At 44.4% G+C, this 72,089-nt stretch overlaps 1 protein-coding gene and 1 pseudogene across 1 annotated transcript; both read left to right on the forward strand.

The window, feature by feature from the left end:
• Positions 1-35,861: 35,861 nt before the first annotated feature.
• On the forward strand, positions 35,862-40,868 carry LOC109777282 (extra-large guanine nucleotide-binding protein 3). Its single transcript, XM_020335933.4, has 9 exons — positions 35,862-37,313; positions 37,396-37,533; positions 37,636-37,740; positions 37,857-38,039; positions 38,504-38,681; positions 38,764-39,008; positions 39,328-39,500; positions 39,799-39,996; positions 40,182-40,868. The coding sequence occupies exons 1-9, from the start codon at positions 36,240-36,242 to the stop codon at positions 40,612-40,614; spliced, it is 2,727 nt and encodes a 908-aa protein (XP_020191522.2). The 5' UTR covers positions 35,862-36,239; the 3' UTR covers positions 40,615-40,868.
• A 26,809-nt stretch (positions 40,869-67,677) lies between these two features.
• Positions 67,678-68,137, forward strand: LOC109777897 (6-phosphogluconate dehydrogenase, decarboxylating 1-like; annotated as a pseudogene).
• Positions 68,138-72,089: the final 3,952 nt, after the last annotated feature.

Here is a 72,089-nt window from a genome sequence, read left to right on the forward strand (position 1 = left end):
CCAAGCAATGTGACTAATGAGTTAGTTGCGGGATGATGCATTACATAACGAGTAAAGAGACTTGCCGGTAACGAGATTGAGCTAGGTATTGAGATACCGACGATCGAATCTCGGGCAAGTAACATACCGATGACAAAGGGAACAACGTATGTTGTTATGCGGTTTGACCGATAAAGATCTTCGTAGAATATGTGGGAGCCAATATGAGCATCCAAGTTCCGCTATTGGTTATTGACCAGAAACGTGTCTCGGTCATGTCTACATAGTTCTCGAACCCGTAGGGTCCGCACGCTTAAAGTTAGGTGACGATCGGTATTTCGAGTTTTTGTGTTTTGATGTACCGAAGGTAGTTCGGAGTCCCGGATATGATCACGGACATTACGAGGAGTCTCGAAATGGTCGAGACGTAAATGTCAATATATTGGACGACTATATTCGGACACCGGAAGTGTTCCGGGTGGTTTCGGAGAAAACCAGAGTGCGGAGGGTTACCGGAACCCCCCGGGAGAAATAGTGGGCCTTATGGGCCTTAGTAGAGAGAGAGAGGGCTGGCCTAGGGCAGGCCGCGCGCCCCTCCCCCTCTGGTCCGAATTGGACTAGGAGAGGGGGGCGGCGCCCCCCTTTCCTTCTCCCTCTCCCCCTTCCTTTCCCCCTCCTAGTAGGAGTAGGAAAGAGGGGAGTCCTACTCCTACTAGGAGGAGGACTCCTCCTCCTGGCGCGCCTACAGGGGCCGGCCGGCCTCCCCCCTTGCTCCTTTATATACGAGGGCAGGGGCACCTCTAGACACACAAGTTGATCTGTTGATATTTCCCAGCCGTGTGCGGTGCCCCCCTCCACCATAATCCACCTCGGTCATGTCGTAGCAGTGCTTAGGCGAAGCCCTGCGTCGGTAGCAACATCATCACCGTCATCACGCCGTCATGTTGACGGAACTCTCCCGTGAAGCTCTGCTGGATCGGAGTTCGTGGGACGTCATCAAGCTGAACGTGTGCTGAACTCGGAGGTGCCGTGCGTTCGGTACTTGGATCGGTCGGATTGTGAAGAAGTACGACTACATCAACCGCGTTGTGCTAACGCTTCCGCTTTCGTTCTACGAGGGTACGAGGACACACTATCCCCTCTCGTTGTTATGCATCACCATGATCCTATGTGTGCGTAGGAAAATTTTGAAATTACTATGTTCCCCAACAGTGGCATCCGAGCCAGGTTTATGCGTAGATGTTATATGCACGAGTAGAACACAAGTGAGTTGTGGGCGATACAAGTCATATTGCTTACCAGCATGTCATACTTTGGTTCGGCGGTATTGTTGGATGAAGCGGCCCGGACCGACATTACGCGTATGGTTACGCGAGACTGGTTCTACCGACGTGCTTTGCACACAGGTGGCTGGCGGGTGTCAGTTTCTCCAACTTTAGTTGAACCGAGTGTGGCTACGCCCGGTCCTTGTGAAGGTTAAAACAGCACTAACTTGACGAAATATCGTTGTGGTTTTGACGCGTAGGTAAGAATGGTTCTTGCTCAGCCTGTAGCAGCCATGTAAAACTTGCAACAACAAAGTAGAGGACGTCTAACTTGTTTTTGCAGGGCATGTTTGTTGGGAATCGTAGCATAATTTTAAAAAAAAATTAATACGCTCACCAAGATGCATCTATGGAGTATACTAGCAACGAGGGGAAAGGAGTGCATCTACATACCCTTGTAGATCGCGAGCGGAAGCGTTCCAATGAACGTGGATGACGGAGTCGTACTCGCCGTGATCCAAATCACCGATGACCGAGTGCCGAACGGACGGCACCTCCGCGTTCAACACACGTACGGTGCAGCGATGTCTCCTCCTTCTTGATCCAGCAAGGGGGAAGGAGAGGTTGATGGAGATCCAGCAGCACGACGGCGTGGTGGTGGATGTAGCGGGATGCCGGCAGGGCTTCGCCGAGCTTCTACGAGAGAGAGAGGTGTAGCAGGGGAGGAGGGAGGCGCCCAAGGCTGAGATTTTGCTGCCCTCCCTCCCCCTTTATATAGGCCCCCTTGGGAGGGGGGGCGCCGGCCAAACCCATCTAGGGTGGGGGGCGGCGGCCAAGGGGGGTGCCTTGCCCCCCAAGGCAAGTGGGAAGCCCCCCCACCCTAGGGTTTGCAACCCTAGGCGCAGGGGGGAGGCCCATGGGGGGGCGCCCAGCCCACTAGGGGCTGGTTCCCTTCCCACTTCAGCCCACGGGGCCCTCCGGGATAGGTGGCCCCACCCGGTGGACCCCCGGGACCCTTCCGGTGGTCCCGGTACAATACCGGTAACCCCCGAAACTTTCCCGGTGGCCGAAACTTGACTTCCTATATATAATTCTTCACCTCCGGACCATTCCGGAACCTCTCGTGACGTCCGGGATCTCATTCGGGACTCCGAACAACTTTCGGGTTTCCGCATACACATATCTCTACAACCCTAGCGTCACCGAACCTTAAGTGTGTAGACCCTACGGGTTCGGGAGACATGCAAACCTGACCGAGACGCCTCTCCGGTCAATAACCAACAGCGGGATCTGGATACCCATGTTGGCTCCCACATGTTCCACGATGATCTCATCGGATGAACCACAATGTCGAGGATTCAGTCAATCCCGTATACAATTCCCTTTGTTAATCGGTATGTTACTTGCCCGAGATTCGATCGTCGGTATCCCAATACCTTGTTCAATCTCGTTACCGGCAAGTCTCTTTACTCGTACCAAATGCATGATCCCGTGACTAACGCCTTAGTCACATTGAGCTCATTATGATGATGCATTACCGAGTGGGCCCAGAGATACCTCTCCGTCACACGGAGTGACTGAAGGAAATATGCCCTAGAGGCAATAATAAAGTTATTATTTATTTCCTTATATCATGATAAATGTTTATTATTCATGCTAGAATTGTATTAACCGGAAACATAATACATGTGTGAATATATAGACAAACAGAGTGTCACTAGTATGCCTCTACTTGACTAGCTCGTTAATCAAAGATGGTTATGTTTCCTAGCCATAGACATAAGTTGTCATTTGATTAACGAGATCACCTCATTAGGAGAATGACGTGATTGACTTGACCCATTCCGTTAGCTTAGCACCCGATCGTTTAGTATGTTGCTATTGCTTTCTTCATGACTTATACATGTTCCTCTGACTATGAGATTATGCAACTCCCGTTTACCGGAGGAACACTTTGTGTGCTACCAAACGTCACAACGTAAATGGGTGATTATAAAGGTGCTCTACAGGTGTCTCCGATGGTACTTGTTGGGTTGGCGTATTTCGAGATTAGGATTTGTCACTCCGATTGTCGGAGAGGTATCTCTGGGCCCACTCGGTAATGCACATCACTATAAGCCTTGCAAGCATTGTGACTAATAAGTTAGTTACGGGATGATGTGTTACGGAACGAGTAAAGAGACTTGCCGGTAACGAGATTGAACTAGGTATCGAGATATCGACGATCGAATCTCGGGCAAGTAACATACTGATGACAAAGGGAACAACGTATGTTGTTATGCGGTCTGACCGATAAAGATCTTCGTAGAATATGTGGGAGCCAATATGGGCATCCAGGTCCCGCTATTGGTTATTGACCGGAGACGTGTCTCGGTCATGTCTACATAGTTCTCGAACCCGTAGGGTCCGCACGCTTAAAGTTACGATGACAGTTTTATTATGAGTTTATGTATGTTGATGTACCGAAGGAGTTCGGAGTCCCGGATGAGATCGGGGACATGACGAGGAGTCTCGAAATGTTCAAGACGTAAAGATCGATATAGTGGACGACTATATTCGGACTTCGGAAAGGTTCCGAGTGATTCGGGTATTTTTCGGAGTACCGGAGAGTTACGGGAATACGTGTTGGGCCTTATTGGGCCATACGGGAAAGAAGAAAAAGGGCCTCAAGGGTGGCCGCACCCCTCCCCTTGGTCTGGTCCGAATTGGACTAGGGAAGGGGGGCGCCCCCTTCCTTCCTTCTCTTTTTCCCTTCCTCTTTTCCTATTCCATATGGGAGGTGGAATCCTACTAGGACTAGGGAGTCCTAGTAGGACTCCACACTTGGTGCGCCCCCTCCTAGGGCCGGCCTCCTCCTCCCTTGCTCCTTTATATACGGGGGCAGGGGGGCACCCCAGAGACACAACAATTGATCCTTGAGATCTCTTAGCCGTGTGCGGTGCCCCCTCCACCATATTACACCTCGATAATACCGTTGCGGAGCTTAGGCGAAGCCCTGCGCCGGTGGAACATCATCATCGTCACCACGCCGTCGTGCTGACGAAACTCTCCCTCAACACTCGGCTGGATCGGAGTTCGAGGGACGTCATCGAGCTGAACGTGTGTAGAACTCGGAGGTGCCGTACGTTCGGTACTTGATCGGTCGGATCGTGAAGACGTACGACTACATCAACCGCGTTGTGATAACGCTTCCGCTGTCGGTCTACGAGGGTACGTGGACAACACTCTCCCCTCTCATTGCTATGCATCACCATGATCTTGCGTGTGCGTAGGAAAATTTTGAAATTACTACGTTCCCCAACAGTGGCATCCGAGCCTGGTTTTATGCGTTGATGCTATGCACGAGTAGAACACAAGTGAGTTGTGGGCGATATAAGTCATACTGCTTACCAGCATGTCATACTTTGGTTCAGCGGTATTGTGAGATGAAGCGGCCCGGACCGACATTACGCGTACGCTTACGCGAGACTGGTTTCACCGTTCGGAGCACTCGTTGCTTAAAGGTGACTGGCGGGTGTCTGTCTCTCTCACTTTAGTTGAACCGAGTGTGGCTACGCCCGGTCCTTGCGAAGGTTAAAACAGCACCAACCTGACAAACTATCGTTGTGGTTTTGATGCGTAGGTAAGAACGGTTCTTGCTAAGCCCGTAGCAGCCACGTAAAACTTGCAACAACAAAGTAGAGGACGTCTAACTTGTTTTTGCAGGGCATGTTGTGATGTGATATGGTCAAGACATGATGTGATATAATGTGTTGTATGAGATGATCATGTTTTGTAACCGAGTTATCGGCAACTGGCAGGAGCCATATGGTTGTCGCTTTATTGTATGAGATGCAATCGCCATGTAATAGTTTTACTTTATCACTAAGCGGTAGTGATAGTCGTAAAAGCAATAAGTTGGCGAGACGACAACGATGCTACGATGGAGATCAAGGTGTCGCGCCGGTGACGATGGTGATCATGACGGTGCTTCGGAGATGGAGATCACAAGCATGGTGCTTCGGAGATGGAGATCACAAGCACAAGATGATGATGGCCATATCATATCACTTATATTGATTGCATGTGATGTTAATCCTTTATGCATCTTATCTTGCTTTGATTGACGGTAGCATTATAAGATGATCTCTCACTAAAATTTCAAGATAAAAGTGTTCTCCCTGAGTATGCACCGTTGCAAAAGTTCTTCGTGCTGAGACACCACGTGTTAATCGGGTGTGATAGGCTCTACGTTCAAATACAACGGGTGCAAAACAGTTGCACACGCGGAATACTCAGGTTAAACTTGACGAGCCTAGCATATACAGATATGGCCTCGGAACACAGAGATCGAAAGGTCGAGCGTGAATCATATAGTAGATATGATCAACATAGTGATGTTCACCATTGAAACTACTCCATCTCACGTGTTAATCGGACATGGTTTAGTTGCTTTGGATCACGTAATCACTTAGATGATTAGAGAGATGTCTATCTAAGTGGGAGTTCTTAAGTAATATGATTAATTGAACTTAAATTTATCATGAACTTAGTCCTGATAGTATTTTGCAAATTATGTTGTAGATCAATAGCTCGCGTTGTTGCTTCCCTGTGCTTATTTTTTGTTCCTAGAGAAAAATAATGTTGAAAGATGTTAGTAGCAAAGATGCGGATTGGATCCGTGATCTGAGGATTATCCTCATTGCTGCACAGAAAAATTATGTCCTTGATGCACCGCTAGGTGACAGACCTATTGCAGGAGCAGATGCAGATGTTATGAACGTTTGGCTAGCTCAATATGATGACTACTTGATAGTTTAGTGCACCATGCTTAACGGCTTAGAATCGGGACTTCAAAGACGTTTTGAACGTCATGGACCATATGAGATGTTCCAGGAGTTGAAGTTAATATTTCAAGCAAATACCCGAGTTGAGAGATATGAAATCTCCAACAAGTTCTATAGCAAAAAGATGGAGGAGAATCGCTCAACTAGTGAGCATGTGCTCAGATTGTCTGGGTACTACAATCGCTTGAATCAAGTGGGAGTTTATCTTCCAGATAAAATAGTGATTGACAGAATTCTCTAGTCACCATCACCAAGTTAGTAGAACTTCGTGATGAACTATGGTATGCAAGGGATGACGAAAGTAATTCCCGAGCTCCTCGTGATGCTGAAATCGACGAAGGTAGAAATCAAGAAAAACATCAAGTGTTGATGGTTGACGAGACCACTTCAAGTGTTGATGGTTGACGAGACCGCTAGTTTCAAGAAAAGGGCAAAGGGAAAAAGGGGAACTTCAAAAGAACGGCAAGCAAGTTGCTGCTCAAGTGAAGAAGCCTAAGTCTGGTCCTAAGCCTGAGACTAAGTGCTTCTACTGCAAAGGGACTGGTCACTGGAAGCGGAACTACCCCAACTATTTGGTGGATAAGAAGGATGGAAAAGTGAACAAAGGTATATTTGATATACAGATTATTGATGTGTACTTTACTAGTGTTTATAGCAATCCCTCGGTAATTGATACTGGTTCAGTTGCTAAGAGTAGTAACTCGAAACGGGAGTTGCAGAATAAACAGAGACTAGTAAAAGTGAACAAAGGTATATTTGATATACAGATTATTGATGTGTACTTTACTAGTGTTTATAGCAACCCCTCGGTAATTGATACTGGTTCAGTTGCTAAAGAGTAGTAACTCGAAAACGGGAGTTGCAGAATAAACAGAGACTAGTAAAAGGCAAGGTGACGATGTGTGTTGGAAGTAGTTCCAAGATTGATATGATCATCATCGCACACTCCCTGTACTTTCGGGATTAGTGTTGAAACTAAATAAGTGTTATTTGGTGTTTGCGTTGAGCATGAATATGATTTGATCATGTTTATTGCAATACGGTTATTCATTTAAGTTAGAGAACAAGTGTTGTTCTGTTTACATGAATAAAACCTTTATGGTCATACACACCAACGAAAATGGTTTGTTGGATCTCGATCGTAGTGATACACATATTCATAATATTGAAGCCAAAAGACGCAAAGTTAATAATGATAGTGCAACTTATTTGTGGTACTGCCGTTTAGGTCATATTGGTGTAAAGCGCATGAAGAAACTCCATACTGATGGGATTTTGGAATCACTTGATTATGAATCACTTGATGCTTGCGAACCGTGCCTCATGGGCAAGATGACTAAAACGCCGTTCTCCGAAACTATGGAGAGAGCAACAGATTTGTTGGAAATCATACATACAGATGTATGTGGTCCGATGAATATTGAGGCTCGTAGCAGGTATCATTATTTTCTGACCTTCACAGATGATTTGAGCAGATATGGGTATATCTACTTGATGAAACACAAAGTCTGAAACATTTGAAAAGTTCAAAGAATTTCAGAGTAAAGTGGAGAATCATCGTAACAAGAAAATAAAAGTTTCTACGATATGATCGCAGAGGTAAAATATTTGAGTTACGAGTTTGGCCTTCAGTTAAAACAATGTGAAATAGTTTCACTACTCACGCCACCTGGAACACCACAGTGTAATGGTGTGTCCGAACGTCATAACCGTACTTTATTGGATATAGTGCAATCTATGATGTCTCTTACCAATTTAACACTATCGTTTTGGGTTATGCATTAGAGACAGCTACATTCACGTTAAATAGGGCACCATCAAAATCCGTTGAGACGACTTCTTATGAACTGTGGTTTGGCAAGAAACCAAAGTTGTCGTTTCTTAAAATTTTGGGGTTGCGATGCTTATGTGAAAAAATTTCATCCTGATAAGCTCAAACCCAAATCGGAGAAATGTGTCTTCATAGGATACCCAAAGGAGACAGTTGGGTACACCTTCTATCACAGATCCGAAGGCAAGACATTCGTTGCTAAGTATGGATCCTTTCTAGAGAAGGAGTTTCTCTCGAAAGATGTGAGTGGGAGGAAAGTAGAACTTGATGAGGTAACTGTACCTTCTCCCTTATTGGATCACAGAAATCTGTTCCTGTGACTTCTACACCAATTAGTGAGGAAGTTAATGATGATGATCATGTAACTTCAGATCAAGTTACTACCAAACCTCATAGGTAAACCAGAGTAAGATCCGCACCAGAGTGGTACGGTAATCCTGTTCTAGAGGTTATGTTACTAGACCATGACGAACCTACGAACTATGAAGAAGCGATGGTGAGCCCAGATTCCGCAAAATGGTTGAGGCCATGAAATCTGAGATGAGATCCATGTATGAGAACAAAGTGTGGACTTTGGTTGACTTGCCCGATGATTGGCAAGCAATTGAGAATAAATGGATTGTCAAGAGGAAGACGGACGCTGATAGTAGTATCACTATCTACAAAGCTAGAATTGTCGCAAAAAGGTTTTCGACAAGTTCAAGATGTTGACTACGATGAGAGTTTCTCACTCGTATCTATGCTTAAGTCTGTCCGAATCATGTTAGCAATTGCCGCATTTTATGAAATCTGGCAAAGGGATAAACAAAACTGCATTCCTTGATGGATTTATTAAAGAAGAGTTGTATATGATACAACCAGAAGGTTTTGTCAATCCTAAAGGTGCTAACAAAATATGCAAGCTTCAGCGATCCATCAATGGACTGGTGCAAGCATCTCGGAGTTGGAATATACGCTTTGATAAGTTGATCAAAGCATATAGTTGTATACAGACTTGCAGTGAAGCCTGTATTTACAAGAAAGTGAGTGGGAGCACTACAGCATTTCTGATAAGTATATGTGAGTGACATATATTGTTGATCGGAAATAATGTAGAATTATTCTGCAAAGCATAAAGGAGTGTTTGAAAGGAGTTTTTCAAAGATAGACCTCGGTGAAGCTGCTTACATATTGAGCATCAAGATCTATAGAGATAGATGAAGACGCTTGATAAGTTTTTCAATGAGTACATACCTTAACAAGATTTTGAAGTAGTTCAAAGTAGAGCAGTCAAAGAAAAGAGTTCTTGCCTGTGTTACAAGGTGTGAAATTGAGTAAAGACTCAAAGCCCGACCACGGCAAAAGATAGAAAGAGAATGAAAGTCATTCCCTATGCCTTGGCCATAGGTTCTATAAAGTATGCCATGCTGTGTACCAGATCTATTGTATACCCTACACTGATTTTGGCAAGGGAGTACAATAGTGATCTAGGAGTAGATCACTAGACAACGGTCAAAATTATCCTTACTGGAATAAGGATATGTTTCTCGATTATGGAAGTGACAAAAGGCTCGTCGTAAAAGGTTACGTCGATGCAAGTTTTGACACTAATCTAGATGACTCTAAGTCTCGGTCTAGATACATATTGAAAGTGGGAGCAATTAGCTAGAGTAGCTCCATGCAGAGCATTGTAGACATAGAAATTTGCAAAATACTTACGGATCTGAATGTGACAGACCCGTTGACTAAAATTATCTCACAAGCAAAACATGATCACACCTTAGTACTCTTTGGGTGTTAATCACATAGCGATGTGAACTAGATTACTGACTCTAGTAAACCCTTTGGGTGATGGTCACATGACGATGTGAACCATGGGTGTTAATCACATGGTGATGTGAACTATTCATGTTAAATCACATGGTGATGTGAACTAGATTATTGACTCTAGTGCAAGTGGGAGACTGAAGGAAATATGCCCTAGAGGCAATAATAAAGTTATTATTTATTTCCTTATATCATGATAAATGTTTATTATTCATGCTAGAATTGTATTAACCGGAAACATAATACATGTGTGAATACATAGACAAACAGAGTGTCACTAGTATGCCTCTACTTGACTAGCTCGTTAATCAAAGATGGTTATGTTTCCTAGCCATAGACATAAGTTGTCATTTGATTAACGAGATCACCTCATTAGGAGAATGACGTGATTGACTTGACCCATTCCGTTAGCTTAGCACCCGATCGTTTAGTATGTTGCTATTGCTTTCTTCATGACTTATACATGTTCCTCTGACTATGAGATTATGCAACTCCCGTTTACCGGAGGAACACTTTGTGTGCTACCAAATGTCACAACGTAAATGGGTGATTATAAAGGTGTTGGGAATCGTAGCATAATTTAAAATTTTCCTACGCTCACCAAGATGCATCTATGGAGTCTACTAGCAACGAGGGGAAAGGAGTGGATCTACATACCCTTGTAGATCGCGAGCGGAAGCGTTCCAATGAACGTGGATGACGGAGTCGTACTCGCCGTGATCCAAATCACCGATGACCGAGTGCCGAACGGACGGCACCTCCGCGTTCAACACACGTACGGTGCAGCGACATCTCCTCCTTCTTGATCCAGCAAGGGGGAAGGAGAGGTTGATGGAGATCCAACAGCACGACGGCGTGGTGGTGGATGTAGCGGGTCTCCGGCAGGGCTTCGCCGAGCTTCTGCGAGAGAGAGAGAGAGAGGTGTTGCAGGGGAGGAGGGAGGCGCCCAAGGCTTAGATATTGCTGCCCTCCCTTCCCCCCACTATATATAGGGCCAAGGGAGAGGGGGGGCGCAGCCTTGCCCCTTCCTTCAAGGAAGGGTGCGGCCAGGGGGGGAGTCCTTCCCCCCAAAGGCACCTCGGAGGTGCCTTCCCCCTTTAGGACTCTCCCTTCTTTCTTATCTCTTGCGCATGGGCCTCTTGGGGCTGGTGCCCTTGGCCCATATAGGCCAAGGCGCACCCCTTACAGCCCATGTGGCCCCCCGGGGCTGGTGGACCCCCTTGGTGGACCCCCGGACCCCTTTCGGCACTCCCGGTACAATACCGATAAAGCGCGAAACTTTTCCGGCGAGCAAAATAAGACTTCCCATATATAAATCTTTACCTCCGGACCATTCCGGAACCTCTCGTGACGTCCAGGATCTCATCCGGGACTCCGAACAACTTTCGGGTTTCCGCATACATATATCTCTACAACCCTAGCGTCACCGGACCTTAAGTGTGTAGACCCTACGGGTTCGGGAGACATGCAGACATGACCGAGACGCCTCTCCGGTCAATAATCAACAGCGGGATCTGGATACCCATGTTGGCTCCCACATGTTCCACGATGATCTCATCGGATGAACCACGGTGTCGAGGATTCAATCAATCCATATGCAATTCCCTTTGTTAATCGGTATGTTACTTGCCCGAGATTCGATCGTCGGTATCCCAATACCTTGTTCAATCTCGTTACCGGCAAGTCTCTTTACTCGTACCGCAATGCATGATCCCGTGACTAACGCCTTAGTCATATTGAGCTCATTATGATGATGCATTACCGAGTGGGCCCAGAGATACCTCTCCGTCACACGGAGTGACAAATCCCAGTCTCGATCCGTGCCAACCCAACAGACGCTTTCGGAGATACCCGTAGTGCACCTTTATAGTCACCCAGTTACGTTGTGACGTTTGGCACACCCAAAGCACTCCTACGGCATCCGGGAGTTGCACGATCTCATGGTCTAAGGAAAAGATACTTGACATTGGAAAAGCTCTAGCAAACGAAACTACACGATCTTTTATGCTATGCTTAGGATTGGGTCTTGTCCATCACATCATTCTCCTAATGATGTGATCCCGTTATCAATGACATCCAATGTCCATAGTCAGCAAACCATGACTATCTGTTGATCAACGAGCTAGTCAACTAGAGGCTTACTAGGGACAGGTTGTGGTCTATGTATTCACACATGTATTACGATTTCCGGACAATACAATTATAGCATGAACAATAGACGATTATCATGAACAAAGAAATATAATAATAACCATTTATTATTGCCTCTAGGGCATATTTCCAATAGTCTCCCACTTGCACTAGAGTCAATAATCTAGTTACATTGTGATGAATCGAACACCCATTGCGTCCTGGTGTTGATCATGTTTTGCTCTAGGGAGAGGTTTAGTCAACGGATCTGCTACATTCAGGTCCGTATGTACTTTACAAATATCTATGTCTCCATTTTGAACACTTTCACGAATGGAGTTGAAGCGATGCTTGATATGCCTGGTCTTCCTGTGAAACCTGGGCTCCTTCGCAAGGGCAATAGCTCCAGTGTTGTCAAAGAAGAGAGTCATCGGGCCCGACGCATTGGGAATCACCCCTAGGTCGGTAATGAACTCCTTCAACCAGACTGCTTCCTGTGCTGCCTCCGAGGCTGCCATGTACTCCGCTTCACATGTAGATCCCGCCACGACGCTTTGCTTGCAACTGCACCAGCTTACTGCTCCTCCATTCAAAATATACACGTATCCGGTCTGTGACTTCGAGTCATCCAGATCTGTGTCGAAGCTAGCGTCGACGTAACCCTTTACGACGAGCTCTTCGTCACCTCCATAAACGAGAAACATATCCTTAGTCCTCTTCAGGTACTTCAGGATATTCTTGACCGCTGTCCAGTGTTCCATGCCGGGATTACTTTGGTACCTTCCTACCAAACTTACGGCAAGGTTTACATCAGGTCTGGTACACAACATGGCATACATAATAGACCCTATAGCCGAGGCATAGGGGATGACACTCATCTTTTCTCTATCTTCTGCCGTGGTCGGGCATTGAGCCGTGCTCAATTGCACACCTTGCAATACAGGCAAGAACCCCTTCTTGGACTGATCCATATTGAACTTCTTCAATATCTTGTCAAGGTATGTACTCTGTGAAAGACCAATGAGGCGTCTTGATCTATCTCTATAGATCTTGATGCCTAATATATAAGCAGCTTCTCCAAGGTCCTTCATTGAAAAACACTTATTCAAATAGGCCTTTATACTTTCCAAGAATTCTATATCATTTCCCATCAATAGTATGTCATCCACATATAATATGAGAAATGCTACAGAGCTCCCACTCACTTTCTTGTAAACACAGGCTTCTCCATAAGTCTGTGTAAACCCAAACGCTTTGATCATCTCATCAAAGCGAATGTTCCAACTCCGAGATGCTTGCACCAGCCCATAGATTGAGCGCTGGAGCTTGCATACTTTGTTAGCATTCTTAGGATCGACAAAACCTTCTGGCTGCATCATATACAACTCTTCCTTAAGGAAGCCGTTAAGGAATGCCGTTTTGACGTCCATCTGCCATATCTCATAATCATAGTATGCGGCAATTGCTAACATGATTCGGACGGACTTCAGCTTCGCTACGGGTGAGAAAGTCTCATCGTACTCAACCCCTTGAACTTGTCGATAACCCTTAGCGACAAGTCGAGCTTTGTAGATGGTCACATTACCATCCGCGTCCGTCTTCTTCTTAAAGATCCATTTGTTCTCTATGGCTCGCCGCTCATCGGGTAAGTCAGTCAAAGTCCATACTTCGTTTTCATACATGGATCCTATCTCGGATTTCATGGCTTCTAGCCATTTGTCAGAATCCGGGCCCGCCATCGCTTCTTCATAGTTCGAAGGTTCACCGTTTTCTAACAACATGATTTCCTGGACAGGGTTGCCGTACCACTCTGGTGCGGAACGTGTCCTTGTGGACCTACGAAGTTCAGTGGCAACTTGATCCGAAGCTTCATGATCATCATCATTAACATCTTCCCCAGTCGGTGTAGGCACCACAGAAACATCTTCCCGCGCTGCGCTACTTTCCGGCACGGAAGGGGTGACTATCACCTCATCAAGTTCCACTTTCCTCCCACTCAATTCTTTCAAGAGAAACTCCTTCTCCAGAAAGGACCCGTTCTTGGCAACGAAGATCTTGCCTTCGGATCTGAGGTAGAAGGTATACCCAATGGTTTCCTTAGGGTATCCTATGAAGACGCATTTCTCCGACTTGGGTTCGAGCTTTTCAGGTTGAAGTTTCTTGACATAAGCATCGCATCCCCAAACTTTTAGAAACGACAACTTAGGTTTCTTCCCAAACCATAATTCATACGGTGTCGCCTCAACGGATTTAGACGGAGCCCTATTTAAAGTGAATGCGGCAGTCTCTAAAGCATAGCCCCAAAATGAGAGCGGTAAATCGGTAAGAGACATCATAGATCGCACCATATCCAATAGAGTGCGATTACGACGTTTGGACACACCATTTCTCTGAGGTGTTCCAGGCGGCGTGAGTTGTGAAACTATTCCACATTTCCTTAAGTGTGTACCAAATTCGTGACTTAAATATTCTCCACCACGATCTGATCGTAAGAATTTTATTTTCCTGTCACGTTGATTCTCAACCTCACTCTGAAATTCCTTGAACTTTTCAAAGGTTTCAGACTTGTGTTTCATTAGGTAGACATACCCATATCTACTTAAATCATCAGTGAGAGTGAGAACATAACGATATCCTCCGCGAGCCTCAACACTCATTGGACCGCACACATCGGTATGTATGATTTCCAATAAGTTGGTTGCTCGCTCCATTGTTCCGGAGAACGGAGTCTTGGTCATCTTACCCATGAGGCATGGTTCGCACGTGTCAAATGATTCGTAATCAAGAGACTCCAAAAGTCCATCTGCATGGAGCTTCTTCATGCGCTTGACACCAATGTGACCAAGGCGGAAGTGCCACAGATATGTGGGACTATCGTTATCAACTTTACATCTTTTGGTATTCACACTATGAATATGTGTAACATCACGTTCGAGATTCATCAAGAATAAACCATTGACCAGTGGGGCATGACCATAAAACATATCTCTCATATAAATAGAACAACCATTATTCTCGGATTTAAATGAGTAGCCATCTCGAATTAAACGAGATCCAGATACAATGTTCATGCTCAAAGCTGGCACTAAATAACAATTATTGAGGTTTAAAACTAATCCCGTGGGTAGATGCAGAGGTAGCGTGCCGACGGCGATCACATCGACCTTGGAACCATTCCCGACGCGCATCGTCACCTCGTCCTTCGCCAGTCTCCGTTTATTCCGTAGTTCCTGTTTTGAGTTTCAAATATGAGCAACCGCACCGGTATCAAATACCCAGGAGCTACTACGAGTACTGGTAAGGTACACATCAATTACATGTATATCACATATACCTTTGGTGTTGCCGGCCTTCTTGTCCGCTAAGTATTTGGGGCAGTTCCGCTTCCAGTGACCACTTCCCTTGCAATAAAAGCACTCAGTCTCGGGCTTGGGTCTATTCTTCGACTTCTTCCCAGTAACTGGTTTACCGGGTGCGGCAACTCCCTTGCCGTCCTTCTTGAAGTTCTTCTTACCCTTGCCCTTCTTGAACTTAGTGGTTTTATTCACCATCAACACTTGATGTTCTTTTCTGATTTCCACCTCCGCTGATTTCAGCATCGAATATACCTCAGGATTGGTCTTTTCCATCCCCTGCATATTGTAGTTCATCACAAAGCTCTTGAAGCTTGGTGGAAGCGACTGAAGGATTCTGTCAATGACCGCGTCATCCGGGAGATTAACTCCCAGCTGAGTCAAGCGGTTGTGCAACCCAGACATTCTGAGTATGTGCTCACTTACAGAACTATTTTCCTCCATTTTACAGCTGAAGAACTTGTCGGAGACTTCATATCTCTCGACCCGGTTATGAGCTTGGAAAACCAATTTCAGCTCCTCGAACATCTCATATGCTCCATGTTTCTCAAAACGCTTTTGGAGACCCGGTTCTAGGCTGTAAAGCATGCCGCACTGAACGAGGGAGTAATCATCAGCACGCTGCTGCCAAGCGTTCATAACGTCTTGGTTTTGTGGGATTGGTGCTTCACATAGCGGTGCTTCTAGGACATAATCTTTCTTGGCTACTATGAGGATGATCCTCAGGTTCCGGACCCAGTCCGTATAGTTGCTGCCATCATCTTTCAGCTTGGTTTTCTCTAGGAACGTGTTGAAATTGAGGACAATGTTGGCCATTTGATCTACAAGACATAGTGTAAAGATTTTAGACTAAGTTCATGATAATTAAGTTCATCTAATCAAATTATTTAATGAACTCCCACTCAGATAGACATCCCTCTAGTCATCTAAGTGAAACATGATCCGAGTTAACTAGGCCATGTCCGATCATCACGTGAGACAGACTAGTCAAGATCGGTGAACATCTCCATGTTGATCGTATCTTCTATATGACTCATGCTCGACCTTTCGGTCCTCCGTGTTCCGAGGCCATGTCTGTACATGCTAGGCTCGTCAAGTCAACCTAAGTGTATTGCGTGTGTTCCGAGGCCATGTCTGTACATGCTAGGCTCGTCAACACCCGTTGTATTCGAACGTTAGAATCTATCACACCCGATCATCACGTGGTGCTTCGAAACAACGAACCTTCGCAACGGTGCACAGTTAGGGGGAACACTTTCTTGAAATTATTATAAGGGATCATCTTACTTACTACCGTCGTTCTAAGCAAATAAGATGCAAAAACATGATAAACATCACATGCAATCAAATAGTGACATGATATGGCCAATATCATTATGCTCCTTTGATCTCCATCTTCGGGGCACCATGATCATCTTCGTCACCGGCATGACACCATGATCTCCATCATTGTGTCTTCATGAAGTCGTCACGCCAACGATTACTTCTACTTCTATGGCTAACGCATTTAGCAACAAAGTAAAGTAATTTACATGGCGTTATTCAATGACACGCAGGTCATACAAAATAATAAAGACAACTCCTATGGCTCCTGCCGGTTGTCATACTCATCGACATGCAAGTCGTGATTCCTATTACAAGAATATGATCAATCTCATACATCACATATATCATTCATCACATCTTCTGGCCATATCACATCGCATAGCACTTGCTGCAAAAACAAGTTAGACGTCCTCTAATTGTTGTTGCAAGTTTTTACGTGGTTTGTAGGTTTCTAGCAAGAACGTTGCTTAACTACGTATGACCACAACGTGATTTGCCAATTTCTATTTACCCTTCATAAGGACCCTTTTCATCGAATCCGTTTCGACTAAAGTAGGAGAGACAGACACCCGCTAGCCACCTTATGCAACTAGTGCATGTCAATCGGTGGAACCTGTCTCACGTAAGCGTACGTATAAGGTCGGTCCGGGCCGCTTCATCCTACAATACCGCCGAAACAAGAAAAGACTAGTAGCGGCAAGAAGAATTGGCAACATCAACGCCCACAACTACTTTGTGTTCTACTCGTGCATAGTAACTACGCATAGGCCTGGCTCTGATACCACTGTTGGGAATCGTAGCATAATTTAAAAAAATTTCCTACGCTCACCAAGATGCATCTATGGAGTATACTAGCAACGAGGGGAAAGGAGTGCATCTACATACCCTTGTAGATCGCGAGCGGAAGCGTTCCAATGAACGTGGATGACGGAGTCGTACTCGCCGTGATCCAAATCACCGATGACCGAGTGCCGAACGGATGGCACCTCCGCGTTCAACACACGTACGGTGCAGCGACGTCTCCTCCTTCTTGATCCAGCAAGGGGGAAGGAGAGGTTGATGGAGATCCAGCAGCACGACGGCGTGGTGGTGGATGTAGCGGGATGCCGGCAGGGCTTCGCCGAGCTTCTACGAGAGAGAGAGGTGTAGCAGGGGAGGAGGGAGGCGCCCAAGGCTGAGATTTTGCTGCCCTCCCTGCCCCCCTTTATATAGGCCCCCTTGGGAGGGGGGCGCCGGCCAAACCCATCTAGGGTGGGGGGCGGCGGCCAAGGGGGGTGCCTTGCCCCCCAAGGCAAGTGGGAAGCCCCCCCACCCTAGGGTTTGCAACCCTAGGCGCAGGGGGGAGGCCCATGGGGGGGCGCCCAGCCCACTAGGGGCTGGTTCCCTTCCCACTTCAGCCCACGGGGCCCTCCGGGATAGGTGGCCCCACCCGATGGACCCCCGGGACCCTTCCGGTGGTCCCGGTACAATACCGGTAACCCCCGAAACTTTCCCGGTGGCCGAAACTTGACTTCCTATATATAATTCTTCACCTCCGGACCATTCCAGAACCTCTCGTGACGTCCGGGATCTCATCCGGGACACCGAACAACTTTCGGGTTTCCGCATACACATATCTCTACAACCCTAGCGTCACCGAACCTTAAGTGTGTAGACCCTACGGGTTCGGGAGACATGCAGACATGACCGAGACGCCTCTCCGGTCAATAACCAACAGCGGGATCTGGATACCCATGTTGGCTCCCACATGTTCCACGATGATCTCATCAGATGAACCACGATGTCGAGGATTCAGTCAATCCCGTATACAATTCCCTTTGTTAATCGGTATGTTACTTGCCCGAGATTCGATCGTTGGTATCCCAATACCTTGTTCAATCTCGTTACCGGCAAGTCTCTTTACTCGTACCGCAATGCATGATCCCGTGACTAACGCCTTAGTCACATTGAGCTCATTATGATGATGCATTACCGAGTGGGCCCAGAGATACCTCTCCGTCACACGGAGTGACAAATCCCAGTCTCGATCCGTGCCAACCCTACAGACGCTTTCGGAGATACCCGTAGTGCACCTTTATAGTCACCCAGTTACGTTGTGACGTTTGGCACACCCAAAGCACTCCTACGGCATCCGGGAGTTGCACGATCTCATGGTCTAAGGAAAAGATACTTGACATTGGAAAAGCTCTAGCAAACGAAACTACACGATCTTTTATGCTATGCTTAGGATTGGGTCTTGTCCATCACATCATTCTCCTAATGATGTGATCCCGTTATCAATGACATCCAATGTCCATAGTCAGGAAACCATGACTATCTGTTGATCAACGAGCTAGTCAACTAGAGGCTTACTAGGGACACGTTGTGGTCTATGCATTCACACATGTATTACGATTTCCGGACAATACAATTATAGCATGAACAATAGACGATTATCATGAACAAAGAAATATAATAATAACCATTTATTATTGCCTCTAGGGCATATTTCCAACAATGTTGTGATGTGATATGGTCAAAGCATGATGCTATATTTATTATATGAGATGATCATGTTTTGTAACGGAGTTATCGGCAACTGGCAGGAGCCATATGGTTGTCGCTTTATTGTATGCAATGCAATCGCCTTGTAATTGCTTTACTTTATCACTAAGCGGTAGCGATAGTCATAGAAGCAATAGTTGGCGAGACGACAACGATGCTACGATGGAGATCAAGGTGTCGCGCCGGTGACGATGGTGACCATGATGGTGCTTTGGAGATGGAGATCAAAGGCACAAGATGATGATGGCCATATCATATCACTTATATTGATTGCATGTGATGTTTATCCTTTATGCATCTTATTCTGCTTTGTTTCATGGTAGCATTATAAGATGATCTCTCACTAAATTTCAAGGTAAATGTGTTCTCCCTGAGTTTGCACCGTTGCCAAAGTTTGTCGTGCCGAGACACCACGTGATGATCGGGTATGATAAGCTCAACGTTCATCTACAACGGGTGTAAGACAGTTTTGCACATGCAGAATACTCGGGTTAAACTTGACGAGCCTAGCATATGCAGATATGGCCTCGGAACACTGAGACCGAAAGGTCAAGCGTGAATCATATAGTAGATATGATCAACATAGTGATGTTCACCATTGAAAACTACTCCATTTCATGTGATGATCGGTTATGGTTTAGTTGATATGGATCACGTGATCACTTAGATGATTAGAGGCATGTCTATCTAAGTGGGAGTTCTTAAGTAATATGATTAATTGAAATATAATTTATCATGATCTTAGTCCTGGTAGTATTAGCATATCTATGTTGTAGATCAATAGCTCGCGTTTAGCTCCCCTGTTTTATTTTTGATATGTTCCTAGAGAAAACTAAGTTGAAAGATGTTATTAGCAATGATGTGGATTGGATCCGTGATCTGAGGATTATCCTCATTCCTGCACAGAAGAATTATGTCTTTGATGCACCGCTAGGTGACAGACCGATTGCAGGAGCAAAAGCAGACGTTATGAACGTTTGGCAAGCTCGATATGATGACTACTTGATAGTTTAGTGCATCATGCTTTACGACTTAGAATCGGGGCTTCAAAGATGTTTTTGAAACGCCACGGAGCATATGAGATGGTCCAAGAGTTGAAATTAGTATTTCAGACTCATGCCCATGTCGAAAGGTATGGCACCTTTGACAAGTACTTTGCCTACAAGATGTAGGAGAATAGCTCACCTAGTGAGCATGTGCTCAGAATGTCTGAGTACTACAATCACTTGAATCAAGTGGGAGTTAATCTTCCAGATAAGATAGTGATTGACAGAGTTCTCTAGTCACTATCACCAAGTTGCTAGAACTTCATGATGAACTATAATATGCAAGGGATAACAGAAACGATTCCCAAACTCTTCGTGATGCTGAAATCGACGAAGGTAGAAATCAAAAAAAGCATCAAGTGTTGATGGTTGACAAGACCACTAGTTTCAAGAAAAGGGCAAAGGGAAGAAGGGGAACTTCAAGAAGAATGGCAAGCAAGTTGCTGCTCAAGTGAAGAAGCCCAAGTCTGAATCTAAGCCTGAGACTAAGTGCTTCTACTGCAAAGGGACTGGTCACTGGAAGCGGAACTGCCCCAAGTATTTGGCGGATAAGAAGGATGGCAAAGTGAACAAAGGTATATTGGATATACATGTTATTGATGTGTACTTTATTAGTGTTTATAGCAACCCCTCAGTATTTGATATCAGTTGCTAAAGATTAGTAACTTGAAACCGGAGTTGTAGAATGAACAGAAACTAGTTAAGGGCGAGGTGACGATGTGTGTTGGAAGTAGTTCCAAGATTGATATGATCATCATCGCACACCCCCTATACTTTCGGGATTAGTGTTGAACCTAAATAAGTGTTATTTGGTGTTTGCGTTGAGCATGAATATGATTTGATCATGTTTATTGCAATACGGTTATTTATTTAAGTTATAGAATAATTGTTGTTCTGTTTACATGAATAAAACCTTGTATGGTCATACACCCAATGAAAATGGTTTGTTGGATCTCGATGGTAGTGATACACATATTCATAATATTGAAGCCAAAAGATGCAAAGTTAATAATGATAGTGCAACTTATTTGTGGCACTGCCATTTAGGTCATATTGGTGTAAAGCGCATGAAGAAACTCCATGTTGATGGGCTTTTGGAATCACTTGATTATGAATCACTTGATGCTTGCGAACCATGCCTCATGGGCAAGATGACTAAGACTCCATTCTCCGAAACAATGGAGCGAGCAACTGACTTATTGGAAATAATACATACTGATGTATACGATCCGATGAGTGTTGAGGCTCGCGGCGGGTATCGTTATTTTCTGACCTTCACAGATGATTTGAGCAGATATGGGCATATCTACTTGATGAAACATAAGTCTGAAACATTTGAAAAGTTCATATAATTTCAGAGTGAAGTGGAAAATCATCGTAATAAGAAAATAAAGTTTCTACGATCTGATCGTGGAGGAGAATATTTGAGTTATGAGTTTGGTCTTCATTTGAAACAATGCGGAATAGTTTCGCAACTCACGCCACCTAGAACACCACAGCATAATGGTGTGTCCGAACATCGTAACCGTACTTTATTAGATATGGTGCAATCTATGATGTCTCTTACCGATTTACCACTATCGTTTTGGGGTTATGCATTAGAGACAGCTGCATTCACGTTAAATAGGGCACCATCTAAATCCGTTGAGACGACACCATATGAACTGTGGTTTGGCAAGAAACCAAAGTTGTCATTTCTTAAAGTTTGGGGTTGCGATGCTTATGTGAAAAAGTTTCATCCTGATAAGCTCAAACCCAAATCGGAGAATTGTGTCTTCATAGGATACCCAAAGGAGACAGTTGGGTACACCTTCTAATCACAGACCCGAAGGCAAAATATTCGTTGCTAAGAATGGATCCTTTCTAGAGAAGGAGTTTCTCTCGAAAGAAGTGAGTGGGAGGAAAGTAGAACTTGATGAGGTAATTGTACCTTCTCCCGAATTGGAAAATAGTACATCACAGAAATCAGTTCCAGTGATGCCTAAACCAATTAGTGAGGAATATTAATGATGATGATCATGAAACTTCAGGTCAAGTTACTACCGAACCTCGTAGGTCAACCAGAGTACGGTCCGCACTAGAGTGGTACGGTAATCATGTTCTGGAAGTCATGTTACTTGACCATGACGAACCTACGAACTATGAGGAAGCGATGATGAGCCCAGATTCCGCAAAATGGTTTAAGGCCATGAAATCTGAGATGGGATCCATGTATGAGAACAAAGTATGGACTTTGGTTGACTTGCCCGATGATCGGCAAGCCATTGAGAATAAATGGATCTTCAAGAGGAAGACAGACGCTGATAGTAGTGTTACTATCTACAAAGCTCGAATTGTCGCAAAATGTTTTCGACAATTTCAAAGGTGTTGACTACGATGAGATTTTCTCACTCGTATTGATGCTTAAAAGTCTGTCTGAATCATGTTAGCAGTTGCCGCATTTTATGAAATCTAGCAAATGGATGTCAAAACTGCATTCCTTAATGGATTTCTTAAAGAAGAGTTGTGTATGATACAACCAGAAGGTTTTGTCGATCCTAAAGGTGCTAACAAAATGTGCAAGCTCCAGTGATCCATCTATGGACTGGTGCAAGCATCTCGGAGTTGGAATATACGCTTCGATGAGTTGATCAAAGCATATAGTTTTATACAGACTTGCGGTGAAGCCTATATTTACAAAGAAAGTGAGTGGGAGCACTACAGCATTTCTGATAAGTATATGTGAATGACATATTGTTGATCGGAAATAATGTAGAATTTTCTGGAAAGCATAAAGGAGTATTTGAAAGGAGTTTTTCAAAGAAAGACTTCGGTGAAGCTGCTTACATATTGAGCATCAAGATCTATAGAGATAGATCAAGACGCTTGATAAGTTTTTTCAATGAGTACATACCTTGACAAGATTTTGAAGTAGTTCAAAATGGAACAGTCGAAGAAAGAGTTCTTGCCTGTGTTGCAAGGTATGAAATTGAGTAAGACTCAAAGCCCGACCACGGCAGAAGATAGAAAGAGAATGAAAGTCATTCCCTATGCCTCAGCCATAGGTTCTATAAAGTATGCCATGTTGTGTACCAGATCTATTGTATACCCTACACTGAGTTTAGCAAGGGAGTACAATAGTGATCTAGGAGTAGATCACTTGACAGCGGTCAAAATTATTTTCTCGATTATGGAGGTGACAAAAGGTTCGTCGTAAAGGGTTACGTCGATGCAAGTTTTGACACTGATCCAGATGACTCTAAGTCTCAATCTGGATACATATTGAAAGTGGGAGAAATTAGCTAGAGTAGCTCCGTGCAGAGCATTGTTGACATAGAAATCTGCAAAATACATACGGATCTGAATGTGGTAGACCCGTTGACTAAACTTCTCTCACAAGCAAAACATGATCACACCTTAGTACTCTTTGGGTGTTAATCACATAACGATGTGAACTAGATTATTGACTCTAGTAAACCCTTTTGCTGTTGGTCACATGACGATGTGAACTATGGGTGTTAATCACATGATGATGTGAACTATTGGTGTTAAATCACATGGCGATGTGAACTAGATTATTGACTCTAGTGCAAGTGGGAGACTAAAGGAAATATGCCCTAGAGGCAATAATAAAGATATTATTTATTTCCTTATTTCATGATAAATGTTTATTATTCATGCTAGAATTGTATTAACCGGAAACTTGATACATGTGTGAATACATAGACAAACAGAGTGTCACTAGTATGCCTCTACTTGACTAGCTCGTTGAATCAAAGATGGTTAAGTTTCCTAGCCATAGACATGAGTTGTCATTTGATTAACGGGATCACATCATTAGAGAATGATGTGATTGACTTGACCCATTCCGTTAGCTTAGCATTTGATCGTTTAGTATGTTGCTATTGCTTTCTTCATGACTTATACATGTTCCTATGACTATGAGATTATGCAACTCCCGAATACCGGCAGAACACTTTGTGTGCTACCAAACGTCACAACGTAACTGGGTGATTATAAAGGTGCTCTACAGGTGTCTCCGATGGTACTTGTTGAGTTGGCATAGATCGAGACTAGGATTTGTCACTCCAATTATCGGAGAGGTATCTCTGGGCCCTCTCGGTAATGCACATCACAATAAGCCTTGCAAGCAATGTGACTAATGAGTTAGTTGCGGGATGATGCATTACGTAACGAGTAAAGAGACTTGCCGGTAACGAGATTGAGCTAGGTATTGAGATACCGACGACCGAATCTCGGGCAAGTAACATACCGATGACAAAGGGAACAACGTATGTTGTTATGCGGTTTGACCGATAAAGATCTTCGTAGAATATGTGGGAGCCAATATGAGCATCCAGGTTCCGCTATAGGTTATTGACCAGAAACGTGTCTCGGTCATGTCACATAGTTCTCGAACCCGTAGGGTCTGCACGCTTAAAGTTAGGTGACGATCGGTATTATGAGTTTTTGTGTTTTGATGTACCGAAGGTAGTTCGGAGTCCCTGATATGATCACGGACATGACGAGGAGTCTCGAAATGGTCGAGACGTAAAGATCAATATATTGGACGACTATATTCGGACACCGGAAGTGTTCCGGGTGGTTTCGGAGAAAACCGGAGAGCCGGAGGGTTACCGGACCCCCCCCCGGGAGAAATAGTGGGCCTTATGGGCCTTAGTGGAGAGAGAGAGGGCTGGCCTAGGGCAGGCCGCGCGCCCCTCCTCCTCTGGTCCGAATTGGACTAGGAGAGGGGGGGCGGCGCCCCCCTTTCCTTCTCCCTCTCCCCCTTCCTTTCCCCCTCCTAGTAGGGGTAGGAAAGAGGGGAGTCCTACTCCTACTAGGAGGAGGACTCCTCCTCCTGGCGCGCCTACAGGGGCCGGCTGGCCTCCCCCTTGCTCCTTTATATACGGGGGCAGGGGGGCACCTCTAGACACACAAGTTGATCTGTTGATCTTTTCTAGCCGTGTGCGGTGCCCCCCTCCACCATAATCCACCTCGGTCATATCGTAGCAGTGCTTAGGCGAAGCCCTGCATCGGTAGCAACATGATCACCGTCATCACGCCGTCGTGTTGACGGAACTCTCCCGTGAAGCTCTGCTGGATCGGAGTTTGTGGGACGTCATCGATCTGAACGTGTGCTGAACTCGGAGGTGTAGTGCGTTCGGTACTTGGATCGTGAAGACGTACGACTACATCAACCGCGTTGTGCTAACGATTCCGCTTTCGGTCTACGAGAGTACGTGGACACACTCTCCCCTCTCGTTGCTATGCATCACCATGATCCTATGTGTGCGTAGGAAAATTTTGAAATTACTATGTTCCCCAACACTAAGTTCATTCCATCTTCAACGTTCTTCATCTACTACTTCCTCCATTTGGATATTGCTAGGCCAGGGGTCGTTTTAGCGAGACCAAAACACAAAATGATGATTTTTGTTGTTGTTTGGAAGCTACTTATATGAGAGTGCTATAATTGCTCGACATTACCCCCAACCCCAAATGGATTCCACCAACTCCGCGCGTAATCCTCCACCATTTGGGGTTAATCCTCGATAGAAGGAGTGAAGGGAGGGCTATAGAGGGAAACCTGAACACATTCATACAAGGGTTTCCACCCTAAACAACTGCAGATAATACTTGGACATGAATACATACATTTCCAAATTTGATCATAATTTTATATATTTACAAAATATTTTTTGCCGTGTAGGATGAAATACTCCCTAGAGCCGAATTGGATAACAGGTTTTCGATTTATAATGCTTGCAGATTTTAAGTTTGGACAAGTTTATATTAAAAAAAGACTAGTCAATAACATTTTGATATAGACTTGTTCAAACTTCAAAAATGTTTTACTTAAAAATAATTCTACATGGCTTATATATTCGCAGCAGATTGCCTTTGAAGATTCACCTTTTCTTAATCCATAGACATCATATGCTGTCCTAAGTGAATTCCAGCTTCAACGTTCTGTTGGAAATATGCCCTAGAGGCAATAATAAATGGTTATTATTATATTTCCTTGTTCATGATAATTGTCTATTGTTCATGCTATAATTGTGTTATCCGGAAATCGTAATACATGTGTGAATACATAGACCACAACGTGTCCCTAGTAAGCCTCTAGTTGACTAGCTCGTTGATCAACAGATAGTCATGGTTTCCTGGCTATGGACATTGGATGTCGTTGATAACGGGATCACATCATTAGGAGAATGATGTGATGGACAAGACCCAATCCTAAGCATAGCACAAAAGATCGTGTAGTTCGTTTGCTAGAGCTTTTCCAATGTCAAGTATCTTTTCCTTAGACCATGAGATCGTGCAACTCCCGGATACCGTAGGAGTGCTTTGGGTGTACCAAACGTCACAACGTAACTGGGTGACTATAAAGGTGCACTACGGGTATCTCCAAAAGTGTCTGTTGGGTTGGCACGGATCGAGACTGGGATTTGTCACTCCGTATGACGGAGAGGTATCTCTGGGCCCACTCGGTAATGCATCATCATAATGAGCTCAATGTGACTAAGGAGTTAGCCACGGGATCATGCATTACGGTACGAGTAAAGTGACTTGCCGGTAACGAGATTGAACAAGGTATTGGGATACCGACGATCGAATCTCGGGCAAGTAACGTACCGATTCACAAAGGGAATTGTATACGGGATTGATTGAATCCTCGACATCGTGGTTCATCCGATGAGATCATCATGGAACATGTGGGAGCCAACATGGGTATCCAGATCCCGTTGTTGGTTATTGACCGGAGAGGCGTCTCGGTCATGTCTGCATGTCTGCCGAACCCGTAGGGTCTACACACTTAAGGTTCGGTGACGCTAGGGTTGTAGAGATATTAGTATGCGGAAACCCGAAAGTTGTTCGGAGTCCCGGATGAGATCCCGGACGTCATCAGGAGTTCCGGAATGGTCCGGAGGTGAAGAATTATATATAGGAAGTCCAGTTTCGGCCACCGGGAAAGTTTTGGGGGTTATCGGTATTGTACCGGGACCACCGGAAGGGTCCCGGGGGTCCACCGGGTGGGGCCACCTATCCCGGAGGGCCCCATGGGCTGAAGTGGGAAGGGAACCAGCCCTTAGTGGGCTGGGGCACCCCCCCTTGGGCCTCCCCCTGCGCCTAGGGTTGGAAACCCTAGGGGTGGGGGCGCCACACTTGCCTTGGGGGGCAAGCCACCCCCCTTGGCCGCCGCGCCCCCTCAGATGGGATCTCAAGGGTGGCCGGCGCCCCCCAGGGCTCCTATAAATAGTGGGGGGAGGGAGGGCAGCAGCACCACAGCCCCTGGCGCCTCCCTCTCCCCCTGCAACACCTCTCCCTCCCGCTTGCGCTTGGCGAAGCCCTGCCGGGATCCCGCTACTTCCACCACCACGCCGTCGTGCTGCTGGATCTCCATCAACCTCTCCTTCCCCCTTGCTGGATCAAGAAGGAGGAGACGTCGCTGCTCCGTACGTGTGTTGAACGCGGAGGTGCCGTCCGTTCGGCACTCGGTCATCGGTGATTTGGATCACGGCGAGTACGACTCCATCAACCCCGTTCACTTGAACGCTTCCGCTCGCGATCTACAAGGGTATGTAGATGCACTCCTTTCCCCTCGTTGCTAGTATACTCCATAGATGGATCTTGGTGATGCGTAGAAAATTTTAAAATTCTGCAACGATCCCCAACAGTGGCATCATGAGCCAGGCCTATGCGTAGTTACTATGCACGAGTAGAACACAAAGCAGTTGTGGGCGTAGATGTTGTCAATTTTTCTTGCCACTACTAGTCTTATCTTGTTTCGGCGGTATTGTGGGATGAAGCGGCCCGGACCGACCTTACACGTATGCTTACGTGAGACAGGTTCCACCGACTGACATGCACTAGTTGCATAAGGTGGCTAGCGGGTGTCTGTCTCTCCCACTTTAGTGAGAACGGATTCAATGAAAAGGGTCCTTATGAAGGGTAAATAGAAATTGGCATATCACGTTGTGGTTTTACGTAGGTAAGAAACGTTCTTGCTAGAAACCTATACAAGCCACGTAAAAACTTGCAACAACAATTAGAGGACGTGTAACTTGTTTTTGTAGCATGTGCCTTGTGATGTGATATGGCCAGAAGATGTGATGAATGATATATGTGATGTATGAGATTGATCATATTCTTGTAATAGGAATCACGACTTGCATGTCGATGAGTATGACAACCGGCAGGAGCCATAGGTGTTGTCTTTATTATTTTGTATGACCTGCGTGTCATTGAATAACGCCATGTAAATTACTTTACTTTATTGCTAAACGCGTTAGCCATAGAAGTAGAAGTAATCGTTGGCGTGACAACTTCATGAAGACACAATGATGGAGATCATGATGATGGAGATCATGGTGTCATGCCGGTGACGAAGATGATCATGGCGCCCCGAAGATGGAGATCAAAGGAGCAAAATGATATTGGCCATATCATGTCACTATTTGATTACATGTGATGTTTATCATGTTTTGCATCTTATTTGCTTAGAACGACGGTAGTAAGTAAGATGATCCCTTATAATAATTTCAAGAAAGTGTTCCCCCTAACTATGCACCGTTGCGAAGGTTCGTTGTTTCGAAGCACCACGTGATGATCGGGTGTGATAGATTCTAACGTTCGCATACAACGGGTGTTGACGAGCCTAGCATGTACAGACATGGCCTCGGAACACACGCAATACACTTAGGTTGACTTGACGAGCCTAGCATGTACAGACATGGCCTCGGAACACGGAAGACCGAAAGGTCGAGCATGAGTCGTATAGAAGATACGATCAACATGGAGATGTTCACCGATCTTAACTAGTCCGTCTCACGTGATGATCGGACACGGCCTAGTTGACTCGGATCATGTTTCACTTAGATGACTGGAGGGATGTCTATCTGAGTGGGAGTTCATTGAATAATTTGATTAGATGAACTTAATTATCATGAAATGTTAGAAGAGCTGAAAATGGTTTCCAAGCTCATGCCCGGGTCGAGAGATATGAAGTCTCCGACAAGTTCTTCAGCTGTAAAATGGAGGAAAATAGTTCTGTTAGTGAGCACATACTCAGAATGTCTGGGTTACACAACCGCTTGTCTCAGCTGGGAGTTAATCTCCCGGATGACGCGGTCATTGACAGAATCCTTTAGTCGCTTCCACCGAGCTACAAGAGCTTTGTGATGAACTTCAATATGCAGGGGATGGAAAAGACCATTCCTGAGGATTCAATGCTGAAATCAGCGGAGGTGGAGATCAGAAAGGAACATCAAGTGTTGATGGTGAATAAAACCACTAAGTTCAAGAAAGGCAAGGGTAAGAAGAACTTCAAGAAGGACGGCAAGGGAGTTGCCGCGCCCGGTAAGCCAGTTGCCGGGAAGAAGTCAAAGAATGGACCCAAGCCTGAGACTGAGTGCTTTTATTGCAAGGGAAGTGGTCACTGGAAGCGGAACTGCCCCAAATACTTAGCGGACAAGAAGGCCGGCAACACCAAAGGTATATGTGATATACATGTAATTGATGTGTACCTTACCAGTACTCGTAGTAGCTCCTGGGTATTTGATACTGGTGCGGTTGCTCATATTTGTAACTCAAAACAGGAGCTGCGGAATAAGCGGAGACTGGCGAAGGACGAGGTGACGATGCGCGTCGGGAATGGTTCCAAGGTCGATGTGATCGCCGTCGGCACGCTGCCTCTGCATTTACCTACGGGATTAGTTTTAAACCTCAATAATTGTTATTTAGTGCTAGCTTTGAGCATGAACATTGTATCTGGATCTCGTTTAATTCGAGATGGCTACTCATTTAAATCCGAGAATAATGGTTGTTCTATTTATATGAGAGATATGTTTTATGGTCATGCCCCGCTGGTCAATGGTTTATTCTTGATGAATCTCGAACGTGATGCTACACATATTCATAGTGTGAATACCAAAAGATGTAAAGTTGATAACGATAGTCCCACATACTTGTGGCACTGCTGCCTTGGTCACATTGATGTCAAGCGCATGAAGAAGCTCCATGCTGATGGACTTTTGGAGTCTCTTGATTACGAATCATTTGACACGTGCGAACCATGCCTCATGGGTAAGATGACCAAGACTCCGTTCTCCGGAACAATGGAGCGAGCAACCAACTTATTGGAAATCATACATACCGATGTGTGCGGTCCAATGAGTGTTGAGGCTCGCGGAGGCTATCGTTATGTTCTCACTCTCACTGATGACTTGAGTAGATATGGGTATGTCTACCTAATGAAACACAAGTCTGAGACCTTTGAAAAATTCAAGGAATTTCAGAGTGAGGTTGAGAATCAACGTGATAGAAAAATAAAGTTCCTACGATCAGATCGTGGAGGAGAATATTTAAGTCACGAATTTGGTACACACTTAAGGAAATGTGGAATCATTTCACAACTCACGCCGCCTGGAACACCTCAGCGAAATGGTGTGTCCGAACGTCGTAATCGCACTCTATTGGATATGGTGCGATCTATGATGTCTCTTACCGATCTACCGCTCTCATTTTGGGGCTATGCTTTAGAGACTGCCGCATTCACTTTAAATAGGGCTCCGTCGAAATCCGTTGAGACGACACCGTATGAATTATGGTTTGGGAAGAAACCTAAGCTGTCGTTTCTAAAAGTTTGGGGATGCGATGCTTATGTCAAGAAACTTCAACCTGAAAAGCTCGAACCCAAGTCGGAAAAATGCGTCTTCATAGGATACCCTAAGGAAACCATTGGGTATACCTTCTACCTTAGATCCGAAGGCAAGATCTTTGTTGCCAAGAACGGGTCCTTTCTGGAGAAAGAGTTTCTCTTGAAAGAATTAAGTGGGAGGAAAGTGGAACTTGATGAGGTGCTAGTCGCCCCTTCCGAACCGGAAAGTAGCGCAGTGCGGGAAGATGTTCCTGTGGTGCCTACACCAACTGGGGAGGAAGTTAATGATGATGATCATGAAGCTTCAGATATGGTTACTGCTGAACTTCGAAGGTCCACAAGGACACATTCCGCACCAGAGTGGTACGGCAACCCTGTCCTGGAAATCATGTTGTTAGACAACGGTGAACCTTCGAACTATGAAGAAGCGATGGCGGGCCCGGATTCCAACAAATGGCTAGAAGCCATGCAATTCGAGATAGGATCCATGTATGAAAACAAAGTATGGACTTTGACTGACTTGCCCGATGATCGGCGAGCCATAGAAAATAAATGGATCTTTAAGAAGAAGACAGACGCGGATGGTAATGTGACCATCTATAAGGCTCGACTTGTCGCTAAGGGTTATCGACAAGTTCAAGGGGTTGACTACGATGAGACTTTCTCACCCGTAGCGAAGCTGAAGTCCGTCCGAATCATGTTAGCAATTGCCACATTCTATGATTATGAGATATGGCAAATGGACGTCAAAACGGCATTCCTTAATGGCTTTCTTATGGAAGAATTGTATATGATGCAGCCGGAAGGTTTTGTCGATCCTAAGAATGCTAACAAGGTATGCAAGCTCCAGCGCTCCATCTATGGACTGGTGCAAGCATCTCGGAGTTGGAACATTCATTTTGATGAGATGATCAAAGCGTTTGGGTTTACACAGACTTATGGAGAAGCCTGTGTTTACAAGAAAGTGAGTGGGAGCTCTGTAGCATTTCTCTTATTATATGTGGATGACATACTATTGATGGGAAATGATATAGAATTCTTGGAAAGTACAAAGGCCTACTTGAATAAGTGTTTTTCAATGAAGGACCTTGGAGAAGCTGCTTATATATTAGGCATCAAGATCTATAGAGATAGATCAAGACGCCTCATTGGTCTTTCACAGAGTACGTACCTTGACAAGATATTGAAGAAGTTCAATATGGATCAGTCCAAGAAGGGGTTCTTGCCTGTATTGCAAGGTGTGCAATTGAGCACGGCTCAATGCCCGACCACGACAGAAGATAGAGAAAAGATGAGTGTCATCCCCTATGCCTCGGCCATAGGGTCTATTATGTATGCCATGCTGTGTACCAGACCTGATGTAAACCTTGCCGTAAGTTTGGTAGGTAGGTACCAAAGTAATCCCGGCATGGAACACTGGACAGCGGTCAAGAATATCCTGAAGTACCTGAAGAGGACTAAGGATATGTTTCTCGTTTATGGAAGTGACGAAGAGCTCGTCGTAAAGGGTTACGTCGGCGCTAGCTTCGACACAGATCTGGATGACTCGAAGTCACAAACCAGATACGTGTATATTTTGAATGGAGGGGCAGTAAGCTGGTGCAGTTGCAAGCAAAGCGTCGTGGCGGGATCTACATGTGAAGCGGAGTACATGGCAGCCTCAGAGGCAGCGCAAGAAGCAATCTGGATGAAGGAGTTCATTACCGACCTAGGGGTGATTCCCAATGCGTCGGGCCCGATGACTCTCTTCTGTGACAACACTGGAGCTATTGCCCTTGCCAAGGAGCCCAGGTTTCATAGGAAGACCAGGCATATCAAGCGTCGCTTCAACTCCATTCGTGAAAGTGTTCAGAATGGAGACATAGATATTTGTAAAGTACATACGGACCTGAATGTAGCAGATCCGTTGACTAAACCTCTCCCTAGAGCAAAACATGATCAACACCAGGACTCTATGGGTGTTCGATTCATCACAATGTAACTAGATTATTGACTCTAGTGCAAGTGGGAGACTGTTGGAAATATGCCCTAGAGGCAATAATAAATGGTTATTATTATATTTCCTTGTTCATGATAATTGTCTATTGTTCATGCTATAATTGTGTTATCCGGAAATCGTAATACATGTGTGAATACATAGACCACAACGTGTCCCTAGTAAGCCTCTAGTTGACTAGCTCGTTGATCAACAGATAGTCATGGTTTCCTGGCTATGGACATTGGATGTCGTTGATAACGGGATCACATCATTAGGAGAATGATGTGATGGACAAGACCCAATCCTAAGCATAGCACAAAAGATCGTGTAGTTCGTTTGCTAGAGCTTTTCCAATGTCAAGTATCTTTTCCTTAGACCATGAGATCGTGCAACTCCCGGATACCGTAGGAGTGCTTTGGGTGTACCAAACGTCACAACGTAACTGGGTGACTATAAAGGTGCATTACGGGTATCTCCGAAAGTGTCTGTTGGGTTGGCACGGATCGAGACTGGGATTTGTCACTCCGTATGACGGAGAGGTATCTCTGGGCCCACTCGGTAATGCATCATCATAATGAGCTCAATGTGACTAAGGAGTTAGCCACGGGATCATGCATTACGGTACGTGTAAAGTGACTTGCTGGTAACGAGATTGAACAAGGTATTGGGATACCGACGATCGAATCTCGGGCAAGTAACGTACCGATTGACAAAGGGAATTGTATACGGGATTGATTGAATCCTTGGCATCGTGGTTCATCCGATGAGATCATCGTGGAACATGTGGGAGCCAACATGGGTATCCAGATCCCGCTGTTGGTTATTGACCGGAGAGGCGTCTCGGTCATGTCTGCATGTCTCCCGAACCCGTAGGGTCTACACACTTAAGGTTCGATGACGCTAGGGTTGTAGAGATATTAGTATGCGGAAACCCGAAAGTTGTTCGGAGTCCCGGATGAGATCCCGGACGTCATGAGGAGTTCCGAAATGGTCCGGAGGTGAAGAATTATATATAGGAAGTCCAGTTTCGGCCACGGGGAAAGTTTCGGGGGTTATCGGTATTGTACCGGGACCACCGGAAGGGTCCCGGGGGTCCACCGGGTGGGGCCACCTATCCCGGAGGGCCCCATGGGCTGAAGTGGGAAGGGAACCAGCCCTTAGTGGGTTGGTGCGCCCCCCTTGGGCCTCCCCCTGCGCCTAGGGTTGGAAACCCTAGGGGTGGCGGGCGCCACACTTGCCTTGGGGGGCAAGCCACCCCCCTTGGCCGCCGCCCCCCTCAGATGGGATCTCCAGGGTGGCCGGCGCCCCCCCAGGGCTCCTATAAATAGTGGGGGGGAGGGAGGGCAGCAGCACCACAGCCCCTGGCGCCTCCCTCTCCCCCTGCAACACCTCTCCCTCCCGCTTGCGCTTGGCGAAGCCCTGCCGGGATCCCGCTACTTCCACCACCACGCCGTCGTGCTGCTGGATCTCCATCAACCTCTCCTTCCCCCTTGTTGGATCAAGAAGGAGGAGACATCGCTGCTCCGTACGTGTGTTGAACGCGGAGGTGCCGTCCGTTCGGCACTCGGTCATCGGTGATTTGGATCACGGCGAGTACGACTCTATCAACCCCGTTCACTTGAACGCTTCCGCTCGCGATCTACAAGGGTATGTAGATGCACTCCTTTCCCCTCGTTGCTAGTATACTCCATAGATGGATCTTGGTGATGCGTAGAAAATTTTAAAATTCTGCAACGATCCCCAACACGTTCTTCATCTACTACTTCCTCCATTTGGATATTGCTAGGCCAGGGGTCGTTTTAGCGAGACCAAAACACAAAATGATGATTTTTGTTGTTTTTTGGAAGCTACTTCTATGAGAGTGCTATAATTGCTCGACATTACCCCCAACCCCAAATGGATTCCACCAACCCCGCGCGCAATCCTCCACCATTTGGGGTTAATCCTCGATAGAAGGAGTGAAGGGAGGGCGATAGAGGGAGGACCGAACGCGTTTCTCCCCGTGGCCTAGTAGAAACGGACGACTCCCTTAGCCCACAGGCATGATGACCACGGTTGGAGGAAGTACCCCCCTTTTCCCAAGTTCGTATGGCCTATGAATTTTGTGTTTGAGTCAAAAGTTTGTAGGGCACACAATGAATTTTGCGTTTGAGTCAAAAGTTTGCAAGGCATGTATGGACTTTGTCTTTGAGTCAACATTTTGTAAGTGTGTCCAAGAAAAGAAACATACCGATTTCTGTCTACAATAACCAAACATGTCTGTCTACATTTGGTGAAGTTTACCGAGAAACAAATCAACTTTCAAAGTAATGTATGAGAGTTTAGATCACTACTTACAGAGGGAGAATCAAATAAATTACGTTCAAAATTTTGATTGATACACAACCAGCGGTCATATGAACCGGGAACCTAGATCCTGCCAACCTCGCGAGTAGTCCCTCCCTCATTTCGGGGTTAACCCATAACGTCTCGCAATAAATTCCCTTGAAAGACGGAGCAAACGGAGGGTGATCGAGGGAAAACTGAACGCATTCATACAAGGGTTCCCCCACTAAACATTTGCAGATTATATTCGGACCAAATTTGTTCATACTTTTTCTATATTTACAAAAATATTTTTGGTGCGTAGGATGGAATACTCCCTAGAGAGGTATAATTGCTCGACATACCCCCAACCCCAAACGGATTCCGCCAACCCCGCTCGCAATCCTCCACCATTTGGGGTCAACCCTCAACAGAAGGAGTGATGGGAGGGCGATAGAGGGTAAACCGAACGCGTTTCTCCCCACGGTCTAGTAGAAACAGACGAGCTCCGTCAGCCCACGGGCATGTTTACTGCGGATGGAGGAAGTGCCCCCTTTTTCCAAATTTGTAAGGCCTATGAGTTTTGTGTTTGAGTCAAAAGTTTGTAAGGCACACATGAATTTTGTGTTTGAGTCAAAAGTTTATTTTTTTGGAACTTTGCAAGGCATGAACCGGGAAGCAGAGAGTGTCTCTCCAGATTTTTCATTTAGCCGTTGATTAACTTGTTACCACTCTAGTCCAAGCACGGTGAAAAATCCACTCTCACCGTCACACACCACAGCACGGCCACGCCAGCGGCGAAATATCCCCAACGGCCGTCGTCTCCCCAAGTCTGAACCCGCTCTCGCTCGCCCACCATTTCCTTTCCACCCCGGAGTTCGGCGGTAAATCTCGATTCCGCGGTTGGTGGCGCCCGTCCGTCCAACCGCGCCGTCCCTTTCCCCGCCCGGCGGCTTGACCCGTTCCACAAAGATTTGGATTTTCCTCTTTCCTCCGGTTGACCGGCCTCGCCGATGCGTGGTGGTAGTTGGCGGGGTGGGGAGCGCGGGGCCTTGACCGTCGCCCAGGCAAGCCAGGCCGGATAGGGCGGCGGCGACGACGAAGCAGAGAAATTCCCCACCAAAGGACAGAGCTTTTTTCGACTCCACCGAGCTCTCCTTGCGCGGCGGGTGTTCGGCGGATTGCGCCGGAGGAGGGGAGGGGGAGATGTCGGGGGCGACGGAGACGGCGACCTGGGAGGAGATGCTGCGGCGGATGCTGCCGCCGGGGACCGCCATCCCGGAGGGCGCGGCGGGGAACCTCGACTACTCCATCGCGCTCGAGTACGACGGCCCGCCCGTCGCCTACGAGGTGCCCAGGATCGCCCCCGTCGACATGGCGGACGTGCCCACGGCCGAGCCTGTCTCCGCCTCCTACGGGCTCCTCGGGAACGGCGGCGCCACCGTGCCCGTCGCGCCCGTCTTCAGGCCGCCGGCGAGCCGGGCGCGCGCCGAGCCGCCGCAGGCCAGGAGAGGCGCGGGGCCGGCCGACTCGGCGCCGCGTGACGAGGCCTCCAGGCCGGCAACCCGGGCGCGCCAGGAGCCGCCATCGCCCGTGCAAGTTAGGAGGAGCTCAGAGTTTGCCCATTCAGGCCCCCAGAATGAGGGGTACTCCGACTCTGACGATGACTCCCGGCGCTCCGTGTCGCGCGAGTCTGCGCCGAGTTACCGGGGCCAGAACGACGGCGGCAGGCATGCCATGGCTGCGCCGCAGGGGAGGAGGTCTCACGTGGTGACCTTCGGGCTGGCAGATGATAGCAAGTATGACCAGAGCAGCGAGCTCGACGACACCAGGTCGGAGCAGTTCGTGGCGGTGACCAGGACGGAGAAGAGGGGGAAGACCTGCGACCGGTGCGGCAAGAGGAAGTGGGAGAGCAAGGAGTCGTGCATCGTCTGCGACAAGAGGTACTGCGGCTACTGCCTGCTGAGGGCCATGGGATCGATGCCGGAAGGACGCAAGTGTATCACTTGCATTGGCCGGCCGATCTATGAGGGCAGGCGGTCGAAGCTGGGGAAGAGCTCGAGGATATTATCACGGTTGCTCAGCTCGCTGGAGGTAAGGCAAATCTTGAAAGCCGAGAAGGAGTGCCAGGCCAACCAGCTCCGGCCCGAGCAACTCATCGTCAATGGCTTCCCTCTTTGTCAAGAAGAGATGTCAGACTTGCTTAGCTGCCCACGGCCTCCTCAAAATCTGAAGCCCGGTAGATATTGGTATGACAAGGAGTCAGGCCTATGGGGAAAGGTAAAGCTTATTGGTAGTAGAGGAACATAGCTTTCTTTAAAGCCTGTATTCGTTGCTAATAACCCGCCATTTACACTTTCAGGAAGGGGAAAAGCCAAACAGGGTTGTCAGCACCAACCTGAACTTCAATGGAAAGATTCAGCCCAATGCTAGTAATGGCAACACTCAGGTTTATATGAATGGAAGGGAAATTACCAGCATCGAACGGAAAATTCTGAGGGTAACTCTAAGCTACACAAAATTGAGAATCCTGTGTACATTATAATTATGGTGTGTCTGTATTTTTATTGGGCTTTTCACAATATCTGCTTTATTCTTACAGTTTGCACAAGTTCAATGTCCCCGCGATACTCACTTCTGGGTCTATCATGATGGTGGATATGAGGAAGAAGGCCAAAATAATATCAAAGGGAAGATATGGGAGTCAGTATGTATCTTGTTCAACGCAGTTTCAATTCTTTCTTCTCCCTTTCTTAAATTAATGCATCCTTCCTTCTTATATTGCTTGTTTTAACTTGATTGTCTGTATCCCCTGTTATGCAGCCTTTGACACGTTTTGTGTGCACCTTGGTTTCACTACCGGTGCCTCCTGCAAACTCTGTTGAGCCCAGAGATGATGCTCCTTATTCAGCAAGAACAGTGCCCGAATACTTAGACCAGAAAAGGATACAAAAACTTCTTATTCTTGGATCACCTGGAGCTGGAACAAGCACCATATTTAAGCAGGTCAGACCCTGTTCTTGTAGAAAAATTTAATGCATTAGGTTCTGTTAGATGTTTATTTGGTTTGGACTTCAACTTACCTTTATGCTTCCAGCGAACTATGGCTGGAAGTTGATTGCTAAAGTTTTTCCCTACATGTAGTACAGCGGTTTGGTGTATAAACTATTTTTTTTACTGTTCTGGAGTTTGGCTAGTTTTTACATTTGCAAATGTTTCAGATGACATTTTTATGCGTGCCGTGGTACATTCTCCTACAAGCTAGTGGGTATTTATACATTAGTCTAGTCGCCGTAGCCTCATAGGTATCTTTGCTTCAGACAAATGTCTCAAAGCCTTTATGGAATATCATAAAAGGTTGTTCATCATATCATGCAATCTCGAACTGAATCCTGAAAGTCCAATTCGTTTACTTTTGACTTTTTATTTATCTTGTATGTATTTTCATGGTGTTCGGTTTTACGACACAGGCTAAGTTACTATATGGAAGTAGATTTACCCCAGAAGAACTTGACAATATCAAACTAATGATCCAAAGCAACATGTTTAAGTACCTTGGGATTCTGCTAGAGGGCCGTGAGCGCTTCGAGGAAGAGGCTTTGGCTATATCAAATAACCCAAACTCAGAGGATGAGGATACACAACAAGGTAGCAAGGAAACAAATATTTCTGCCACTAATGTTTTTGAAGATCATATGCAGCATGCTGAAGTTTCTTTTTTTGTATGCAGAGGAAAACGAATCGAGTGGTTTAAATTCCTGCATATACTCAATAAATGCAAAGCTGAAGAAGTTCTCAGATTGGCTTTTGGACATCATAGCAATGGGAGACCTAGATGCCTTCTTCCCTGCAGCTACACGTGAATATGCTCCAGTCGTTGATGAGTTGTGGAAGCATCCTGCCATACAAGCAACATATAAAAGAAAGGACGAATTGTATTTTCTCCCTGATGTCGCTGAATATTTCTTGAGCAGGGTATACATCAAACCATTTATATGTGATTTCAGTGCGGAATGGTCCCTTACTTTAACCTGTTCACAGCCTGTATTACAAAGATTATGCTGCACCAGCACTTCATATTATGACAACTAAGCAATACACGTGCAGTTTAATCTAAGAAATGCAACTTGTCAATCTCATAAGGGTCTTTTGTGTTTCTGGACTTCACCCATTGTCCTTCCTCTCTCTAGAATTGTCCAGCATAGCAGTGCATGTCCCTTGCTTTTGTGTGTGTACACAGTAATTGTTATTTGAGTACCTAAATTGATTTGTTTCTTTTATGCCATCCTTGCAGGCTATTGAAGTATCAAGCAATGAGTATGAACCTTCAGAGAAAGATGTCTTGTATGCTGAAGGAGTATCACAAGGAAATGGATTGGCCTTTATTGACTTCACTCTGGACGAACGGAACCCTATGTCAGAACTCTATGGTGACAGTCATGACCCAAGCTCCCAGGCACAAAACAAGTAAGCTCTGTTCCTGGCTCATGTATAAGCTGCATCTAAATCCTTCTATTTGCTGTCTACAGTTTACCTGAAAAAGTCTTGCAATCTTTTTAAAGATATTAACATTGATGTCGGTATTGTGGAATGTATCTGTTGATCGTGGTGAAAAGACATAGCCACTGTAATTTTCCCTACTTCATCAGTAGTGCAGTATGTAGGTTGCCTGCCTTCTGCATTTGCATGGGTTGATGACTCTTTCCTCGTGAGAAACAAGTTGCAAAAAAACTTAATTTTCTCATCTACTTTTACCCCTTATCAGATATCAGCTGATTAGAGTCAATGCCAAGGGCTTGAATGAGGGCTGCAAATGGGTTGAAATGTTTGAGGATGTCCGCGCGGTTATATTCTCTGTAGCACTCAGCGACTATGACCAGCTGGGAGCCCCTGCCAGTGGCACCAGTAGGCGCCTCGAGAATAAGATGATTCAGAGCAAGGACTTGTTTGAGGCCACAATCAGGTAAAGTAACCTTGTCAGTTGCATTTGCTAAATGGTCCTGTAGGGGCTAACAATCTGGTAAACTGCACATTACCGATTCTGTCTTGCCTAATATAGAGAATGAGAACATTTTTACAGCTTGCCTAGGGTTAGCGAAGCTCAATTCCTAGATGAAAACTTATTGAATCTATACATTCTTTGCCCAGGCACCCGTCTTTCCGCGACACACCATTCGTCCTGGTGCTCAACAAGTTCGACATCTTTGAGGAGAAGATCGGGCGGTCCCCACTCACCGCCTGCGAGTGGTTCAGCGACTTCGACCCGCTCCGCACCCACAACAACCAGTCGATGGCACAGCAGGCGTTCTTCTATGTGGCGATGAAGTTCAAGAACCTGTACGCGGCGCACACGGGCGACCGGAAGCTCTTCGTGTGGCAGGCGCGTGCCCGCGACGGCCCCACCGTCGACGAGGCCTTCCGATACATCAGGGAGGTGCTCCGGTGGGAGGACGAGAAGGAGTACGGGGGCTTCTGCCCGGACGAGTCCTTCTACAGCACCACCGAGCTCAGCTCCTCCCGCCTCGTCGAACAAGACTGGCAGCAACATCCTGCCGCCGACCAGAGACAAGGGAGCACATAGGCTGTTGTTGCTAATTGTACAGTGCTGCTGCCGTTGTTGTGTTAGCTAAGCCAGCGTTTATACATACAGCTTGTTCAGTGTGGACCATTGTTGTGTAGTGATAAATTTGCTGATAGATATAGCTAAAGCCTAAAGGGAAAACACATGGCTGCTTTGTGATACCATTTGGTTCTAAACTGATGGTGATGGATCTATTTGGGGTTCATGCAGCTGGAGAAATCAAAATGCTCTGGACCAGCTTAGATTGATGTCAATTGTTGTCCATGTTTCCCTTGCCAAATTGTGGCAAAATTTTCTACTTTCTCTTTGGCCAACAGTAAAAGGTTTTTAAGCGGGCTTAACCCCTTTCCGTTAAATGAATTGCGGAAATACAGCGCCGATCCGACAGATGTTGAGAGGACGGGAAGGTGAAGGTTCCCAGCGAAATCTATATGTATCTATATCTGTACCTATTACCTATATTATATTATATTATATTATATTATTATTATATTACACTAATACAAATCTATATCTATACCTCTATACCCCTACTTAATTTTAATTTTAATTTTAATACTAACAATAATATAATAATAATAATATTTAATTTAATTTTTAATAATAATAATAATAATAATAAAGTAAGGTGCGTTTCGACAATTTTTTCATCCGTTCACCGCCGATTCTTATTCCTATCCGAGGTGGTATTAAATTCTTATGCGTTTGTCTGCTAGAAAAAGAATTTTTGTACATGGGCCGCACATGTGGAACAGCGAAGCCAGCCCACTTTTTTTTTCTGCCCACGCAGATGAAACAATTCTATGTCTAAAAAAAATGAAACAATTCTATTTTCCGCACAGACCAACAAATAGTCAGAATTTCGCACGGGACAACTGATAATGGGATGACCAATTTTCTCCGTTTCTCTGTTTTTCTTCTTTTTTATTCTCCTTTTCCTATCTCCTTTTTCCCTTCTAAGTTTATTTTTCTTATAAAATTTATTCGTAAATAAACAAAATCTCAAAAAATGTGCGGAATTATTTTTTTTAAAAAATATTGTAACTTGCAAAAAGTTTCCAATTTGTTCAAAAAATGTGTTCGTGTATAAAAGATACACATCTTCCCGGCTTGAAAAAATATTCATAAATTCAAATAATTTTCCTATTTTTATAAAAAAATTGGTGTTTTTCAGAAAATGTTTGTGAATTTTAAAAGATGTTCCCTTTCATATTTTGTTCGTGTTTTTCCAAAAGTGTACATAATTTTCCAAAAACTGTTCAGTATTTAAAATATTGTTCATGTTTGCTACACTATTCAGAAATTTCATACCTTAAATCCCTCTCTTGAAAGGATTGAAAGGAAAAGTACACTAAATAACTCACGGGCCTTCTCTGGCATACGATGACGTAATAAAACTCTTAAATATCCTCGATCATTGACTGGAAAAAATTGGATTGATTCCTTCACAAGCGGCGAAACCGAAAAGTTAAACGTTCCTTTTTCGTGTGCACACAGGGTTTTACTTGTACATTTAATTATCACTGACTTTAAATGCATACTATTTTATCTCTCATTGCAACGCACGGGCATATGTGCTAGTACTAATAAAGCAACGTGCGTTTCGCCAATTTTTTCATCTGTTCATCGTCAAAAATAATTTTTTTTCTATCTGAGGTGATACTAAATTCTTATGTGTTCGTCTCCTAGAAAAAAAAGGCTTTTCCAGAATTTCGTACGTGGGCCGCGTGCTGTGGCCCACCGAAGCCATCCCAATTATTCCTCTGCCCACGCAGCTGGGGAAACGCTATTTTCGGCGCTGGGCAAATAATAGTCGGAGCTTTGCACATGGCAACGAATAATGGGCTGGCACATTTTTCTTTGTTTCTGTGTTTTACTTCTATTTTTATTCTCATCCCCCTATCTCTTTTTCCCCTTCCAAATTTATTTTTGTTACAGAATATATTTCATAAATTCAAAATTCTCAAAAAACATTCAGAAAAAAATAAAAAATTTGGAAAATGTTTAGAATTCCAAATTTTTGTTGCTACTTTGAAAAATATTCGGAACTTAAAAAATGTGTGCCATTTTTTCTAAAACAAATATTGTTTTTAAAAATGGTTCGAGAATTCTAAAAAGAAAATGGTATTTAAAAAATGCTCCAAATTTAAAAATATCCTTGGTTAGTGAATTTTTCACAATTTAAAATAATATTCACGTATAAAAGATAAACATTTTCGGAAATTTTTATGAATTACAAACATATGTTCCCATTTAAAAAAATGTTGACAAATTCAAATAGTGTCCGTATTTTTATTAAAAAGTTGGTTCTTTCAAAAAATGTGTGTGAATTTTGAAAGGTGTTCCTATTTCAAATTTTGTTCGTGTTTTTATGAAAGTGTTCATAATTTTCAAAACCTGTTCTGGATTTTAAAAATGGATGATATCTCCTACAATATTCGGAAACTTCATACCTTAAAATCTCCTCGATTGAAAGGAAAAGTAGATTGAATAAGTCATGGGCCTTCTCTGGCGTACGATGACGTAACAAAAGTCTTATATATGTCCTTGATCAATGAATGAAAATATAGCGGATTGATTACTTCACACCCGGTGAAACCGAGAAGCTAAATATTCTTCACGTGCACATAGAGTTTTGCTTGCACATATAATTCTCAGTAACTTTAAATGCATATTATTTCATCTCACGTTGCAACGCAGGGGCATATGTGCTTGTTTTAGTAAATTCTAATGGACACTTGGCATGTATCTCCTTGTTACTACTTATTACATTAGCATCCTTAGCCATGTTTGATTAATAAAACCAATTTGACCCTCGTTGCAATTTTGGATGTGAAGTATAACCAAAGTTTTAAATAGCGCGCTAAGCCTCTTAGCGGCGGACATCTTCTAAATGCTATAGCGAGCTATTTAAAATGTTTGCTCGTGTGTTGGACTAAAAACCCTTAGTGTAGGACCTCTTTTAAACGCTATAGCGGGCTATTTAAAACCATGAATATAACAGCTTATTATGTTGCACCCATTTCTCTTTTTATTTTGCCCCCCCCCTCCTCCCCCCCCCCCCCCCCCAACACACACGAGAATAGCTTTCATTTAAGCTATGTTCTTGCTATCAAAAATTTATTCCATTCAATACAATGAAAAGCAGGCCATCACCTGATTAGCAACTCATATGTTTATTGTCGTATCACACTGGAATTGGCCACATTACACCAATTAAATTAACCGTACTCCATAGCGAATTTGGGATGCTCACACCACATACTACATCACCAGAGAACGGAATTAAAAGAAAAGGGGAAATATATTGATTGTTCAACGAGAGGCCAGAAAGGGAATAAGGTTAGATTTGGGTGCCGTCAAGAAGTGGCAGTGAAGAGGGTTAAATAATGAGAAAATTGCTTCTATACCATCGACAACATCTGCAATGGCTCATTTGCCATCCAACAAGGCTCTTGTTCTTACCTCCCAACGCATTCAAATTATATTGCTTATTTGTCATGGCCGTTAGTCTGCCATTACCGAGTCTCCGTTTTCCTGTCAGTTTTCTCACAAAATCCAATTTTAGCCTCACTTTAGATAAAAATAAACAAAAACAAAATTCAACTCACGCACGGACCCGACCCTCCCTATCTCCACGACTCCACGCATGCACCCGACCTTCCCCAATCTCCACACACGCGCGTGCAACGACGGCCCAGCGAGCCGCAATGGAGGAACCGTCGCCGGCGCCACCACAGCCCCTGTCGCCGCTGCCGTGCCGCTGTGCCTCAAAGCTTCATGCCCACCGCATCTTCGACGCTCTCCAGGCGACGCCTCATGGGGAAATACATATGTTAGATAGTCACTCTATTTTTGCTGGAATGCTGAAAATAGAGGGGAAATGCTGTCAATTTTTTTTCTAGACATGTTTTATAGTTGTTGATTATTTGCCATTGAGGGCAAGACAGTCATTTTGGCCACTTACCATACTGAGATAACACTAGACTAACTGCTAGTGGTATATAAGCACTAGAATTTGTATGTGTTTGGTATATAAGCATATGAGCCTTTGTTGGATGGTAAATAAGCCATTGCAGAGGTTGTCAATGGTATAGAAGCCATTCTCTCTTGATAATAGTTATTGTCAAAAGAAAAAACAAGCTAACCATGCGTTTGGTTATCAGTAACATATGCACACAAATATACTTCAAGAGGTGAGTTATCAAACATCAACACAATACCTTATAGTTTACTACGAGATCAATGATTGCATCGATGATACGATGGATATACTTCGATTCAGCAAGAAGTTCACTAAAAGGATTGCTACTCTTAACAAGGTAATGCAACTCCTGTAATAATCCGCAACACGATAATGGCTTTTCCACCAATAATATATGGGGCATGAGGCATATCTTGTATGAACATGATTTTGTCCCAGAAATAGCAAGATGCTTCAAACTAAAAAGTTACAGCAAATGAAAATGAGGCGATACATTGTTAAAAGTACTACAATCTATCGAGTGCAGCATTAAATATCACAAATGGAAAAAAATACAGCCAAGGAAAATGAAGCGATAAATAGGTATAAGCATTACATGTCTATTAAGTGCAACATTAAACATCACAAATGAAAAGTAACTATAGAAGGTTCCCCCTAAGCAATAATACCACCAAAATAAACACCTCCTTAAATTCTGAGTGCTAATATCATGATAAGCATCTCCACAGTCCTATCTGAGTTGGTGTTGCAAGCGGAAATCTTCGAAGAAGATCGAGCTTATAGCTAATCAGCAAGTTGTAGTTGCACCTGATGATTTATGGACTATTTGAATAGAACATGCTGGGGTACACCCAAAGGGGTTGCATCATGTGGCACCAGATCATGTAGTGCTGATGGACATGATCAACAGATGGATCTGGCTCGTTTCCTAGTCCATACACAGACCAACGTGGAGTGAAACAGGCAACATACAAACATTTGCTCGACCGCTCCTCCCTCCCCAATGTTTTGGGTTCATACAAGAAAATGATGCACCCCTCATATCACTCCCCGTGAAGATGGCCCAGTTGTCCAACTTTCCCATCTCCACCCATTTTGTAGGCTTGGTTGACATGTCGTGGCGATGGAGTGTGCGGATCATTGGCACAATGTCATTATGCTAAATACTCGTGCAAAAATGGACAACCATGAGAATCATGTCACCGCATACCACTAGCCATGATGTTTTAGATGGGTCTAGGCAGTTGTCGGTCCAATCAGGGGGCAGTCAGTTGTTATCTCTTGCATGCCGAGCTGGCCATACATCTCCAATGTGTACATGTGTCGATGAAGATCCATGTCAATGAAGTGGCCATTGAAATACACAATCTAGATTATATGTACACCAACAAACTGGAGTTTGAACCAAGTATCACTTCCAACTAGCCAACTAAATAGGGAGGGACCGGTGCTAGCAAGCAAATGTGATTTTGGTGATTCAAGGGGAGTTGTTAGAATGTCACTGTAGTAAGACTTTGTAATTAATTGTTGGAGATCCATCATTTGGTGTTCAAATGGAATCATGGGTCAGTTGAGCTTCCAGTAGTTATCGCAGAATGTGAGACGTGGAGGTGAAACCTTGGTACCGCTAAAAGGAACAACAACAAGACAATATCCAGGATTGTAGAAGATGAGTTGACCATAGGAAGGGCCAACACAATGCATTGTTTACATAGCTTCTTCATCTATATGGCAGTGAAGGGTGGTATTTTGGTTGGATAGATCAATAACCTTACATGTTCGTCAGTTCCGATGATATTTGTTACTTGGAGGATGAGGAACATGGACACATATGTTGGGTTCAATGAGGAGAGGTGGAAATAAGGCGCGTAAGGTAGATTTCGATGGGTATGAGGCGAATGCAGCATGACAAGAGTGGTAGGTTGCAAAAAAGGCGACAAGGTCACGGAGTGAGCCTAAACGAGAGAAAATAGACCACAACAGATCATTTGGGAGATCTGCCCAATTGTGGAGTCTAGACACTGAGACACAAGGTTTGTTATGCCTTTGCATGATGGTGAATTCTCTGCAAAGCATAGTAAATTCAAGATAAGCAAATCAGAAAAATGTTTTGATGAAGAAATGACAAGAAAAGAAACAAAATAGCATATGCTATAACAATGTATAAGCATAGGTTGATCTTGAGATCTATTATATGTCTATGTATTAGAAAACTTCTTATTCCCTTTTATGTTCGGTGTTTCATTTCATTTGCACACCATTTTGTCATAAAGCTTACCTAAATAAAAATATACTATGTCATGTTATCATAGCCACACAATGTTTATCTGGGAATGTTTGTCGCTCAAAAAACCCACTGCATCTATTTATTCTAGAGTTTCGACCCTTAAATTTTAGACTAAATTGTGAAAATGATTTCAAAATGTGTACCAAGACGTTGCTCTTAGGATATGAATGCGTTGACATTTTAACACTGAGCCGATATAGCAAATTGTCAATACCTATCACCCAAAGACACCATTTTCATTAACTAAACATGTTTTCCAGCATACATATACAAACCAGCAAGTCGATTACTTACTAGGCTTGCATCTATAAATAGTTAAACACATCCGAATCATCCATACATCCTTCATAAAAATATTATACATATAAATCACTCGTTCTCATTCAACTATCGCATTACTTCACTATTTTTCGTTACAAACCCTAAAGTGCATCCGTACTTACAAATCATAACAAGGAAATTTCTGTCACCAAAGTACAAATCATCCATAGATACATGCCGACTTGTGTCACAGACCATCACAACAACCGAAATATCAACTATATTGCCATAAATCCATGGATTAAGATCTATAGGAGATGAACTAGATTTTCACACCAATGACCAAAATCGGACAAATAAGGAGAAAGTACTAAGATATTTTGAGATGGGTGTGGGAGATTTACCTCCAGGAGTCAAAATCTCACCAAAAAACGCCTTCTTAGGGTTGAATTTGAGAGAGATTAGGTAATGGGGATGGGGTGTGGGGGTGGGGAGGAACCCTAGTTCTTCTCTTTGTCTCTTGAGCCCAAGTTACCAGTTCGTTGATCGAAAACTACCAAAGTTAGAGAGATTCTGAGAAATATTTAGAGGACCTGCTGCAAATAAAATCTAGCAGCTATGCATCAAGATCATAACAATCATCGGTACAAGGAGAGCATGCTAGGGACAACCCACATAGGTTGCACCCTGCTGTCACGGCCAGTGAATATGAAGACGCTTGGATTGAATGTCGAGGTGGAGCTATCTCCCTGCAGTGGCTTGCCCAACTCAAGTGCAACCCAATGTTTAGATTCATGATTATAGCAATATATGCAGTTGCTCCTCCCTCCCCATATCTCTGGGTTCATGCAAGACAATCCCTAACTTCTCTTGTCGGTGCTAATGAATATCGCCCAATTCTCTAGCTGAAGGAAATATGCCCTAGAGGCAATAATAAAGTTATTATTTATTTCCTTATTTCATGATAAATGTTTATTATTCATGATAGAATTGTATTAACCGGAAACTTGATACATGTGTGAATACATAGACAAACAGAGTGTCACTAGTATGCCTCTACTTGACTAGCTCGTTGAATCAAAGATGGTTAAGTTTCCTAGCCATAGACATGAGTTGTCATTTGATTAACGGGATCACATCATTAGAGAATGATGTGATTGACTTGACCCATTCCGTTAGCTTAGCTTTTGATCGTTTAGTTTATTGCTATTGCTTTCTTCATGACTTATACATGTTCCTATGACTATGAGATTATGCAACTCCCGAATACCGGAGCAACACTTTGTGTGCTACCAAACGTCACAACGTAACTGGGTGATTATAAAGGTGTTCTACAGGTGTCTCCAATGGTACTTGTTGAGTTGGCATAGATCAAGATTAGGATTTGTCACTCCGATTGTCGGAGAGGTATCTCTGGGCCCTCTCGGTAATACACATCACTATAAGCCTTGCAAGCAATGCAACTAATGAGTTAGTTGAGGGATGATGTATTACAGAACGAGTAAAGAGACTTGCCGGTAACGAGATTGAGATAGGTATTGAGATACCGACGATCGAATCTCAGGCAAGTAACATACCGATGACAAAGGGAACAACGTATGTTGTTATGCAGTTTGACCGATAAAGATCTTCGTAGAATATGTGGGAGCCAATATGAGCATCCAGGTTCCGCTATTGGTTATTAACCGGAGATGTGTCTCGGTCATGTCTACATAGTTCTCGAACCCGTAGGGTCCGCACGCTTAACGTTCGGTGACGATCGATATTATGAGTTTATGTGTTTTGATGTACCGAAGGTAGTTCGGAATCCCGGATGAGATCGGGGACATGACGAGGAGTCTTGAAATGGCCGAGACGTAAAGATCGATATATTGGATGACTATATTCGGACATCGGAAAGGTTCCGAGTGATTCGGGTATTTTTCGGAGTACCGGAGAGTTACGGGAATTCGCCGGGGAGTATATGGGCCTTATTGGGCTTTAGGGGAAAGAGAGAGAGGAGGCTGCACGCCCCCCAAGGCTTAGTCCGAATTGGACTAGGGGGAGGGGCGGCGCCCCCTCCATCCTTCTCTTCTCTTTTCCCTTTGTAGGGTAACGCAGTAGAAAACAAAATTTTTCCGACCTACGCACCAGCCCAGGACCACTATGGAGACTACATACAAGGTTTGATCTTTTTCGTTACCGACTCGTAGCGCAGCGGGAAGTAGAGTCGATGACGATCGGCGGTGCAGATCCCCGCAGCTAGGATTTACAACCTCCCAACCACGAGGATGTAAACCCTCATCCGCCATACGGACAGCCCTCCGGGAGGTGGTCGAACAGTCCCCCGGACGGTGTCGCGGACAGCCCTTCGGGAGGACCTTCGAAACTCAAACGGTCGCCCGGACAGCCCTCCGGGAGGACCCACAGAACTCGGACCGTCACTTGGACAGCCCTTCGGGAGGCACTCTCGAACAGCCCCTCAGGGCACTAAGATCAAAACTACGACCTCTCTACAGAGTTGCACACATACGGTGTCATCTATCCGGCAGGGCTTCGCCGTCCAGAACTAGTTCCTGCCGGAACCCAGACAGCCTTTCGGCTCTATGAAACTATTTCGCTGGGAGGGAGAGAAGAAGCTAGATCATTGCAATGGCATGTATGTGAGAAAGAGTGAGTGTGGAGGGCTGCCCCTCCACCTCTATTTATAGGAAATCCCAAGGGGTAGGGTAGTTTCACACAAAAACCCAAAATGCACATGAGAAGTCCTTCCACAAGGACCTAGGAATGAAACCAATGAACAAGAGGGTCCCCAAGAGGGGATACCCCATGTGGCCGGCCACACCCCCATGAGGGGCCAAAAATGGCTCCTATCCATCCATGTCATCACCAAGATCTTTTGGAGCAAAGCCCCAAAAGGTGGCTTTCCATAAAGTAACCATAAAGCTGATTTTCACTATTCACGACGACATTTTCAGCGTCCGTTCGAACTGAAAATATTTGTGTGGGCTTAGAACATTTCCAGTACCCACCAAAATTATTTTCAACGCGTTCCGAAACAATTCCGGTTTAGTGATTTTCATCTGCGAAAAGCATCTGAAGTGGTTCCGGCAGCTCCAGAGCATATCCGGTTATTATCCCGGAAAATTCCAGAAAGCTTCCAGAATGATTCTGGCACCCTCCAAGAATTATCAGGCATGTGCCGAAACCAATTTGACTTTATGGTATCCCCTGAAACAACTTTTCAGTTTCACCGGAACTCATCCGGTGACCTCTCTCTGCGGAACTTTTCCGCTGTCCGAAACTTTTCCGGTGATTTTCTCTCAGACTCCCTGTCTAGTATTCAGCAGATAGATGAACCTTAAGCGTGTGACCCTATAGGTTCGGTGAAGTATAGACATGACCTGGAACCCCTTCCGATCAATGATCAACATCGGAGCCGTGGACACCCATATTGACCCCTATACCCACACGAATGAATATTCGAGTGAACCTCCAGTTGCGGTGAGCTATTCCTGTTGCTTCACGATATATCACAAACACCCGAGGTGAGATTTATTGCATCCCCATGGACGAACAATTTGTCCACCATGCAAGTTACCTCGTTACCGATTTTGTTCTCTTTTCTCGTTTCCGTGTTCCGGCATCCCCGTGATCAAATCACAAAGGTGTCTGGCCAGACGATGATGGACACCGTAACACCGAGAGGGCCCGAGTATATCTCTCCATCGTCGGAGGAGCAAATCCCAATCTAGAGCTATCAAGTTACTGAACATACTTTCCCATGAACCCGTAAGCCGCCGTAATAGTCATCCAGTTACGGATGACGTTTAACAAACCCCAAAGTTCATGAAGCAAGCATGAAGAAACTCGATACTCTCATGGTCTAAGGAATTATGCAAACATTAACTATCTCTGTGTTATAAACCATTAACTTGTGACGAATGTATCTCATAGCATAACATCAATTCGGGTCGATTCAACACAAATGTCCTTCCTGACATTGTGCCCTCAAAGTTGCTTGGCATAGACATGCCCATGATTGGGAAAACATAATCATCATGCAACACTTGAGCTAGTCTTAGAGGCACGACTAGGAATAAATTTTACCGTTTATTATTCCACACGTGCATATGGGTTCTCCCCAGAGCCTTTATGGATATACGGGCTCGGGAACCACAGCAGTTATAGCATGGAACATAAACATAATTATGAACAGGGAGATAATCAATAACATTTATTATTTGCCTCTAGGGCATATCTCCTACAGACTCCCACTTGCACTAGAGACAATAATCTAGCTTATGCTAATGCACTTCACACCTGTGGCACACCGGTGTAAATATGCTTCGCTTGTGGTATAGCCTGATGTCCAACGGATCTGACGACTTTAGCTCCGTGTGTATCTTTGCATGTCCTCGCGTTTTCACGTTTTCACAAAATTCATATTTTGTGTGGACTTGGCTGTGTATGTATGTGAATCACAGGTCGAACCTGGATTCCTCAGACTGAGTTATGGAGCAACTATCTGCAGTAGTGTCCCATTGTCAAAAGCCATCTTGGAATCATACTAAGTTCATGAATGAACGATATGATTCAACATCTTCTTTGTCGCTTCTAAAGCGTCAACATAATTAGCCCTTGTTATAGAATTCTCCACAGTAACTAGTTTGAACAAATTCCAACTAACTGTGCCACCACATTGTGTGTTACACAAAACCCTTAATTTAAATCGAAAATCGCATGGAGAAAAGATGAAGACTGTATCGATGTAACATTTTACAACGAACTCTTCATGATCTCTGCTTGCGAGAAAACCATGTCATCAGTACTTACTCTAGTACTCTGTGACATCTTTCACTGTTGTCCCATGATCAGTAATTTGATCACTTTGGTATCCATACTCGCAACACCTTGGGAGTATCGGACATATCTGGTTGTTTTACATACAATGGAATACATGATTAATCCAAACACAAGAGTGTGTGGAATCTCCATCATGTATTTTACTCATCAGTGTTTTGGGACACCGAGTCTTGCAAAAACTCTTTCCATGTGACTTCGGCAAGAATCACTCCCTGGCGGTTTTAAATGCTAAAAGGTTTTCGCACCTTGTCAATATGTATTCATTGCTTAGCCCTATTAGGTAAATCTATCTCCATAGATCATTATGCCTAATATTGAGGCTATTTAGCCTAAGCACTTCATCAAAAAACTATTTTCAAATGAAGTCCTAATTCGTGTCAAGAAATTTATTTCCAATTAACAATGTGTCAAGCACACAAGGTTTTTAGAAATATTATTACGCTCCCACTTACTTTCTAGAATTACAAGCATCTTCGTTACCCATTGATGAAGTCAAACCCCTTTGACCATTTCATCAAAGCACGAAGATTCCAACTCCATTTTGCTCTCTTCTGTCCATCGCGGGAACTCTGAAGTTTGCACCCTTACTAGCATCCTCTGGATAGACAAAATGCCTTGGACTATAACACATGCAAGTCCTTGGTTTCATTTCCATCAGATGGAAATCCTATTATCATCCATGTTTCATATCTCATGATTGAAATATGTATTAATTGCTAGTTCAACCCGAACCGACTTTAAGCATCGCTACGATGAAAACAACCTCATCGTAGTCAACTCTTGAACTTGTTATTTCAACAAGTCGAGCTTTATGGATAAAACATTTTTATCCGTATCAGTTTTAAGTTCCATAAATATTCGTTAGACTCTAAGTCTTCCGAAAGGTGTATCAAGGTTTTAATCTTGAATCACTTATATGGAAACTAACTTGGGTTGTATTGGCATTTAGCCAATTTCGGAGTCAGGGCCCATCAACGCTTCCTTATGTATCGTAGGTATAATGTTGTCTAACAACAATATCTCGTTTGCGCACCTGAGAGGTTTGCACGAGCCTTGCCTACGTGGTTCAGCTACAAGTTCGACCGAAGTCCATACATTTTATTGTAGAGACTTCCGTATCAGTCGCAGTAGGAAACTCTGGAATTACTTCCAAGGTCTCTTTCCTTTGATCTGATGACAAAGATACTGTTTATCTCATCGAGTTGCACTATTCTCCCACTCATCTTTTTGAAAGAACCATTCTCCTTAAAAGCACACCGTTTCACGGCAAAACTATTTGCCTCGGTATAGTGAGGGAGGAATACCCAACATTTTGGTATAACCTACAAAGTAGCACTTGTCTGATTTGGAATAGGTTTGTAACCTTTTACACAAGCCCCATATTCCAAATGTTAAGAAAAGATATAACATGGTTGGGCGTACCATACCATGGCTTCATTTCAACATACCCGATGTAGCTCTTTTCAGTGTAAAAGCCGCAGTCTCTAAAGCATCACTTTAAAAAGGATAATGGCAAATTTATTTCTGTCATCTTTGACCTTACCATGTCATAAATGGTTAGATTACATCTCCACGGACTTTTCACTTGCAGTGGTGTTCTGGGAGGTGCAAGTTATGAAACCCCTTTCACAACTCATCAGACATTCGCTAAACATGTAACTCAAATATTCCTTTGTGCAATCAAATTGCAAAAACATAATTTTCTTGTTACAATAACTTCTACTTCATTTTTGAAAACCTTTCAAATGATTTCAAAAGATCCAGACTTACGTCTCATCAAGCAAATATCCATATATCTACTTGAGTCATTTCTGAAGATATATAAATCCACTACTTGCAACAACATTTATTGAACTACACACATCAAAATGTATGATCACCAATAAGTTTGTTGCTCATTCCTTATGGCATGTGAACGATATTTCAGTCACTTCACTTTTCGGAGAAAAGTTGCAAGTGTCAGATGATTCAAAATCAAACGACTTCAAAATCCATCACAATGGAATTTTTCCATGCGGGTTTCTCCAATGTGACCAAATACAGTGCCACACATGTGTGGTATTCTCATAGTCTTGTGACATTTAGCGTCAGTGTTATGGATGTATTATATTACCATCAATATTCATAACATACATCCATCTTGGATGGAAGCATGGCCCTTCATGTTATTCATAATACTTAACAACAATTGTTGTTTTTATGAACAACTCTTTTGCAACAAACATTGTGCAATGGGCTAGAGTGTATGAAACTCTAAAATGAATTATGAAAGTAAACCCAGAGGTATTGTATTATTATCAATATTCATAACATACATCTCATTCATAATGAAAGTATGGCCCTTGTGTTATTCATAACATCGAACATAAAAAGTTCTCTTATGAACAACCTTCTTGCAAGATACCTTATGCAATGGGATAGAGTTTGTAAAACTCTAAATGAATTATGAAAATAAATACAGACGGCAATACACCGATGGAAGGTATAGTAACATTTACTATGTTCCCTGTGTATACCTTAACCTCATTTCTGGCTAGCCTTTTAGGCCATAGTAGCTCTTACATTGATTCGTAACAGAATGCAATCGAGTGGGTATCTTTGTGATTAACTCACAATACCCAAGAATTAGTGATTAACATGTTTAACCATAATTCCCAAGAACTATATCTTTGACCAGCCTACCATACATCAAAAACTTGTATGACATTCATACATGAGCTGGATATTCCAGTCATCTTTCTTTCTGCCTTTATACTTCTAACAGTTTAACTTTTAGTATTTCTCCTACTCGCAAAAGAAGCACCCAACTTAAGAGTGGCGTTAGCCCCGGACTTCCTAGGCGTGTAAGTCATACTAACACCGTTTGGACACTTCCTTTCTCTTTAAGTTGTTGTTTTATTCGCCTTTCATTATATGACAGGCGTTCTTCTGGATCCCTCTCTTATCAGTCTAATGCATAGTAAACACTTTACTAATAATTTGCAATCAAACATTGCTTTGGATATTTCATATCTTTCAGCCTTTGTTTGTATCTGAAAATTAATTTCCAGTTCCATGAATATCACATAACTATCCCAAACTTTCGAAGTTCGAGTTTCATGGAAGCAAACATATTTCACTTGACCGTAATAGAATTCTAGCTTTTGGATCGAAGGACGAGAGTCACATGATCCATAGCATTAGCGGGAGGATACGGAAAGCATGCGATAGGACAAAGTCCTTCTCGGCACTTTTGAGGACAATCCTCATATTATGTTACCAATCGTAAAGTTTTAACCAGATATTTAACAGCTATTCAATTTTAATAGGGAAGGTGGAAACGCGAGCCATTATTCTACAACTATTTTGCATATAACACTTAGACAATGTTCATAATTAATTGCACTAAGAATTAAACATGTTAATTCAACAGTGCGCTCCCACTCAAATCAGTATCTCTCAAAATTGATTGTGAGTGATACAAGACCCACATTTCAAAATTTCGCCATTGGTGTAACACCACTGATGACGAAAAATCTCAACCGGTAGGCCAACTTGCCAATCACATCTCTATGTGACTCTTGTTCACCTTTCGATGCGTGTGTTCCGAGCTCATGACGGTCATGCCTGAACGTCAAGACAACCAAGTGATCTCGCTACGAGGTCTCAACTCACCCGCGTCACACTTCTCTAATCGTTCATACCCGTGTGACATGGCGCACCTCGAAAAGATAGGTGCCGTGACGGTGCTACACTTGGGAGAACACTAACTACTTGGTATTTTTGTGAGAGATCACCCTAATAAAAAGCGACTACCGCGCAATCAAGAAGGGTGCATCATAAGGGATAAACATCTCAGGCAATTCATAATAGCATGATATGGTATAGCCTTTTTGACGGAGAAGTCTTTCATTTCTTCGTCTTCGGCATTCGCGTCGGTGTTCACCTTCGCGAAGATTGCCACCACCTTGTCGATGCACCAGATAATATTGCTATCTCTATAGCTAACAAAATAATGCATTACAACAAGGTTGACACGCAGGTCATTAAAGTGCAATCATATGGCTCCAGCCATCATGCCGAATCATGACACGCAGGTCATGTTAATTAATTTACATTATATAGTCATCTCATACATAATCAAATTATTATGAGCACTGCTATACCACATCACATGCACATGCAAACCCTCCTGCAAAACCAAGTTAGACGTTTCTAATCGGTTCATGCAAAAAACTTGTTTTACGTGGCTTCTAAGGTTTCGAAACAAACCGAAGCTACCAACGTCCATCATCAAGTATGATAATTCAAGTCGCTAGATTAACGTTCCAGGGTGTATGAAACACGAGATAATAAAATATTGAGCCCCATACTAAACTTCATCATACGCATGACCCCCGTGCAGATCATATCTGCATTGCCCTTTCGTCTGTGAAATTTCATCTTTCTTTTTAACTACGATGGAATTCAATGAACTGTTAGCACTTCGTTGATCAATCAGGACCGCGGATTGCCAGAACATTGAAACTCCACCATACTGTTATCAAGATCAGAAATATGCAAATTCCAGGGAAGCAACAAGAACATCGGGTAACAGATTTCATCTGTCACCCGCATAAATAATTTTCAGCAATAGATCTCATCTACTACCTAATTATATTATGCAATACCCATACATCTCTATGTATTCTAGATCGCAACCTGCATCTACGCATGGCACGGCTCATGATGCCACTGTAGGGTAATGCAGCAGAAAACAAAAAATTTCCGACCTACGCACCAGCCCAGGACCACTATGGAGACTGCATACAAGGTTTGATCTTTTTCGTTACCGACTCATAGAGCAGCGGGAAGTAGAGTCGATGACGATCGGCGGTGCAGATCCCGCAGCTAGGATTTACAACCTCCCAACCGCGAGGATGTATACCCTCATCCGCCATACGGACAGCCCTCCGGGAGGCGGTCGAACAGTCCCCCGGACGGTGTCGCGGACAGCCCTTCAGGAGGACCTTCGAAACTCGAACGGTCACCCGGACAGCCCACCGGGAGGACCCACAGAACTCGGACCGTCACTTGGACAGCCCTTCGGGAGGCACTCTCGAACAGCCCCTCAGGGCACTAAGATCGAAACTACGACCTCTCTACAGAGTTGCACACATACGATGTCAGCTATCCGGCAGGGCTTCGCCGTCCAGAACTAGTTCCTGCCGGAACCCAGACAGCCTTTCGGCTCTACGAAACTATTTCGCTGGGAGGGAGAGAAGAAGCCAGATCATTGCAATGGCATGTATGTGAGAAAGAGTGAGTGTGGAGGGCTGCCCCTCCACCTCTATTTATAGGAAATCCCAAGGGGTAGGGTAGTTTCACACAAAAACCCAAAATGCACATGAATGAAGTCCTTCCACAAGGACCTAGGAGTGAAACCAGTGAACAAGAGGGTCCCCAAGGGGGGATACCCCATGTGGCCGGCCACACCCCCATGAGGGGCCCAAAAAATGGCTCCTATCCATCCATGTCATCACCAAGATCTTTTGGAGCAAAGCCCCAAAAGATGGCTTTCCATAAAGTAACCATAAAGCTGATTTTCACTATTCACGACGACATTTTTCAGCGTCCGTTCGAACTGAAAATATTTGTGTGGGCTTAGAACATTTCCAGTACCCACAAAATTATTTTCAACGCGTTCCGAAACAATTCTGGTTTAGTGATTTTCATTTGCGAAAAGCATCTGAAGTGGTTCCGGCAGCTCCGGAGCATATCCGGTTATTATCCCGGAAAATTCCAGAAAGCTTCCAGAATGATTCTGGCACCCTCCAAGAATTATCAGGCATGTGCCAAAACCAATTTGACTTTATGGTATCCCCTGAAACAACTTTTCAGTTTCACCGGAACTCATCCGGTGACCTCTCTCTGCGGAACTTTTCCGCTGTCCGAAACTTTTTCGGTGATTTTCTCTCAGACTCCCTGTCTAGTATTCAGCAGATAGATGAACCTTAAGCGTGTGACCCTATAGGTTCGGTGAAGTATAGACATGACCTGGAACCCCTTCCGATCAATGATCAACATCGGAGCCGTGGACACCCATATTGACCCCTATACCCACACGAATGAATATTCGAGTGAACCTCCAGTTGCGGTGAGCTATTCCTGTTGCTTCACGATATATCACAAACACCTGAGGTGAGATTTATTGCATCCCCGTGGACGAACAATTTTTCCACCATGCAAGTTACCTCGTTACCGGTTTTGTTCTCTTTTCTCGTTTCCGTGTTCCGGCATCCCCGTGATCAAATCACAAAGGTGTCTGGCCAGACGATGATGGACACCGTAACACCGAGAGGGCCCGAGTATATCTCTCCATCGTTGGAGGAGCAAATCCCTATCAAGTTACTTAACATACTTTCCCATGAAACCCGTAAGCCGCCGTAATAGCCATCCAGTTACGGATGACGTTTAACAAACCCCAAAGTTCATGAAGCAAGCATGAAGAAACTCGATACTCTCATGGTCTAAGGAATTATGCAAACATTAACTATCTCTGTGTTATAAACCATTAACTTGTGACGAATGTATCTCATAGCATAACATCAATTCGGGTCGATTCAACACAAATGTCCTTCCTGACATTGTGCCCTCAAAGTTGCTTGGCATAGACATGCCCATGATTGGGAAAACATAATCATCATGCAACACTTGAGCTAGTCTTAGAGGCACAACTAGGAATACATTTTACCGTTTATTATTCCACACGTGCATATGGGTTCTCCCCAGAGCCTTTATGGATATGCGGGCTCGGGAACCACAGCAGTTATAGCATGGAACATAAACATAATTATGAACAGGGAGATAATCAATAACATTTATTATTGCCTTTAGGGCATATTTCCTACACCCTTTCCTTCTCTCCTACTCCTACTACATGGAAGGGGGGGGGGGAATCCTACTCCTGGTGGGAGTAGGACTCCTCCAGGGCGCGCCATAGCTAGGCCGGCCCTCCCCCCTCCTCCACTCCTTTATATACGTGGCCAGGGGGCACCCCATAGACACACAAGTTGATCTGTTGATCTCTCCCAGCCGTGGGCGGTGCCCCCCTCCACCATATTCCACCTCGGTCATATCGTAGCGGTGCTTAGGCGAAGCCCTGCGTCGGTAGCTTCATCAACATCTTCACCACACTGTCGTGCTGACGAAACTCTCCTTTGAGCTCTACTGAATCGTGAGTTCGCGGGACGTCACCGAACTGAATGTGTGCGGAACACGGAGGTGCCGTACGTTCGGTACTGAGGACCGGTCGATCGTGAAGACGTTCGACTACATCAACCGCGTTGTCATAACGCTTCCGCTTTTGGTCTACGAGGGTACGTGGACACACTCTCCCCTCTCGTTGCTATGCATCACCATGATCTTGCGTGTGCGTAAGAATTTTTTTGAAATTACTACGTTCCCCGACACTAGCTTCTCCACCTTCATCCATGATGCAGGTTCAGTCGATAGGTCAAGGCAAAAAACTTCGAAGGTTGCCCCTGTTACTATAATAAGTCCCCGTAAGGCCACCAAGAGAAGCATATCACCGCAAATCACCAGCCATCCATTGGAACGATGCCATTTTTTAATCATGCTCGACTCCATAACTGGTATTTCCTGTATGTGAATCCAGGGTGTCAACTGCACTTTGAAGAGTTTGAGATCAGAATCGATGCCAAAGACACGCCCTTTGAAGACCACAATTTGCTTGATTGGAGAATACCCCACCCAATATTGACTACCAACACGCCAAAACAAATTGCGTGATCCAATATCAACAATGAGATGTGAGTTTGGTGATTCTAGAGGAGCAGTGAGGGAAGCATAGAAGAGATCGGTGTCCATAACAACCGGTAGTTGTGGGGATGAGACACTAACACCTCTGAACACATCAACAATGAGGCATGATTTATCTCTTGAGAAAATGAGATGACCATAGGCAACACCATTGAAGCAAAACCCTTCTAGAGGACTTGGTGGGGCATTGTTTTCACCAAAAATACTATGTATGGGAATCTGACAGCACTGGTAGGTGTCTTGGTTTGCTATATTAGTGGCATGGCATGGCCGTGTTGGTACCAGGTTGTTGATCATGGGAGGACGAGGAGGAAAGGACATAGGGACATCAGGCCGGAGAAGGAGAGGTGGGAGCAGCGGTATGAAGGTGGAGAAGGCGGCACGCCAAGAGCGACAGGTCGCAGAAAAGGCAACAAGATCAGAGAACGAGACCAGGCCCGGCCGAGCAATGATGGAGCCCAGAAGACCCTCCGGGAGGTCTGCCCAACCTTGCAATCTGTACATGGTGGGTGGCGGTGACACAAATGTAGCAGAGACCTTTTCCTTGCAAGTAATTGCAGTTTCCCTGCAACAGATCACAAATTAAAGACATGTATTAGAAGAATGAACTGGATAATAGAAATGTAACAGTGTTACCAGTACAAAATTCCTAATAGGCTAGCTGTAATAAGCATGGAGTCGTGTTCAATTAGAACATACAAAATCCTAGTGGCATGATAAAACGCGGCAAGATATCGACAACATTGGAGTTGCATCTAGTATGCTACCGTGACCTGGATAACAATCAAATCCAATGGTGCTTGTGAAACTACCTCCTCCAGCCTAACATTAAGCATAGTGAAAACACAAACTAGGGAATGCAGCAATTTTTTCGGCAAACAATGCAAGATGGCGTAGCCAGGCATTTAGCTGAAGAGCATGTGTAACGTGATGGTCCCTGGATTGTTCCATCTTCAAGAGAAAAGTGAGAAATTATCAATCGCCGTTGGTGATCAACATCAACATCAAGGACAAGACGCCCTGAATAATATGATCTCTGGTGCTGCTTGGTGTTTCACTTCCTAATCCGCCTCATGGCTCTTGCTGTGGTGAGATAAGAGAATCCATGGAAATACATGGAGCGACCGGGTAAGAGAAAAAAAAAGGCAGGATTCGGTAGGGCGTGCTAGGGAGGATATAATCCGATATATACCTGACGGACGGCGATGATTGCGGCGGAGAAGGCGACGGAGACGATGCGGTGAAGAAGGCAACGGCGACGATTTGCGGCGGAGACGGCGGCGGCGTCCTTCGGGCTCCGGCCCCGCCCGTCGATTTCGTCTTCGCTGTGTGCCGTGCCTATCGGCCACGACAGCCGAGAATAGTTGTCATTTAAAAAAAAAAGTTATCCAGGTGGGCTCGGCTGAACCGTCGACGTTACTATGTGCGTCGCGGCCCAATTGGCTAGCTTGATCGCCCCACGCTCTTCCTGAAATGAGTATGTGTTGCAAAGAACACTTCACTTTTTCGGGTCGCGACAAGTGGCGCACATGCAGCACGCCACTTGTCGCAACCTAGGAGTTTTTCCTTTTTTCGTAGACCCGTTTATTCAAAACGTTTTATCTTTTAAACCGTGGTCCAAATCTCGAACCGTTTTCACCATTGTATTCCTCGCGTCGAGATCTTCAAAAGTAGATCTCATGTTGATATGTTTTGACGAACTTTTTTTTCATGAAAAAAACCAGGCGAAAAAACCGAACGGGAAGCACGGTTTTTCCCCTTTCCGAAAGAGGCACGCCCGTGCCTCTCGCGAAATCACAACCGTGCCTCTCGTGGAAGCAAAACCGTGACTCTCGTGGAAGAAAAAAACAGAAAACACTTTTTTTTTCATTTTCCGAGAGGCACGGCCGTGACTCTCGCGAAAGCACAACCGTGCCTCTCGCGAAAGCAAACCGTGACTCTCGCGAAAGAAAAAAAACAAAAAACGCGTATTTTTTTCCTTTCCGAGAGGCACGGCCGTGACTCTCGCGAAAGCACAACCGTGCCTCTCGCGGAAACAAAACTGTGACTCTCACGAAAGAAAAAAACCAGAAAATGCGTTTTGTTTTTCCCTTTCCGAGAGGCACGGCGGTGACTCTCGCAAAAGCACAACCATGCCTCTCGCGGAAGAAAAACCGTGACTTTCGCAAAAGAAAAAAAAGCATTTTTTCGTGCAAAAGTTTTTTCAATTTTTTTTTGATCGAAAAGCTAAGAAAGACCGGGGGAAAACTAAGACGTCGAAAAAACCCGGAAAAAACCGTTTAAAAAGCCGAAAACGCGTGCGGAAAAATAAAAAAAAATCCCGAGGGAGCGTCCAGAGTGCGACATGTGGCGAATGGCTGAGAGCGCGCCAAGTGGTGCTGATCGTTGCGAGGCTCCCGAAGGAGCGCTCGTTAACTAGTTGCTCCCCGCTCTTCCATCGCTTGTTTTTGTTTTGTCGCTTCTGTTGCTGCTGGCTCGATGAAAAAAGCCTCTACCAGTTTTTCTTCTTAATTTGAAAAAGGGCCAAACAAAATATCTCTGTCAATTTTAAAACGTTTCATACCTTTAAAGATATTCACAAACTTACAAAGCATTAAGAAGTTTGGAAATTGGTCTCACATATAAATTCTAAAATGCATGAATTTTAAAACTGTCCACAGATAAAAGAATATTCATTTATTATGAAACCGTTTACAAATTCAAAAATATATTCACAGATTTTTAAAAAGGTCATGTTTTAAATATATCCAATAATTTGGGAAATTGTGCATGAAACTAAAAAGGAAGTAATAATAAAAAGGAGATGAAAAAAACAAAAAACAAAAACGATTTGTACCCAATGTGCTAATAGGCCGGGAAATAGGATTTCACCCTAAATCTCTCTCCCCTTCTCTCGGTTACTAATTTTAATTTCCTATAAAATAAAAAGATTATTGATTCCAACCATTAAGATGAGAACTGTTTGTACCAGTGTAGAACAAAATAAGATGTAATACAAAGATGATCTGCTACTTGATTGATGTAAACAAACCTTCTCAATGATAAGCAAAATTTGCTCTCATTCGCCAATAAAAAAACATTTGCTCGGACCAGATCGACCGTGCATGCCATTTCCATCCATATGAAACAGAAAAGTAACAGAGTCTTGTGGAGATAGAAAGGAAATGGGCAAAGACGAGTTCGAAAATCAACTGGTAACCCGCTGAAACACACTTGGCCTCAGGCATAAACAATGGGCGTCAAAACCTGTGAAGCAGCAACTTATGACAGAAAACGATTCAATACTTGCGCATCATCGAATATGGCACAGGATGAAAAACATCACTTATGGATGCAGAACCAGGAGGCAAGAAATCGAGTTCAAAGCCATCATGATGCGTAATTTAAACGTCTCTCAAGGCCAACAGAATTCGTTCCTACCCAAGGTATGTGATTCGATGATCGACAAATACCATGGTTGGAGAGATTATTAATCATGCATAGCTTGGAGAGATTATTAATCATTCGAACCAGCTGGTGATTCACATTTTCATAGTATAAAAAGGACATATAAAATCTTGCTATGCTAAATGGGAAATGGGAAAACGAGTTTGAACAGTAACTGGAAACGTGCTGAGATACACTTGTCCTCGGGCATAACCAAGGATGCAAAAACCATGAGGCAAGAAAATAGAGTTCAGACCCATCATAATGCTGAAATTAAAGATCTCTCGAGACCAACATAACTTTTACCTAATAAAGTTATGAGATTATGACAACTACCAAAGGATGGACAGATTCTTGCAAGTCTTTGCAATAACAGAATCTTCTTCGAATAAAATATAGCAATAATGTAACACGATAATCACCATCACCGACGCAGAGAGAACATGCTGGGGATAACCCACATAGGTCGTGCCCTTGTGCCGCAGTCCATGGTAACCCGCACATTTGACTCGAGTTCGGAGCCATCTCTCCGCCATTGCTTGCCCAACTCAAGTGCAATCCAATGTTTAGACTTCCAGTCATAGCAGTATATGCAGTTGCTCCTCCCTCCCCATTTCTCTGGATTAATGCAAGACAATGCCTGACTTCTCTGATCCCTGCTGATGAATATCGCCCAATTCTCCAACTTCTCCATCTTTAGCCATAATGCAGGCTCAGTCGATTGGTCAAGGCGGAAGACTTCGAAGGTTCTCCCAATTATTCCATCAATTCTTCGAAAGCCAACTAAGAGAAGCATATCGCCACATGCCACCAACCATGCATTAGAAAAATGCCGTTTATTGATCATGCGTGACTCTATAACTAGGAGTTCTTGTATTCTTATCTGGGGTGTCAAGTCCACTTTGAAGAGCCTGCGATCAGAGTCCATGCCAAACACTTTCCCTTGGAAGATCACGATTTGCTTGATTGGTCCATGATAAAGAGAATGTCCCACCCAAGATTGGCTTCCAACACGCCAAAACAGATTTTGTGATACGGCTTTGATAATGAGATGCGAGTTAGGTGATGAGAGAGGAGCTGTGAGCGCACCGTAGATGAGCCCAGTGCTTTCCAAGACCGGCAGTTGTGGAGATGAGACACTAAAGCGTGTGAACACATCAAAAACGACACATGATTTATTGCTGGAAAAAATAAGATGACCATAGGAAGCCCCACTGAAGCCGAACCATTCTCTAGGACTTGGTGAGGCATTATTTCCACGAGACCACCATAATATTGGAATCTCAAAGTACTTGTAGGTGGTGTCTTGATTGGCTATATCAGTGACATGACATGGGCATGTGGGCACCATGAACTTTTTTAAGGGGCCTGAATGTGTAGAGATCAAAGAGAGATCGGGTTGGAGAAGGAGAGGTGGGAATGATGCTGCCAAGGTATATTTGCATGAACATGAAGAAAACACGGCACGCCAAGAATGGCAAGTGGCTTCAAAGGCAAGAAGATCATGGAAGGAGCCGAGTCGAGCAATGATAGAGTCTAGCAGGCCATCCGGAAGGTCTGCCCAGCCTCGGAATCTGTTGGACGTGGCAGAGGCACGGATATAGCAGCACTTGCTCTTGCAAATAATTGCAATCCTCTTCTGCAACACATTACAAATAGAAGACACACATTAAAAGTATAAAACGAGCAACACGCGGAGGGAGTAGTTGTAAGCAGAGAGATGCACTAAATATAAAAAGCAACGGATATAAATCATTAAGAAAATAAAATAAAAAATGTTCAGTGCATGCATGGATCCTGACGAGCTAGTTGTGTAAGCACAGAGAGATGCACTAGATTAGAAAATACAAAACTACAGTAGGTTAGTAAACCAGCAAGATATCGATAACATTGGCTCGGCGTGGACTATTTATCAGTAAAAAGTAAAAACCAGATGCAACATTATTTCTGGGAAAGAGGCGTCCAGCCTAAATAAACCTTAGAAGAGTGTGGCAATCGGAGCCTCGCCACAAATTAAGCTCCCCGCCCACGACAGTGCAAAATTTGCAATCCGATAAAAAAACAAGTGGAATTAGATATAGGGTATTTTCTTGGGAATTACATAATGCTCTACAACACGAGAATGTATCGACATAATTAAGCGGGATTACGATATATATTGGCATTCTCTTGGCTTCCAGATCTGGCTGCCCAGCAGCAAGTCACCCAAGGAATTGAGAACTTCTGATGGTCAAATCCTAACCTAGGGTTCTTGCGGGAGGGTATCCATAGTTCTTCTGGCAGGTAAGGGACCCCAAGCCTGAGCTACTGGCAGGGACGGGGAGGAGAATGAAAAAGGATGAAGCTGAGATACGGAGCGTGTGGGCATACCTGAAGGCGAGTCGACGGCGATCATATGGCGGCGGCCTCCGGCTCCCGTTCCGGTAGGTATACCAATCTTTTTTTGAGAGAGAGAACGGTATGTATACCAATCGGCAGCATCAACCCGCCAAGTGGGCCAGACCGTGTACGGGCCGGACATCTTTCTATGAGTTGGCTGGGCTGGGCTGGGCCGTCGTTGCGCCCAATCCCTTCTTCTCGTCTCTCTCCAGTCTTGCGACTACTGATTCGAACCATTGAATTCCTAAAAAAAGATTCTAACCATCGAAGGAAAATCGTGAAAATCACCCGTTTCAAAGTTCAAACTCATTTTTGTACATTTTTATCTCTCATTCTCATAAATTTTTCATACAGCTCCTCGCAAAAATAAAAAAAAAAATCATACAGCAGCAAGGGATTTTAGATCAGGTGCTAAGCGCATTACAGAGTTTAGCAACTAAAGTCTCCAATGCAAACTCCCTCCGTCCTTGAAAGATTGTACTTCCAACTTTGTTGGAGGATCAAACTGCAAAAACATATCAGTGCTTGTGAAGCCAAATAGGTATACGATGAAAATATATTTTATCATGAATCTAATGCTACTAATTTGATGATATAAATGTTGGTGTATTATTGTATAAATACAATCAAACATAAAAAAGTTTAATTTTTCAATAAAGTTGAAAGTACACTCTTTCAAGAACGGATGGAGTAGGTGTTTAACTTGTCCTACCTAAGCTCCCTTCATTTAATGATTTAGCTACTAAACTATTTCATGCATTTGTGACCTTCCTTTATTTAAGTGTTTTGTCTAGGATCGTGCAGTTGGCATTGTTTCTTTTAGGGATCATCAATTGCTCTCTCTTCTCCTTAATTGCTTTGCCACATCATTATTATTTTTGCTTATGTGGCAATGCTTAGCACCTGTACACCACGGAGCACTGGGAAGGACCTAATGGCATGACAAAGAGGTGGGTTCCACAAAGGAAGAAATTGGTCGAAGGAGATGACAACAAGGTGAAGACCTGACCGCAATCATTAGTGCCACAACCACAATTCCGTACAATTTAGTGACAGCTTTCGAGTATCGAATCCGAATATATAGTTGCACATACCTAGTTTTTCCTAGAAAATTCTATAGGAGTTTACCAAAGCAAAAATCTGGAGTGTGTTCCAGATATATTGCATCAAAATTGTGTAGTTACATGTCTGAATTAGAATTTGAGTGTGAGTTCTTGAAGGATAGCTTGGTAGGTAGCGCTCCTCACCATCTGTATGTTTCCCTGTAACCATATGTTGTCTTTGTATGCGGTTTTTTGAAGCTTTCCTTGTATTAAAATTCAGCAAACAACGACATGTAAGTCATACAGGAAATGCAGTTTTATTTCCGATACCTCCTAACCCTAGATCAAACCAGCTCTGCTGGTCTTATTGCACAAATATGAAATACTCCCTCTGTCCCATAATGTAAGACGTTTTTTGACTTTAGTGTAGTGTCAAAAAAACGTCTTACATTATGGGACGGAGGGAGTACAAAACATTGTGAGAGATCACCTGTTGGACGTATATGGATGCAGATGCCCTTTGTTGCCTTTTATGGTGTGCTCCCTCCAACCGGTTGATATCTTCACGCTGCCATCGCCGTTCACTGCCTCCCCATGTGCACTGCAAAATTCCATCGGCCAATGTAGGCCGTCACTGTCCATCCAAATGCACTTGTATATAATTGAGGAGAAGTGCAATTCGCTCTTGAATCCAACCATATAGGGATGTAAGTAAACACGCAACCAAACTTCATGTGCAAGCTGCGCTTGAGTCTAGTCATTGGGTTGTTTGATGCCTGTAGTACATTTTGAACTAAACTTCTCACATTTTGTGGGCCTGGGGATCCATGGTCTTCCATTTTGAAATTTGAACTAATGGCGGAGCTGCAGTTCGTAACGCTCAAGCCGTTGTCCTGCTGCTATGTGCTTGCTGCAGGACTGAACACATGTTCTAATCGGGAAGAAGCTGAGGCAGCTGCGGTTCTGCCCGGCCTTCAACACTGATTTATGAGGAGCTGAGAATAGCTAATAAGCGAAGAAACCAGGGACCAGCAGCGGCGAAACTGTCGACAAGGCACAGCTGATCGAGGATGTGAGGAAGGCCCTCTACGCATCCAAGTCCAAGATCTGCAGCTACGCCCAGGGCATGAACATCATCAAGGCCAAGAGCACGGAGAATAGAAGGGGCCTCAACCTCGGCGAGCTTGCAAGGATCTGGAAGGGCGGGTGCATCATCCGCGCCAGCTTCCTGGACCGCATCAAGAAGGCCTACGACAGGAACGGTGAGCTCGCCAACCTCCTCATCGACCTTGAGTTTGCGCAGGAGATCATGGACAGGGAAGCCACGTGGAGGAGGGTCGTCTGGTCTGCCTCGCCATCAGCAACCGGAGGGACAGGCTTCCCGCAAACCTTGTCCAGGCCCAGAGGGACTACTTCGGGGCGCACACCTACGAGAGGGTCGACATGCCCGGCTCCTTCCACACCGAGTGGTACAAGATCGCCAACTCAAAGAACTAAGCCCATCAGGTTTCGTTTTCTCGGTATCCTTTGTTGCTGCCAGTCATTGCGTTTGATTTTTTTTCGAGTAATGTGTCCTGTATTTCATTTCTACAAGGAGACCACATATTCTCTCCAGTCTCCACTACATCCATGTGATCAACCCTGGAGGGAAGACATTGTTATTCGTCGGGTCAACATTGACCTGATGATCATTCTGAATTAGTTTGAATAAAATGTGTTTTTACCTACCTGTGTTTGATAGCCAATGGTCCTGCTTTCTCAAGGCTGCTTTATGAGCGGAATCATTGTCTGCTGCTTGTTTGTTGTCTCATATGATTCCCACAAAATTCTGTTGCTACCTCTTGTGTCTATGCTACTTTTTGTTTTGAAGATAGGCCATGTTTGACTACCCTGTTTATGGTTTTTTGTACTGGATCATTTACAGTACAGTTCTTGTGTTACATAGTTGAGTTGTGACACACACTGTCCTGAAAAAAAAGTTCAACTATGAACATGAGTACTAATAATCATGAAAGGGATCGTGGTATTATTAGCCTCTATTTAGTTCAAAGACCAGGCCTATGTTAGAGAAAATCTGTCTGACTGACTGGAACCGGGTCAAAGTTTTGGCGGAACTTTGTTCGAAATCGGCTCATTTCGATAAGATATTACCTCGAGTTTCATCTGAGATCAACCCATTTATATTCTGAACCAACTTCCGTCCCTAATCGCTGGATGCTGGACTCAACTGTCCTTGATTGCCAATCATCAGCACTCAGTCTGACCCGGGCGTCTCCTGGTGCGTGTCCTCTATGCACTGCATAAACCAAGCTCGAAGGCGTACTTTGCATGCTGGAGAAGATGCTTCCGCTTTCGGATTGTTTCCTACTACTCCCTCCGTTCCTAAATATAAGTCTTTATAGAGATTCCACCAAGTGAGTACATACGAAGCAAAATGAGTGAATCTACACTCTAAAATACTAGTATGTATACACGTGCAAGGCACGTCTTAATATAACAGAGTGATTTTGGTAAAAGAGAAAATAAGTAATATATGTGCTAATAGATTCAAAGAAAAAGAAATTATAGTGATGTATAAATGCTGATATTAGTTAAATATTGTAAAAGAGGGAAGTAGTATTCATGCCATAAAACTGTACGTTCATTTAAAAAGAACTGCACGTTGCTTCACTTTTTCCACGTGTTCTTTTTTTAAAAATATCCACATTCTCCTACTAAACCATCTCGACTGGGCTCAATTAAACCATCTGGTGGTCATGTAGCAACACAGCCCATTGGAGCTAGTTATGAACTACTTTTTTCTGAAAGGGTACATGATTGTTCTAGAACACAGGTGAGGTAGCAGCGGTGTACTATTCATGCGAATCCTACTGATATTGGCCGTTGGATTTAGAAGATCAACAGTTATGATTGATGTTCTTAGTCCTACTTAAAATTGGTACACTATATAGTAGTATAGATGTCTACGTACATACGTATATTGTATTCCATTTGAAATGTCTAAAAAGACTTATATTTAGGAAAGGGGGGAGTACTTCATTGACACTTGTGCGCACCAAGCCAGGCGTGGGGCGGAGTAGCCATGGTGCATCTCACAGGCATTTTTTTGGCAATCACACCAAGCTTTATTCATCCGTCACAATGTTTACAGGGACGAAGTTAAGATCACTGGGCTGACCTAACCAAGCATGGCGGCCAGCCCCAAGAGAAAGTGCGTGCTTTGCTAGATTGTGTGCTTCGGTATTCGAAGTTCTATTTTCATGCTTAAAAGTAGCATGTAAAAAGGCCGAAGAGCGGTCCTTTATCTCATGTACGATGGCGCTGTAGACTGAAGACGATCCCTTGTTGATGGCTTCCACTACTTCCAAACAATCAGAAGCAACTAAAATCTTTTGAAGGTAGAGGTCCTCCGCCAAGGCAAGGGCTTCTCTGGTAGCAAGCGCCTCGAGGGTGGCAGGATCGCTAATATTGTTGAAATATACTGCCGAAGCTCCCTGAAAAAGGCCATCTCCACTCCTGCAAATAGCTGCAACTGCTTCGTACCTGCCATGCCGCGACACTGCTGCATCAACATTGATTTTGAACATCCCATCCGGTGGAGAGGACTGGGAACCGATCTTGGGGGCTTGATTGCACCAGTTGGTTGAAGTACCTTAATCTCCGAGAGATATGAGGAAACAAACCCATGGATGGAATATGGACTTTGGAATATTGATTCGTGTATCGCCTTCCTCCGAGCACTCCAAATTGCCCACAAAGTAACTACCATAGTAGTGAACTCATCCCCTGACATACTGTCATGCATGGTAAACAACCAGGACTCCGCATCAGATTCTTCGGTACATAACATGTGATGCACCATCTCTTCTTTTGCTAGGGCCCAAACACATCTAGACATGTTGCATTGCATCAAAGAGTGGCGCCGGCTATCCTCAGCACCAGACATACTGCACACGCTGGTAGTGGCCATATTCTGAAGGAAATATGCCCTAGAGGCAATAATAAAGTTATTATTTATTTCCTTATATCATGATAAATGTTTATTATTCATGCTAGAATTGTATTAACCGGAAACATAATACATGTGTGAATACATAGACAAACAGAGTGTCACTAGTATGCCTCTACTTGACTAGCTCGTTGATCAAAGATGGTTATGTTTCCTAGCCATAGACATGAGATGTCATTTGATTAACGGGGTCACATCTTTAGGAGAATGATGTGATTGACTTGACCCATTCCGTTAGCTTAGCACTCGATCGTTTAGTATGTTGCTATTGCTTTCTTCATGACTTATACATGTTCCTATGACTATGAGATTATGCAACTCCCGTTTACCGGAGGAACACTTTGTGTGCTACCAAACGTCACAACGTAACTGGGTGATTATAAAGGTGCTCTACAGGTGTCTCCGAAGGTACTTGTTGGGTTGGCGTATTTCGAGATTAGGATTTGTCACTCCGATTGTCGGAGAGGTATCTCTGGGCCCTCTCGGTAATGCACATCACTTAAGCCTTGCAAGCATTGCAGCTAATGAGTTTGTTGCGGGATGATGTATTACGGAAGGAGTAAAGAGACTTGCCGGTAACGAGATTGAACTAGGTATTGAGATACCGACGATCGAATCTCGGGCAAGTAACATACCGATGACAAAGGGAACAACGTATGTTGTTATGCGGTCTGACCGATAAAGATCTTCGAAGAATATGTGGGAGCCAATATGAGCATCCAGGTTCTGCTATTGGTTATTGACCGGAAACATGTCTCGGTCATGTCTACATAGTTCTCGAACCCGTAGGGTCCGCACGCTTAAAGTTTCGATGACAGTTATATTATGAGTTTATATGTTTTGATGTACCGAAGGTTGTTCGGAGTCCCGGATGTGATCACGGACATGATGAGGAGTCTTGAAATGGTCGAGACATGAAGATTGATATATTGGAAGCCTATGTTTGGATATCGGAAGTGTTCCGGGTGAAATCGGAATTTTACCGGAGTACTGGGAGGTTACCGGAACCCCCCGCGGGCTTAATGGGCCATAGTGGGCCTTAGTGGAAGAGAGGAGAGGCGGCCAGGGCAGGGCCGCGCGCCCCTCCCCCCTAGTCCGAATAGGACAAGGAGAGGGGGGCGGCGCCCCCCCCCCTTTCCTTCCTCTCTCCCTCCTCTTTCCCCCTCCACTCCTAGTCCAACAAGGAAAAGGGAGGGAGTCCTACTCCCGGTGGGAGTAGGACTCCTCCTGGCACGCCCCTCTTGGCCGGCCGCACCTCTCCCCCTTGCTCCTTTATATACGGGGGCAGGGGGCACCCTAGAGACACAACAATTGATCATTTGATCTTTTAGCCGTGTGCGGTGCCCCCCTCCACCATAGTCCACCTCGATAATACTGTAGTGGTGCTTAGGCGAAGCCCTGCGTCGGTAGAACATCATCACCGTCACCACGCCATCATGC

This window comes from Aegilops tauschii, chromosome 7 (assembly GCF_002575655.3).
Source record: "Aegilops tauschii subsp. strangulata cultivar AL8/78 chromosome 7, Aet v6.0, whole genome shotgun sequence".
Taxonomy (NCBI): Eukaryota; Viridiplantae; Streptophyta; class Magnoliopsida; order Poales; family Poaceae; genus Aegilops; species Aegilops tauschii.

What these genes read in the sequence shown, in the direction of transcription:
- LOC109777282 (XM_020335933.4), top strand. Translation starts at nt 36,240, where the DNA reads ATGTCGGGGGCGACGGAGACGGCGACCTGGGAGGAGATGCTGCGGCGG. An exon ending in TCGAACGGAAAATTCTGAGG is followed by an intron (nt 37,534 to 37,635) that starts GTAACTCTAAGC and finishes TTATTCTTACAG; the next exon opens with TTTGCACAAGTTCAATGTCC. An exon ending in GGATGAGGATACACAACAAG is followed by an intron (nt 38,682 to 38,763) that starts GTAGCAAGGAAA and finishes TTTTGTATGCAG; the next exon opens with AGGAAAACGAATCGAGTGGT.